The following is a 72,089-nucleotide window of genomic DNA, read 5'->3' on the forward strand; positions in this document are numbered from 1 at the left end:
TTGTTGAGCTCAGTTGTCTCATTTTGCTGCTCAGAACACAACTTTCTGTAAAGGTACACAAAGAAAGAAATTCTCTATGAGCCCCTGCTTTTTTTAGTGCTATGAATGGTTTTGCCTCTATCCAAACCTGCTAAGGAAGGCTAAGGGCATTTATCCTACCCCTGGTTCTGATGTAAAATTTGAGAATTTGGATTATTACATTTTTTTGTATCTGTCATCTGAGAAATGGGGATATTAGTGCCCACTCTGCAGAAGTTTTCTGGCAATTAAATGGAATAACATGTGGTCAGGCAACTAGCCAAACTTCAGTAAAAAGTAACAATGGTAGTGATCATGATCACTGTCTCATGAGATTAGAGGTGGGTGAAATTGACCTGATCTCACCAGTTTAGGATCATCCAATTCCGTCTAAGTCTCCCCATTCCCAAAAACTCTTATTATACTTGAAATTGGGTCTATAAAGGAATATCATGGGATTTGTAAAGCAATATTGGTTCTTCCACAGCACCAGCTCAGGCTGACCAGGTAACCTTTTGATGTTACTATATTACTTATTCCTAGTTCCTTTATGAGATATAGAAATAATTTTTGAAACAGTAGCAAGAAAAAAGGTTTCTGATAAAATAATGAGCCTTTCTTATTTTGAGCCTTCCTTTGATACTTGCCACCTCCCTCCCATTATGGCTCTTTGTCCACCATTGAAAAGGCCAGTGTCCTCAATTTGTGCCCAGCTGGAAAGAGAACATTGAGCTGAAGAGTGCAAAGAAGCAAAGAAATCACACTGAGATGATATTTTCCTTTATGAGGCACTTCAACAATCATAACAGAGAATGTCTTATGAGCTGACCATCAGTTTTAAATATGAAAAATATTTTCTGGCTTTGGGGCAGTCATTATGCACATACACATTAGATATCACTAACAAAGTAAGTTGGAGATTTGTCCTGTGTAAATTACATACCTAACATAAGGAGTGAAAAGAGAAAGATAAAAATGACTGCTTCCTGAATCCCAATATGTACCAAATCCTGCACATTTGGCAAGAGGGTTGCATTCTTGATCCTCATGCATTACTTGTATGACCTCTCTCCAGTTCATTCTATTTTCTCATTAGGCCTCACTATTTTTGTATGATTTTGATACCTTCTTTCATGTTTTTAATAACTTTAAGCACACTTACTTTGCAGTCTCCTCCAGATTGCTCTATCATCTGAAATTCTCAGACATCTAAGTCATGCTGTTTTCTTTGTCTATTACTCTCACTCATGGTTTTTAGTTTTGTAACATGTGGATATATCTTAAGCAGAGCTTTCTTGATAAGAATCCCAGGTGACCTATATGAAGCTGTGGCCCTCCAGAGTATTTTTGGGTTTGCCCTTGTTAAATGCCACAGGAACATTACTAGCCTGAGACCAAGTTTGATTTTAAGTTTTCAGCTTAGAGGTCTCTGAACTTGGTGGGTAGCAAGTATAAATCCTCAAACCTGTAAGGCATAGTCACAGATTCTCAGGGGAGACTTTTTCCCATGGGTCAGGGGAAGTTAAGCATCCTTGGAAAAACAGATTTTTTTCTTTTTTTCCCCCTAGGCCATCCTTTTAGGGGTCCCAGTTTTGTATGGGGAATATCAGTTCTAACTTCCTAACTTGTATGGGCCACTGGGTCCACATGAGTGTTAAAAGCTAATCTCTCCAGTAACTGAGACTAGGTAGTGCTCTTCAAGGCATTTCGGGAGCTCTGTACTTGCAAACTTAGCCATTTGTTAAAAAACAAAACAAACAAACAAACAAAACACAGTTGTCTTAACGGTAGAGAATAAACTGTGGGTTGATGGAGGAAAGTGGGTGGGGGGATGGGCTAGACGGGTGATGGGTATTAAGGAGGGCACTTGTTATGATGAGCACTGAATGTTGTATGTAAATGATGAATCCCTGAGTTTTACTCCTGAAACCAATATTGCACTGCATGTTAACTAACTAGAATTTAAATAGAAATTAAAAAATAAAATAAAATAAAAGAACATTTGTTCTACTTTAGCTGGAATATCCTAAGATTTTTGATGAAAGGAATATTTCTGTTCTGCCATATGGCTGGAAATGAGACTATCAATTCATTCTTCATACTGCAGCCAGAGAGAACTTCTCATACAACATACAAATAAAACTTTGTTATCAGTCTTGCTTAAAACACTGTAATGGCTTCCCAGTGATCTTAGGATGGAAACTAAGATCCATAACCTGCAAGACCCTGAATGAACCTTACCTAGTTCCCCGTCCTAATGTTGCACCATATCTCTTCTCATTCTCTGTTCTACTAACACACGGATTCTTTCAGTTCCTAGAATGTACCTCACTCCTTACAATAGCAACTTTGCTTGTTCTGTTGTCTATTTCTGGAATGTCCTCATGTTCTCCCAATTCACTTACCCTTCAGCTCTCAGCATAATTGCACAATCGCAGTTGTCTAGGTAACTTTCCTCTGATATGTGTGTATATTGGCTCAGACCTCTCCCTATTATACTTATCACAGTTGTCTTTTTATGTTTATTTTTGTAATTATTTATTTAAATCTCTTTCTCACCGAATAGACTGTAAGCTCTGTGAAGGCAAGTGCTATGTCTATTCTTATTTAACATTTTTATTAGTCAGTAAGAAAACACTAACTGCTACATGGACATTAACACACACAAAAAGTCCTCAGTAACTTCACATCAGATTTATTCTTCATATGATAATCCACTGTGGGTCCAGGCAACTCTCTGCCAGACCTAGATTGCACCACCATCTTCAACATATTGCCATCAAGGGTACAATGGAAGGAAAAGAGAACAGAGGATAAGGTGGAAGGTTTTTATGAGCCAGGCCAGGCATGCATCACTTCCACCCACATTCTCTTGGCCAGAACTCAGTCATGAGGCTCTATTACAAAAAAAGCTGGGAAATATAGATTACCCAGGAAGAAGAAGAGGAAATGGTTATCAGCAAGCACTCAAGTCTCTGTCACATTTTATATTTTTAGCAAAGAGCAGTTCCTGACAATAGGAAGTTCTCAATAAGCACAGATTGAATGAATCAACAAATGGATAGATGGACGGATGAAGAATGGATGGGTGGTTTTGTTGTCAATGGGTAGCTCATTGATTCAGCTAGTCTGTAAGTTCTTTGAGTATAGAGACCATATCTGTTATTGCCCATCATTGGAGAGAAGTTTGGGACACATAGTAAAAGCTCAGAAAAGAATAAATGATCACCACTACTTGGAAGATTTCAGGGAGGAGATGGACTGCTAGTAGATCTTTAATGAAGCTATGGAATGAAATTGGAAAAGCAATTTAAGAAGTGAACTTGTAAAGGTGTGGAATGGATAGGGAAAAAGTAGAAGAATGATGAAGAAAGGCTAGTATGTGTATAATTAAGAGTAGCAAGGAGAGGAATCAGTGGAGAATGGAGAAACTAACAGGAAATGCCTCCCCTGGCTGGTGTAGCAAAACACTGTGTCTGCCGAATCCCACACTCCATCATTTTCTCTTTTGTTGTATTATAGACTTATACCTAGGAATAAGGGTTCCTCTTTAGTGAAATAAGACGTTTTCCCCTCCCATTTTGGACCTTCCTGTTTAAAATGAGTAAAAGGTGCCCAGGAAGTACGTATTTGGGTTGACCAGAAGTTAGTACTACAGAAGGCACTTTGCCCCTGACCATGCAGAATGGTAAACCACCCTAGTTCCAGCCCCAGCTGTCAGGCCAGGATTTCTCCCTAGCCCTTCTCCAATCAATACCTAGAGCTGCCTGGTGCCATCGGGAGGGAGCAGTATTTAAAAAAAAAAAAATGAATGAAGTAGAACAGCCAAAATCTTTCCATTCTTTCCGCTCTTCTCTGCAGCTTTCTGCCCAGGGATAGAGATCCCTCTTAGAGCTGCGGCTGAACAGCATGAGGGTGCCACCCTCCCCTGCCCTGAGAAAGGGTCAGGGTTACAAAAGTAGCCAGCCCTATATTACAGGCTTCTGAAATGCACTGTCGGAGTTAGTGACAGGGGAGCTGCCTTACCTCTGGGGCTACAGCAGTGCAGTGAGCTTTAGTGGATCAATACTTTAGTCTTGTCATGCTAATTGCTCATTGGTTGACATTCATGATCCTTCCTTGCTCCCTCCCTATGTAAACTCTTTACAGCTGGAACAGCGAGATGCAAAAATCCTGAACCTTCAAAGCCAGCTCCTGCAGAAGAGAGAGGGCCTGGCAGCTGAGGTATGGTGCTCCCTCATTTTCTTGCTCCCCTTTAAAAAGCTTCATGTGTGCCTGCATGTGGTCGTGTGATGGGGAGACGCACGAAGAAATGCCCGGGGTACCTCTCTGCAACACGTAAATGGTATTACCTTTTCAGAACAAAACAATATCTCCTCCCCTTCCGCTCCTCCCCCTCCCCCTAAAAAAAAGAAAAAAATAGAAAAATACCCACCCCTTCTATGAGTTTGGTTGCAACCCTTCTGTTTTGGTGAATGTGTCACCCTGCACCAGCTCACAATGAACATGCACCTGCACTGTCCTCTGCTCCCAGACTAGGGCATGTCAGACTGAGCTGACATGGGTGTGCGTGCTTGTGCATGTGCGTGTGCGTGTGTGTGTGTTTGTATGTGTGATCACGCCTACCATATTGGCTTCCTGTCCCTGGAACATCACCTTTTCTAGCTGGCTGAGCCTGTCCCCACAACCAGTGTTGTCACTGAGACCACCCCAACTCCTACCCTGTAAGCTTCAGGCCTGTGCTATGCATGCAGGGTTTTTGTTAAGCCGTTTAGTATTAATTGATTTTTTTCCATTTTTTTTTCTTTCTTTCCCTGGGCGGGTCAATAGCTGGATGCTTCAGGAGCAGAGGATCTATCAACTGCAGACCAAGCATAGGGAGACGCAGGCAGACCTGGAACAGAAACCCAGCCAGCGCCGGCCGCTCCGACAGTACTTGGTGGCCAGAGAGTCGGCAGCAGGAAGCATGAGGCAGGAAATGACCCAATCCTTGAGGTCTGGTAAGTTTCCTCACTTTTGGAAAGTGAGGCAAATGATAACCAAGTTTTTCTTTCCTTACTCAAAAGAGTCAGCCGCATTTCTGCTAAATGAGCTAAAGATCAAACTCAGGATGCCCCCAGCAGAACTGGGAGGGTGTAGGGGCTTGTAAGGGAGTTTGCGGGATAGATGAGGGCTAACCATACTCCGGTCCTAAGGTGAGCCGCTGCAGCCAAGCAGATGTCCTGGGTATCGATCCGTGCCTCCTGATATTGATTTCCTCTTGGGGCCAAGAATGGGGTGGACCTACAAAGGACAAGAGGAGAACCCGACACCCTCCCAGAGGGCCGGGCAGCCCTAATCGGTGATAACAGTGTTAAGTGGTCAGCCTGGAGATGAGGTTTGCTCAGATCTATTGATCTGCGCTCTCCTGGGATATAAATCCTTCTGAATTTGCTTCCGTGGATATAAATATTTATAATTAAAATAGCCTGGAAGCCTCTTTCAGGCACAGGGAGAGTGGCCCATCCTGGGGTAGGTGTGATATCAGTCTCTGCCATCTCCCTACTTTGTATGCTCTTCCCACTCTCGCATCTGTTTATACATCTCTGCTTTCTCTTCTGAACCCTATTTTTCTCACCCTCTGAGTGACAGGCACAATGTCTCAGACTATCAGAAGCCAGGAAAAATCTATTCTTTCTGAATGCAGTCTCCAGCTGAGGAGGGAGTGCCGCTACCCCCCCAGTCAGTGCTCTACAGTTTCATGTGCAGTCAGGAGTCTGGACTCAGAAAGGAATGGGCTGTTTGGGGGGAAATAAGGGGAAGACTTCTTCAGTTGTTGCTTTGTTCTTGCTTTCATTGAGGCATCAGATTGGCTCCAGTAACAAACAGCTTTATAACGCAAATGTGTTAACCAATGCCAAGATGCTGTGTTGACTCGCAGTTAAATCTAGAAGAAAAATTTGAAGGTCCTCATACTCCTGTTTCTCAGCACCTCATAAATCTAAGCTCACATGAAGTAAACAGAGCATCCCTTACCCAAGAGAATGGAAAAAGAAAGGAGCCTGAGGACTTATTCAGAGGCAGAGCCCTTGAAGCCAGTTGAAAAGACCAAGACCATTGACCAAAGCTTTCTCCACTGCAAGGACAACCTTATAAAGGATAGGAACCATTAGACTTAAGTTGTTTTTTTTTTGTTTTTTTAATTTGGGTAGTAGGGAGAATGGTTTTAGAAGTCATTTACCATGCTTCATAAACCTACCGTGTGCTTCACTGTCCAGGATACAAATCTGTTCACCCTGAATCCATCATTTGCTTTGGTATCCAGGATACAATCTTTTCGGTTTTGGAATTTCTGTTTCTGTCAGGTGTCTGCCCTGCTTCAGTGCTTACCTCTGGAACTGTGTGTCTTTGTGTGTCTGCCCTCAGCAGGTTTCATTAATTTATAATTGATGCCCACAAAACTGTTTAAGGACTTCTGGATCTTATTCTTGTTGAGGGAGTGTGTTAGTGGGGATGTATGTACTGTCTACGATGTGGGGGAAATTCATTGGGTTTTTCTTCTCTTCATTTCAGAATGTGTAGTCACTCTGGTCCATTTATGTGAGTTGATAAATGTATGTCTGTGTATCTCTGTGCAGGTGACTGTACCTGGGAAGCCATGACCATGAGCTGGTTAGAGTGGTACCCCATGTTTCTCTTCCTTCTGCATTAACTGTATCTTTCCCAGATGCATATTAAGCTTTGCTCTTTTTTTTCTTTGTATTCAGAGGCAGTAGTTTCTGAACTCAAATTTAGCTCATTTGTCTCTTTTAGCAAATGATTGAGGGTTAGGGACTATTCCAATTGGCAGTCAAGGGTCAGTATTTTGGACTCCATTTGGCTTAGATAATTTATACAGAATAAGTCTAACAGGTATAATCACCAACAGCCTTGACTTAAGAATGCTTCTAAGCATACTTGAGTTTGAAAAATACTTCAAGCTAAAAATGGAAGAATGTTCTGGTTGGTAACTTGTATGCTTCTGTGGTAATGGAGAGAATTGGAATGCAATTCTCTTTGTTTGATTTATATGGCGACACTCAGAATGTGAAAGGTGTATTTTACTGCAGAAATAAACTTTCAACGTTGACTTAAAGAATAGAAGACCCAGGCCAGTACTTACATCCTTTGCTAGTTTTAATGAAAAGCATAATAAATGAGAATAGAATTTTTTTAGGAAGAAAAGTCCTGAGATAGGTGTCTTTCTCCCATTGTTTGCAATATTTGTCAACATGTGCTTACATGATTCCTATGAAGAACAAGCTTATTTGGAGAAAGTGATCTAAATCTTAGAATTGAATGCACTCCACTAATTAAATGTGTTTTCTTGTGATCTTAGTGCCACTAAATCTAAATAGCGCATACATAAATTCATTGCTGTCTTGCACTACAGTTCCTACAGGTCATATTTGAAAGCCTGTTACCAGCCATAGGGAAATGATACTATGGAATAATCCAGTGGCTTAGGATAGCAAGTTCAATGTTTTCAGTCTTGTAAGAATTTAACTCCTATGTTACAGATATATGTCATATGCTACATCTGCCTTTTATATTTTACACATACAGATATATTTTTCAATCCCATTTGTCTAAAAGATTCTATATTCAAAAAATTTTAATGCAAGGATAAAACATTTCACTGTTATTTCTACATTCATAACATAAAATATAATGACATATTTGATCCTAAGAGCAAACTTATGAGATAAGTTAAAGCGAGAGTCATTGCCTCTATTTTACCAATAATAAACAAGCACAAGGTGACACACATATTAGTATCAGACTTGGGGCTATGACCTGGTCATATGGATCAGGCTATGGATCCCTGGTCAGGTATTCTCTCCTACGTTATGAGATGCTTCCATTAATATTTGATAAAATTTTAGCATATTCTGTACTTCCAGCACATATCCAACCATTGAAATGCAGGTAAGACAAATGTTGATTGATATTAAATGATCGTTAGCATTCTGCTCATGCAGGAAAAGGGAGTAAGTATTTCGGGCATCTTTCTTTGGCCTTTATCACCCACAACTGGCTACAGAGTCTAACGCCATGACAGACCATCCTTGTTAGACTTAGAAATTTTGTGAGTTATTTATATGCCTAATCAATAGTTTTGTTCCCCAGGAACACGTCCCTATGAAAACATAGTGAGTATATATTACTCACTGCATTTCACAGAACTGACACGCACATATTTAGTCTTCATACCAGCAACATTTGCTTGTAAAGAAACATGTATAGGGCATCTGAGTGTCTCAGTTGGTTAAGCATCTCTTTATTTGGGCTCAGATCATGATCTCATGATTCATGGGTTCAAGCCCCACATCGAACTCTTTGCTGACAGTGCAGAGCCTGCATGGTATTCTCTCCCTCTCTCTGCCCCCTCCCACTTGTGCACTCGCTTGTGCTCTCTCTATCAAAATAAATAAATAAATAAACATTTTTTAATAAATAAATAGTATGTATAATTTGAAACATCAAGATAAAGTGCTCAAAGTCAAACATAAACTTTTTGTTTTCCTGAAAGAACCACTGTCCTTTCCCCAGTCTTCTTACTAATTCAGGCGTTCTTAACTTTTTCTGTGTCATGGACCCTATTTCTAGACTGCCATAGCCCTGAAGCCTATGGACCTCTTCTCAGAGTAATACTTTTAAATGTCTGAAATAAAATACATAGAATCCATGAGAAACCAATTTATATTGAGATTGAGTTATCAAAAGATTAAAATCATTGAAATTATTAAAATTAATTTCTATTATGACCATATGTGTAATTTTTATTAAAATGTTGATATAGTCCAGGAGTAGAACTGTAACTGTAATTTTTGGATGAATAAGGTCCAGTGCTATAATTTTAAGGAGTAGTGAACATTAGGGATGTTTTGAAATTGCCTAAAATATATGGTATGGATGTGATATGAAAACAGCTAGGATTTTTGTTGGTGACATTGTCACTGGGACCATTAATATTACTGTGGTTTGTTTCCTGCAGTTATAATTGAAGGAAATGCTAAATGTGGTTCAATATTAGTGAAAGTAAAGGTGCTTTTTTTTTTGGTCCCATCCAAGTTTACGGACCCACGGAACTCTATCCATAGATTTATTAGGAATCCATGGATGCCAGGTTAAAAAACCCTACTTTAGATACTTCCTACTCATTTTTCAAAACTCTACTTAAGCATCATTTCTTCTAAGGAATTTCACCAGCCTTCTCCTAGGAGGAATAAACTGCCACTTTTCTGTGCTTCAAGAGCACCCTCACCTCTCTAACACTTAGCACTCCACAGGATTCATATCAATTTACTTGTCTCTCCCTCTTAAAGAGTGCACATTCTTGAGGGCATGGCTCATGGCTTATTACCACCACCTACCACAATGTCTGGCACATAACAGAAGTGCACTAGATATTAAAAAGGAGGAGGAAGGAAAATTCAAAGACAAGGAAGCTATACATCACAGAAAATTAAAATTAATAAAAAATTAAAGTTAGTAGGTTGAATGTTTGCTTGAGTCACATTTTCCATCATGACACCTTCATATGCCAGGCAGTAAAGATGGCCACAGGGACCCTGTTCTACTTCCCTCTTAGTGCAACTCTTAAGTAATAGCTTCCTAAAAATAATAATCCTGTATTAAGTATATAATAATGAAAATACCCCAGTTTCAGACCCAGTTTTTAGGTTTTTGTTAGTCCAGAAAAGGGAAAGTCAGAATGGACATGGAGATAGAGGGCTTTCTTCACAAACTGAGACTTTAGGGCTTTCTCAGTCAAATTTAAAGAACCAGGGAAAATGGTTTTTATTTTAAGGCACATATACAAATGTGTAAATTCTCCCTAAAACTCTACGTATTTGAAATGATTATGAAAATTTCCTTGAAAAATAGAGCATGAGTAATAAAAGCCTCTTAAGTTCTCAATACAAATGCTTTGTGTAGTATAAGCATAGACGCTTATACATAGGAAGGTACACTTTGAGACATGCCCGCAACTTCTTAATATTAATGTCACATAAAATCAGAATTTATTCATGCATATTGACATAATTTCATATGCAACTCTTGCTTCCCAGTAATAAATACTTTCTATTTCTAACCAAATGAATGGATATTCACATATCAGTGTGAGGCTGCATATTTCTTGGGTACAAGTTGATTTTGATCTACAATGGACTTGTTTATTACAGGAGGAAGAGAATAGACATCAAAATGAAGATAAAATTGGAAGACAATTTATAGCCATTTTTATTGTCTAGTCTTCCATTCAATAGTCTTTTGCTTGAGTGCATGTTGAACCTAAGTCATTGATTAGTAGTTCAATGGCTTTCAATACACCTCTATAGAATATCTTATTGAAATACACTAGTCAACCACAAATTTAGATTATAAAATTGAATCTTATTTAATATAAAGTCATAATTTCTTGTCTTGGGTAAAGCTCATTTCACCCCATCAGTTAATAAGACACTGATCCCTGTGCACTGCATGTATCCTACAAGTGGTATCTTATCAGGGTCAGTGGTGAGTGTCCACGGAGGAGATGCTTAAATATCCTGTGAACCTAACCTTGTTTCAGTATTCCCTTACCTTCATCCACTGAAGCAGAAAGTTGAAAAAGAAGTGCTGAATTCTCCATTCCCAAACAGAATGTTGGTGGAGGAAAAAAGCAACATTGGATAATGACTGATGATAGATAGGGAGAAGTAGCTTGCATTGGAGCTATGTGCCAAAGAATTGATCTCAAAGCATCAATCCATATTTGAGCCTCCTCACCTTTTGAAAGGAAGTCCCTCCATAGTCTTAATTGATATTCTTGTTGCTACGTTTCTAAAGGTCCTTTGCTTATTGCATGCTTTTCTACTTGTTACATACCTGCTTCTCCTGATTTTATCATTCTTCTCTTTGACTATTATCACTCTCATTCCTACTCTTCTTACTCTTTTGAAACATATTTTATTTTTAGTCAACTGTTGCCCCAAATTTACTGATTTGCCATATAACCCTTAACTTCTTCAGAAGAAAATTCTACATAAATCAAAATAAGGTGAGGAATATGTTTACCAGGCAGGCAAACTGCTCTCAATACATATAGGAAAACATATGCTAAGACTTATTTTGCAAATAAATATAGACATTCATAGCTGGTATGATGACATTAGAGTTACAGCAAGAATCTGATATTTATAATCACCCTTACCTTATGCAACACAGTAGACATCTTTCCCAGGAAGAAATGAAAATATGATTCTGGAAAAGCAATTCAAATAAGGAGAACAGGAAAGAGAGCTTAAATAATATACTATACTTTATAAAAATAACTTACTTTTAAAAAAAAAAGAAGGACCTAGGCAAATTAATTGTTAACAGAATCATAGCTTGAAATAAAGAGATTGCATAAGGCAATTTGCTTCGGAATTTAACAATCAATAGATATTATTTTCAGTGATCCATATTTTAAAGATTTGAAAATTGAAAGTATTTTCGAAACAGAAAAAAAAAAGGTGTTCTCAGTAATTATCAACTATTAAAATGTAACCTCTGTGCCTAATAATATAATGACTCAAATGTGCAGAGAGAAAAACTGAACGGATGTAGGGGATAATGGAGCCAAGAGCAGGAGGCAGCTTTAGGGATGGATAAAGGACAAATCATTCCAGACAAATGTGATCACTCTTTTAAATCGCATTACCAGATTAATGGATGAAGGGAATGCACTAGAGGTAATATATATGGATTTTACTAAAGCATTTGATACACTGCTCCATGAATTTCCACTTACAAAATTAATTCAAATTGGGTAGAATATGTGCATGGTCACATAGATTGAAAATTGGCTGAAGGACCATAAACAAGGAGTAATGACAAATGGTGATCCCTCACATTTAGGTGGGAGACTGTCCAGTGCATCCCTGAGGACTGATTCCCACTTTGGTATAATAGAACCACCTCACTAATGATCTCAAGAAGGGGAAGGAAATTATAGAATTCACAGATTTCAACATAAGAAGTGTCACAAACCAAGACACAATTAGAGAACAAAAAATAGTTAAAAATAAAAGTAGAGAGTAAAGTTAAACAGGGGTGATACTTAACCTCTTTTCCTGACTAAAAGAAGAGCAAAGGATTGCTGGGAAAATAATAGTTAAAATGCTGATTGGGGAAAGTGCACTTACTATCATTAAATAGAATAGTCCTTTATTCAGTGAGAGTCTGAAATCTATTCTCCTGTCTTCTCCAAATTTTAATTCTTCTAAAGAATTCTCAGGAATTCTGAAGGAGCAAAAGAGATAGATTTATAAAGAAAAAACTTAATTATATAGACTTACATGCATTAATATTGGGGTATCAGTAATTTTCCCAAATATTTGATAAGTACAGAGAAAATAATCACCTTGAAGAAACTTCATCTTTTTATAAGAGTTTTCCTGATACAAATGTCCCCAAGTACCATTTTGATAACTGCCAGGACAACCTTACTATTGTTTCTGATGTTGTTGTTGGAACTGTTAAAACCATTTAAAATGTCATTGTTTAGAAGCAGAATGAACTCTTAAAAAGTGAACTGAATAAAATTTGATATTTGTTTTACAGAGAGCAGGGTCTTAATTATAATTAAAAGCCGTTTACATTAACCATTTCATTAAATCCTCTTGGCCATCCTAGGAGATAGGTATTATCATCCCTGATTTATTGATGTGGAAACTAAGGCTCAGAGAGGATAAATGACTTGTCTAAGGTTATGCCATTAACAAACAACAGAGTGAGTACTAAAGCTCCAATTTTATGGACAACTTGTCTTGCAGTCTTTCTACTAAAACCACAGTTTCCCATGTTTGTGCCATGAAAGACACTCTCTCAGAAACATATACCAGGGTCTGACCTTGACTTTGATTGTTCATCTTGTGATGAATCAGCTAGTGTGATGAAAGTGATGTAGCATGGGGCACCTAGGTGGCTCAGTGGTTAAGAGTCTGACTTCAGCTCAGGTCATGATCTCATGTTCATGAGTTCTAGCCCTGCATCAGTCTCCACGCTGATACCATGGAGTCTGCTTGGGATTCTGTCTCTCCCTCTCTCTCTGTCCCTCCTCTCTTACTCTTTCTCTCAAAATAAATGTATAAATTAAAGAAATATTTCAGAAAGTGATCTAGTATGGAATCTGGGACGTGAAATGCACTTAATAATGTTTATCTCCTTTTCTTTTCTTTTCACCCCATTTGTAATTTCTTCACTTAGCAAACAGTTATCAAACACCTAATAAGGATGGGCACTGTCTGGCTATGCACACCTTAATTCTTCTTCTTAGTCAACTTAATTCTTCCTCTTAAGCTCAGGTATCCAAATTAGACTGAAAACTCCATGAGAGAAGACCCTGTGTCTGACCATTCACTGCAGTGTCCCCAACATCTAGCACATAACTTCCGGAGTTAGACAGAAAACATCTAGTCTCACTCCTCCAAAGGTCCCCTGAGCTTTGACCAGGCTCATGTGCTTGCTTATTTTCTTCACATAGCATGAAGTAAAATGGCCCAAGACCTCCAGCACATACTAAAAGTGGAAGAGAAGTCCTGGATAGAATCATGAGGAAGCTAGACTATGAATGAACTTGTCAAGCTGTTTTTATTTCCCTTCTACCAAACCACCCCTGTGGCCTCTATAGCCCTGTCTGACAAGGTAACCACCATGCTAAAGAACTTGGCTACTGAGACACCCTTTGCTGAAGGGTAGGAGACAGATGTTCTGCTTCTATACATTGTCCAGCCTCTCTACAAAAAGCTTCATTGAGGAGTAATAGAGCCTACCTCTCTGCAGCTTCTGGACAACCTGCTTTCTGGTAAATTTGGAATGAGAATAGAATATGGAAAGCCCAGATTATAGAAAGCTTGGCATTCATTTGGTGAATAGGTCAATCATAAGGGCATGTCAAGCGGCATGTTCCTCAGGTAGTAATGCACAACATGGAAGTCCCCATGCATAAGACTGTGGCCCGGGTAAAGACCTGACCTGGGCCATCCTGTACTGCTGTGTATATGGCTATCACACCCCTACATCTACTCAATTCCTACCCTTAACCCAACTCTGCCTGGAAATGTATATTACAGATATATATAATAAATTAGTTACATTATTTTCAGAAAGAATATCTTTGTCATTCCCAACCTTCTTCTTCCACATTAGGCTTATTGCAGTTGGGTGAGTGCACCTGAAGTCTTCAGTGAGGTGTCAGGTGTAATTTAGCACTGGGAGATGAATTATGGGATTGCCCTTTAGGAAAAGGCTGGGAGCTCATCCCTGCCTGTCAAATAGGTCCCTGCCTTATAGCGAACTCTGCAGGTAAATGAATCAGTATTTGGCGTATCAGCATTTCATAGAGCCTCCATGCTAATGTCTTTTTGAAATGAAACCGAGAAAGCTGTTAACCTCAGTTAGCCGAGTGTCCCCTCTGTGACCGGGATAAATCATCAATGTAGAGGCTGAGAACTCTGTTCTTACTGCTTTGGGGAATGAGAGCCAGGGCTGTGGAGAAGCCAATGGAAGGATCCTCTGGACCTCAGAAAACTAAGTAAGGATTTTTATCTCCCCTAAAGAGAGAAATAAATATTACTTTTCCTCACCTCCTGCTTTGGCCTTTCTAAAAGGATTTTTGAATAATTTGATTCACTTAGATGGCATATCCTTACTTATCCTTCTTTCCAAGCCTTTGATCTCTTCTTCTTCAGTGAAGTCCCCCCAAAATATTTATATTTTATTGTAGTATATATGTCTAAATATCTATGTATATAAATACATATGAAAAATATAATACAAAACAATATATTGTTTTGTAATAATACATGATAATATAACATAATACATATTAAATATATATTTGAACTTCTGGAATCTCTCACAGTGGAAAACCTGGTCTTAACTGCCAGAGTAGCAATGGTCAGCTGACTATTCCCTGCTATTCTGACCCTTCTATACTACTTCTTGAATTTTTTTCCAGAGTTCAGTTTCGAACATCCATACACAATCCTCACATCAACCGTGCAATGCCATTGTTTCTGCTTTCGCATTTGAAGAAACTGGGGTGCAGAGAAGTTAAGGAAGTTGCAAAACTTAGGATAACCCAGAACTTCTGTCCTCTGTTCCTTAGTCATTAGCTGCTGTGCAACCATCAGTGGCCAGTCACGGTGCCAGAATTCTCCCCCCTAACAAGCCAGTGCGAACAAAATGTTCGTGACCTAGGTTTGCAGACTGCTTTTTGCCCTGAAGAGTCTTGACCGCTTCTTCCTCCAGCTGTCCCAAAGGGGAGGCTATTTGATTACTTCATGCATCCTCAGCCCTTGGTGTTTACAGTCAACTGTGCGATTGCTTTTATTAGTTCCAGGGTGCATGTGATTCTCCTTTTCACTTTGCATGCTTGAGCTATACCTGAACTAGAAGAGGACAAGGTGCCTCAAGTTAAGTAAGGCCCATGACATTGAGTATTAAAGAGGAGTGTGGAGCAAGATGCTAGGAGGATTCTCCACCAGCAGGAAAACAAAATAGGTTAAGTGGATTGCAAGATTTTTAGAACACTTATGGATTCAAGATAAAATATACTCCCTAAAATGTCTTCTGTCCTAGAAAAAAATTAAAAACATAAATTATAAAATGGCAATGGAATGCCCATAACATTTAACTGTTATGATTGGAAAAGAAACTTTCTTGCTTACTCCTACCAGTCTTTGGTTGGAGGGTGAAGGGACCAGAGTGGGAAGGAAACTGGCTTCAGAGTTCAATGATTGATGGGATGTGAAACACAAAAGTTTGAGGACCACCATAAGATGCAGCATTTTACTGCCAGAAGATCATTAAAAACAAAACAAAACAAACAAAAAACAGAAGTAAGAGGCATCTGGGTGGCTCAGTCAGTTTAGTGTCTGACTTTAGCTCAGGTCATGATCTTGTGGTTCATGGGTTCGACCCCTGCCTGCTGGGGGAGCCTGCTTTGGATTCTGTGTCTCCATTTCTCTCTGCCCCTCTCTCTCTCTGTCTGTCTGTCTGTCTGTCTCTCTCTCTCTCTCTCTCTCTCTCTCACACACACACACACACACACTCTCTCTCTCTCTCTCTCTCTCTCTCTCTCTGTATCAAAAATAAATAAACATTAAAAAAGACAGAAGTAAAACCAATGAATCACTTAAGTAGTAATTAGTAAAAGTTTATTGTACACACATCAAAAATATAGTTGATAAACCAGGAGCACTCAAACCAAAACATGGAATTATGCTGAGAGGTATATTGTTATAGAACAACTTGTATAGTACAAGGCAGTGAGTGTTTATGCTTTACAGTGATAGGTTACAATATTAGAATTTTCTTAAAGGGAATTGGTTAGTGGTTACTTCATATCACTTGTGAAGAACTTTTTATATTTCACTTAGGATTTTCAGTGGCATAAGCAAGAAGTGACCCAGGTCAGATTAACCTCACTTGTTTTGCAAAATAAATTAAATTAAGCTTTGCTTGTCTAACTAACTGGTTTTGTCTGCTCAGGGTATTTTCAGGTCTGGTCCCTGTATTTAATTTTAACAATTCTCCCCTTTTGGTCATGCTCTCTGAGCGCAGTAGCATTATCCTCAGTTACCACTGTTGATACAGTCAGGTCTAAGAATCACATATTCTGTTTCCATTAGAAGAGTTGCCAGCCTGGAGGGTCTTGAAGTCTTCATCATTTATGTATTTATTGTTGATTTCTTCCAGTTGCCCGATCCTTTTAGATACCAGTTGGCATGCAACTGGCTGCCAACAGGTATTTAAAACGCTCGAAAGTATACACCTCACTAGGTTAATGTCATGACTGAGAAGAACAATAGGATTGAAAAATTCCCCAGAGCAGAGATTCCCAGGAGTCAAGGTTTAACCAACTAAAGAGGTCTATGAAAGAAATGTCACTTATTTGATAAAAAATTTTTATCTGGTCTTTCCATTCCTCTGGATTTGGGCTAACAATTTCTGACTTGTCAACATTAAAACAACATTTTTTGGGGGTGCCTATACCATATTATGGTTGATAAATGATTGATTTCTTTTCCAGTGGTGCCCTGAATATTGGTCTTTCCAATAAGTGAAACTGTTATTTACTTTACATTATGGGATTATGGAAGCATTGCACTTACGTACTTATTTTTCATTGAACCAGTGTACAGGTTTAGGCATTTCCTTGAAGATAATAATTATAAGGGTATCATTGTCATTACCTAATTTTAAATTCTGTGTCAAGATATATATAGAAGTGTATGCTACTTCCTCTGAGTTAGATACAGAGTGAGCAGGGGTGCCTGGGTGGCTCAGTCAGTTAAGCATCTGACTTCAGCTCAGATCATGATCTCACAGTCTGTGAGTTCAAGTTCCGTGTCAGGCTCTATGCTGATAGCTCAGAGCCTGGAGCCTGCTTCAGATTCTGTATCTCCCTCTCTTTCTGCCCCTCCCCTGCTTGCGCTATGTCTCTCTCTCTCTCTCTCTCCTCTCTCTCTCTCTTAAAAATAAACATTAAATAATGTTTATTAACATTAAATAATTAAAAATAAACATTAAAAAAAATTTTTTTAACATTTTTTTCCCTAATTATAGCACATGCACCTCGTTTTTGAGTGGTCCATCCTATTTTGAAGTACCACTGAAAATAAACCCTTTCAGTTTGTACTGCTTGAAGAACATTTAGGGTATCTTTAAAGCTTTTCTCAGTAGTCACAGAAATATTAATAAGTGATTTTTCTAATTCATTAACTCCCAATTGAGGAAAAAACATTCTTACAAACATACGAAACTAGGGCTTTTTGAACAATAGGATTTGGAAACTCACGGGAAGCTCAAGTTACTTTATGTATAAATTATTTTAAATTTAAAATTTGGCTAGCACTCAAGGAGTCATATTTAGTCCTTTGGGGTACAAGATTATCCTAAACCACAGTATCCAGACCATTTGGGGCGGGGTGGGGGGGAACCTTTGTATATTTTATTACCATAGAGGATGAATAACCCAGTAGGATTAAGAGGGAGAGTTAGGTCAGGTGTACAGCCTGGTGATTCAACAATTCTATGGATTATGCAATGCTCACCTCATCTGTTTTATTTTTGGAGCAGTAATTTTGGTTGAATACAAAACATTGTGAATTAAAAAAGAGAGAGAGTTAGGGTAGATCCCATGATGCACCAATTAGGAGCAATGTGGATATTATGGTTTTTCTTTGCCATATAGGCATCAGCACATTCCCATCTTGAATGACTGTGGTTTAAATCTGGATAGAAATTTGGTTTACATTTGGATAGGAACAAAAAACATTCTTATGAATTTGGTTTAGCAGTCTATATGTACTATATCATGGTTGATAAATGATTGATTTCTTTTCTAGTGGTGCCCTGAATATTGGTCTATCAAATAAGTGAAACTGTTATTTACTTTACATTATGGGATTATGGAAGCATTGCACTTACCTACTTATTTTTCATTGAACCAGTGTACAGGTTTAGGCATTTCTTTCATGATATAATTAAGGGTATCATTGTCATTATCTAATTTTAAATCTGCATCAATATATATAGAAGTCCACTCTTCTTCATCTAAATCAAATATAGAGTGAGTAGGGATGCCTGGGTGTCTTGGCAAAGCATTTGACTTTGGCTCAGGTCATGATCTCACAGTGTGTGAGTTCAAGCCTGCATCGGGCTCTGTGCTGGCAACTCAGAGCCTGGAACCTGCTTCGGATTCTGTGTCTCCCTCTCTCTCTGCCCCTCCCCTGCTCGCTCACACACACACACACACACACTCTCTCTCTCTCTCTCTCTCTCTCTCTCTCTCTTTCTTTCTCTCGCTGTCAAAAAATGACAACATTTTAAAAAAATGAAGAGTGAGTCGGAAACACTGCCCCACATGAAGATCTAATACCATTAAGGTTTTCTATACATAGTGACAAGTTACCAGCCATGAAGTTTACAGTGGTTATAGCCAGCCCTTAGCCTCTAAGGCTTCTTCCCAATTCCATATTAATTGGCCATAAGTATTAGTTGAGTGGCCAAGGGAAAAATACCAGACCTTTCCATAAAGCTGTTTTCCTGAATTAGTCCTTCCAGGCATGTACAGGAGATGATTATAATATTAATTGGGTGTCTTCCTGTGCATTTAAATGGCTGAATAACCAAAAATCACTTTTACTAGTAAAAGAAGGTATTTGTTTGATGGTGGACCTTAGCGAATGTTCAGTCTAGAAAAAGAAAATTCCCAACATAAAGAAAACCAGAAATTTTAACATTTTGAGTTAGTTTGCAAGATAGTAATAACACAACAATTGTTATAAAATTAAATCTTGAAAATAAATGATGAATTCTGCAAATCTTTTCAGTGATCTTGGGCAAAAGTCCATATCATGCTGTCATCTGCTGTAGGGAAAGACTTTTTCCTGGAAATCTTTAATTTTAAGTCAGTTGCAGGTTGACAAGTCCAAGAGTCGGTGGGAGCTCTCTTTAAATGAGAAACATGGATCCAAGGTTCAATACCCTGTAATTTAGCTGCTGTGTAAGAAGTGAAAAGAACCTATTATAGCCCTTTCCATCAAGAGTCAAGTGCTGTTTTTCCCTGATGTTCCTCCCAGAATACCCAGTCTCCAGGTTCCAATATATGGGGTACATTGAGCTATTGAAAGTAAGTTTTTGAATATTGTATTAGTGGTTTACAGTATTTGGTCATATCAGAATTTACAAGGGCAAAATGTGCTTGGGCTTCTATCTTTAAGGGCATGAGCCACCCATGATGATTTCATAAGGTATCAATTTATGCTTCCCAAAAGGTGTTGACCATAAAGTCACAAGAGCTAAGGGTAACACATTAGGCCATGGTAATCTTGTGGTTTCAGTCAGTTTTGCCAATTTCAATTTCAGAGTACCATTGGTATATTCAACTTTCCCTGAGACTGAGGATGATAGGAACAATAACAGTGCCACAATGTTTGAATAACCTTGTTTAATTGTTTTATAACCTGTCCAGAAAAGTTAGCCCCTTGATTACTTGAAATTTCATTTGGAACTCCTCATAGTGAGAAAACATTTTCTGATAATTTCTTTGCCAAAGCAAGCTCAGCTTTACAACAGGGGAAAATTTCTACCCATCTAGAAACAGATATATCATTACAAATACATATTAATAACCCATAGAAAGAGGCAATTGAATTAAGTCCAATTGTAAATGTTCAAACAGTCTGGATAGTGGTGTAGCAACCCCTGGACTAGTTCAGTAATTTTACCTGGGTTATTTACAGCTTAAACTCTGATTATAAATCTTTTATGACAATTTAGAACAATCGTTCCACCAATATTTTTTTCATAATTTGGATGATTTTCTCAAATCCATGATAGGTAGTCATGTGAAGTGCTCACAAGAGTGGCAATTTTAGAGATTCAGGAAGCCCCAGACAGCTGTTCTGACTTTCTCAGAGTCTTTTGCTGTTGGTGTTAAATTTACATCCTTCTTGGTGCCATTTTTGTTTTTCAGTATTGCACACAATTTTTGTATGTTACACAAATTGTCCTAAGTAACCAGATTTGGATCTGTCTTACAAAGTTCATTTAAAGTACAGAGTTTTCTTATGTGGATCCTGAGAAATTCAACAGAAACCAATGGGGGAGGGGAAGGAAAAAAAAAGAGGTTAGATTGGGAGAGAGCCAAAGCATAAGAGTCTCTTAAAAACTGAGAACAAACTGAGGGTTGATGGGGGGTGGGAGGGAGGGGAGGGTGGGTGATGGGTATTGAGGAGGGCACCTTTTGGGATGAGCGCTGGGTGTTGTATGGAAACCAGTTTGACAATAAACTTCATATATTGAAGGAAAAAAAAGTACAGAGTTTTGGTACATTAGGAATTTCTTGAGTAACAGCCTTAGCATGAACCTCAGCCATAGCATTTCCTTGATATTCAGAGTCTGATCGGTGGGTATGAGCCTCAATTTTGCTAATAGCTATTTGTGAAAATAATAACAGCAGAAAGAAGATAAGCAACCTGAGGTCCATTTTTTATGAGCATGCCATTTGATATTCAAAATATTCTCTGTTTCTCAAGTGTACCAAAGGCATAGACCACTCCAAAAATATACCTGCTATCTGTGTAGATATTTGCAGTTTTTCCTTTTGCTAGTTCACAAGGTTGAGTGAGTGCAAATAATTCTGCAGGTTGGGCTGAGTTAAGTTGAGAAAGATCTCTTCTTTCTAATAATTCATACTGAGTAGTTAGAGCATACCCAGTTTGATATTTCCCTTCAGAATCTTTGGCATAAGAGCCATCAACATAGAGTACTAAGTCTAGATTGGCTAATTTAGAATTTCTTATAAATCTAATCTAGGAGTCAGATTTTGACAGACCGAGTCTACACAGTTATGTGCTTCTCCTTTGTCAGGGAAAGGTAGAAGGTACCAGGGTTTAAGGAGTTGCATCAAAGAATGTATAGCTTTGAGGGAGACAGGAGTAGAATGTGATGTTAGTCTACTAATTAAGAATTTCTGGGGTGCCTGGGTGGGTCAGTCAGTTAAGCATCTGACTTCAGCTCAGGTCATGATCTCACAGTCTGTTTTCAAGCTCTGTGTCTAGCTCTGTGCAGACAGCTCAGAGCCTGGAGCCTGGTTCAGATTCTGTGTCTCCCTCTCTCTCTGCCCCTCCCCCGCTTGTGTTCTGTGTGTCTCTCTCCTCTCAAAAATAAATAAGCATTAAAAGAAATTTAAAAAAAATAATTTCTCAGTGCATTCAGTGTTTAGCAAACTTTCTACAGCATGAGAAATTTGAAGACTTAATACACTTCCTTGAACAAGTTCTAAAGAGGATTCTACAATTTTAGCAGCTGCAGCAACTACCTTTAAACAATGTGATTATGCCCTGGATACCAGGGCATTGTAAGACCATAACAAACTATGGTCTATTTTTCCTCCATGTTCTTGTGTAAGGACTCCCAAAGTCTGTTACATTCATGAACAGTATAAAAAGCTTGTTATAGTCAGGAATCCCCAATACAGAAGGATCTTGTAAGGCTTGTTTGATTTCAGTAAAGGCTTCCTCATAATTTGTTTCCCAAGGAACAGGTTCCTAAATGTTCCTTCCAGTCAGTTCTTGGAGTGAAGAGGCCATAAGGAAAAATTAGGGACTCAAGATTGGCAATATCTTGCAAGTCCAAAGAGTCCTCTAAGTTGTCCTTTAGCCTTAGGTCTTGGGTAGTTTTGGATGGAACTTATTCTTTCCAGAGACAGAATTATTCCTTTTGCTGATAAATCATAATCAAGGTAATGTACTTTTTGTTGTAAAAACTGAAGTTTATCTGTAGGGGACTGGTGGCTTTTAGAAGCTAGCTGTTGCGATAGATATTTTGAGTTAGTTCCTGAGTTCTCTCTGGTTGAGGAGCAAAGAAGTAAGCCATCTACATACTGAATCAAGCTAGAGTTTCTGGAAAGTTGTAGTGTACTTAATTCCTGATGTCACACTTGTGAGAAATATGAAGGGGCCTCAGTAAATCCTTGAGTGAATATACTATCCAAGTATACTGTTGATTTTTCCAAGAGAAAGCTAACAAATACTAACTTTCCTTATCTACTGGGATGCTAAAGAAAGCAAAACATAGAGTTACAACTGTAAACCATTTAGATGAGTGGGAATATTTGACAGCAGAGTGTTTGGGTCGGGTACCACAGGAAACCTTGGAATACAGTTGTATTTGTAGCCCTAAGATCTCATACAAATCTACACCCTCAGCCATGGGGCTTTTTTTTCATGGGTAGATAGTTGCAAGGACTGATACAAGAGATAATTAGTTCCTAATGTATTGAATCTTCTAAAATGGGGGTAAGCCCTTGTATGACTCCAGGTTTTAAAGATGTTGGGGCAATTTTGGAAGCAGTTTAGAAGGATGAATCTGAATTTTGTTATGTTTGTACCAAATATGTTTAAGTAATCTCTTAGTTGTTTCTAATTTATCATCCTTTCTTTTTCTTTTCTTCTTTTTTTTTTTTTAAATTGAAGTGTACGATGTTATATTAGTTTCAGGTCTACAGCCATCAGTTTGTTCTCTGTATTTATGGGTCAGTTTCTGCTTTTTGTTTGTTTGTTCATTTGTTTTGTTTTTTAGATTCCACATGTAATTTAAATCGTATGGTATTCGGCTTTGTCTGAATTATTTCACATAGCATAATACCTTCTAGGTTTATCCATGTTGTTGCAGATGTCAAAATCTCATTCTTTTTTATGACTAATTTTCCATTATATATATGTCACATCTTTTTTACCCATTCACCTATTGATAGACACTGGGTTGCTTTCACATCTTGGTTATTGTAAATAATGCAATAACATAGGGGTGCATATACGCTATAGTAAACATAGGGGTGCATGTATCTTTTCAAATTAGTGTTTTTGTTTTCTTTGGGTAAACACCCAGTAGTGGAATTGCTGGATCATATGGTATTTCAATTTTTAGTTTTGTTTTAAGTAGGCTTCACACCCAGCCAGAGCCCAATGCAGTAGTTGAACTCATAACCCTGAGATCAAGAACTAAGCTGAGATTAAGAGTCAGACACTCAGCCAACTGAGCTACCAGGTGCCCCTCTATTTTTAATTTTTTGAGGAATCTCCACACTATTTTCCTGATCAAAATTTTAATAGTTCCACACTCTTAATTGTTCCCATATCTGTGAAAGAAGAGGACCATAGAATGTTAGGGAGTGTGGAGAGGTATACAATGTTTATGTCCTCAGTTTGGGCCTGGAGAGCACATTATGTTTCAGGGTCTTTTGAGTCTGGAAATTCCAATGTTGTTTCTCCTGAGGCAAAATTTATTTGGCCTCCTAATCTGGAAAGTAGACCTCTTCCTAGGAGATTTATAGGAGCAGTTTCCCATAATAGACAAGGTTTTCAGAGAAGGGACCAAGGTTAACAGTGTCAGTTCTGATAAAGGAACCCTTTGATTTTGATTGGACACAGCCACCACCAAAACATTTTAATTACTCTAAGGAAGTTCTTGATGTATCATGATGGAGTTTAAAGTCACACTAGCACAATACAGATTTCTCCATTTATTTTAAGTTTTATTTTACCCTGATGATTTATAGGAATTACTAGGAGTAGCTTACTAGGCAATTCCTCCAAGCCCTGATGGTTGAATGTTCCCTCTAGATGGATAACTAGGTTGTTTGAAGGGACAGTCCCTTTTCCAATGTCCCTTCTGTTTGCAGTATCAACAGGTATCTTTGTCAACAGGGGAAAAATTAGTTCTAAGATTTGTTGAGGCCCCTATAGTTGCTGTAAGTGTAGGATCATGAGCTTATTTGCTTGATGACTTCCACCATTGAAAAATTCTTTCAAAATACTCATCAAGATGTTGGAGCTCAGAAAGGGGAGTGATCTCCCATTCTAATTTATGCTTCTTTAATAAATCATTAAGCTCAGAGCAAAGCCCATTAACAAAATGAGCAGACAAGGCAATATTAGCTTCAGAGTCCCTGAGACCAGAATGCTGTCTAAATATTTCTTCTAAACAGATTTGAAAGTCTGCAACTGATTCATCCCTTTTGTGTTTACAAGATTGTATTATAACTCAATCAATATTCACAGGAAAAACACTCATATGGCTTCATGTAGCAATTAACCTAATTTTCTTTCTCTTTTTTTTCATCTTTTGAGGCATGTGTGATGGTGTCCTCAAAGTCTTTAGAGGAGTCTTTCCTCTTTTCCTCCTTTAGAGGAGTCTGCTGCATGGAGCCACCTTTGGGCATCTCCTGGACTTAACACCATGTGAACAAATTGGTACAAATCAGGGAGCCCAGGGTCATAAACTCCAAGAAGAATCCTAAATTCTTCTCTATATTTAGTTTGATCCTTCTTAGGGTCTTGAAAATCCTTTATAATGGCTTGGAGTTCAGCTCAAGATCATAGCTTAAATTCTGCTGTAGCTGGGACTCTTGGTTCCTGGGAAGGTCTTACTCTCCATGTCATCAAATAGTTAAATTAATTTTTTCCTCTCCTCCATATCAAAGAAGTTGTATCCAGACAGGAACTTCAAAGCCTTATCTAAAGAAACTCCCAAGGATCTCTCAAGATGACATAGTTGAGAAAAGAGTTGGGAATAGGGCAGGTGGATGCTATGGGTAAATGGCTGAATAAGAATGCCTCAAACATAGATTACACCTGTCCTGTTTGCTCACCACATGTTTCTAATTGGATTTGCACAAGGTGAATTTATGCCTCTTTTTTTTTAAGATTTATTTATTTAAATAATCTCTACACCCAGTATGAGGCTAGAACTCAAAATCCCCAGATCAAGAGTCACTTTCTCTTCCAACTGAGCCAACCAGACACTCCTATGGCTCATCTTAAGGACTGGCTTTACTTGGGAATTTGTGTTGAGGTAAAAAAATGTTCATCACATTTCATATAACAATGTAAACACACTTGCTTGTTAATAAACATTTAAACAAGTCCCTTTAAGTATACCAATTGAAGGGGGGCCTGGGTGTCTCAGTTGGTTAAGCACCTAACTCTTGATCTCAGCTCAGGTCTTGATCTCAGAATTGTGACTTTAAGCCCTGCATTGGGCTCCACACTGGGCGCCAAGCCTACTTAAAAAATACTAACAAAATAATGTGATAGGTTTGTAATGTTTAGGTTGAGCTAATCTCATCTACCTATGAAATCATAAATAAATCTTTCATTTTTCTATCTTACTACTTACAAAACTATGCCCTCCTAGTGTATAATCAAAATTTATTTATAATGGAGAACCTCAAGAATGGAAGAGTTGTAAGTTTGAAACATATCACATCAGTACTATCTTAGAGGCCTAATGCCATTGTTACAACCACATCACTTTCATCTCTTCCTCCATAAACTTACTAGATGTGGCTAACTAACACCTCCTAAATAACCAGAGGACAGAAATTAATCATAGCTCTATAACAATTTAAGATTACCAGGAGAATTTTTCCATGATTCTATTAGGATGGAGAAACAAAAATGGGTTTCTTGCTGTTTCAATGTGTAACCAAGAAAACAAAGCACTTCAGGTATTTACAAGAGGGAATTTAATGCAGGGAATTACATAGGGGACCTGAGACACCAGTAGGGGTGGGGCAGTTAACAACAGCAGGAAGCCATTACCCTCCTGCAGAGACAAAAGGAAGAGATGATGCTCTCAGAGTCCAGGGACCTGGGTAACCTCATGGGAACTGAAATCATGTCAAGCCTATGGAGTAGAGCTGAAGCTACAAAGGAGACACAGTTGCTGCTGGAATCCAGCCCAAAGCAGAGGGAGGGGAAATGTGCCTAGTTCCTCCTTCCCACACTCCATTCCCCTTCCAGCTCTTCTCACTTGGTCAAATCTAGCTGGTAGCTAGTTGACTTTGGAGCCTAGAAATGCAACCTACAGGGGTTCAGCTCCCAACTGCACAGAGCAGAACAAGAAAAGAATGAGCAATGGAAGCGAACACAAACAGAAAACAACCCAGAAACTAAACAGAAGCCTCTCCATAGATGAAGACCTACACTTCGGTCTTTAGTAATTATAAAGTTGTGCCTCTCAGCTATCCATTGAGTTCTTGAGTTCTTTCCATCGTTAGTTAGGTTGGTTATGTCAGTACATTGTCATCTTTAATGCATATCAATGGATGATAAACATTACTAGACTCTGTAGGAAATATAAAGAACTAAAACACAGGATCCCTAATTAGATGTAATTTACTCTTACATTTACCTCCCTGAAAGAGGTAAATTCTAAAAGAGGAGGTAAGAGGTTTCCCGGAGAGGAGATAAGAAGAGTGTTTTAGGTAGAGGGAATAGCCTAAAGAAATGGTAAGAACATTTTGCATAGCATGCAAATCTCCTTAGCTAGAATCGATTCTGAATGGGCTTGGGTGACAAAGAAATGAGTAGAAAATTTTGGAGGACTTTAAATTTGATCAATAGAGAACACAGTAAAATTTTTCTTGTGAAAAAATGGTGTTGAGTTTTGCTGAGGCCAGAAAGAGTACTAGAAAGCCATTGGTATAATCTAGTCACAAGGTAGAGAACCAAGTGTTTGACTGTGAAAAGGCATCATAGTGTGGTCACTAAGAGCATAGGTGTTGAAGCAAGACTTCCTGGGTTCAAATCTCAGTTCTGCCACATACTAACTCCTTCTCTGGGAGACAAAGATATAACAGTACTTACCTTGCAGGGTTCTAAGCATCAATTTTGTGCCTGACACGTGATAAATGTTAGCTATTATTGAAATCATATTAGAGGATGAGCTTACCAAGAAGGAAAGAAGAAAGAGTAAAATGCCCTTCAGGCAGCTCCAATGTATATTTGGAATCTTTTGTAATCCAAATTGTAGTTGAAATCAGTATGAATGCATAAAATTTACTGCACGAGTGAGTCCAGAGAAAGGAAAAACAGAGAGCCCAGGATGGACAGAGGAGACAATAGAAAAAGCAGTCAGAGAAATAATAAGAGAATTCTGTGGACCAGCATATTAAAACCTCAGAGAATAATAAAGCCTTACAAAACAATGGTCGCTCAGCAGGATATTGAAAACCCTGGATGGATGTCTTCTGTTCACTTTGCTGAGTTGGTTCTCTGCTTGCTCTGGCCTAGGCATTACCATCATTTTTGCACATTGCAGCATTTTAAACAGCATTACTAGAGTAAGAGCCAATCACAATGTTGTATAAATGCCTGTCGTCAGTGAGCATTAGAAAACTAAGTGATACATTTTTTGTCCACAGGGAGTTGAGTGTACATCTCTAAATCTTCCAAGGGGACTAATTTGGCGATGACAAGAACACATTTTTTCATAGGGTACCAGATCTCCGTTGGCTGGTACCAATTTTCTTGCTTCCCACTGGAGGCTGAAAACAATAAGGAGATGTAGCTCACAATGTGAAGCCATTACCAACATCCACGAAACAGCCAACATTACTGCAAATGGCCTGGCATCAGCGTGATACCAGCTCTAGCTGAGGCTGCATATCCATATGACACATGTTCATTATGGCTGGCTTGGAGGAAATGGTGGAGTGTCTCTTGGGGATGGAGATAAGAAAAGAAGTTAAGAAAGAGAGATGGGAGGGGCGCCTGAGTGGCGCAGTTGGCTCAGTCTGCTAAGCTCACAGTTTGTGGGTTCAAGCCTCACATCAGGCTCTGTGGTGACAGCTCAGAGCCCGGATCCTGCTCCAGTTTGTGTCTCCTTCTCTGTTTGTCCTACCCGGCTTGTGCTCTCTCTTTGCCTCTCAAAAATAAATTAAAAATGTTAAGTTAAAAAAAAGAGAGAGAGAGAGATGGGAGGGCAAATTTTCACTGTAGGATTTTGTGGTTCAATTTCTATTACTGCCTAAAGAATGGGTATGTAGAAGTCCAATTGGTAGCAGCTCAGAGAATGCACCTTTCTGTTTCTTTTTCAACTCCTTTAGCAGTAGGGTTAAAGTGCTTAGAGGGACAGAGGCCACTAGGAATATGACAGGAGCTGTAATCTTACCAAGGGGATCAAAGATGCTGGGTTTTGCAGGCCATGAGGCTGTGTATCATGACAAGAGATAGTCATTTCATTATTTTCCTCAAATGTCTTCTGGTTCTTTGTGTTCATCACATAAGCCAACAATTAATTGTTTGAATAAAAGCCCAGCAATTGTTTAGTTTCTCTTTTAATTAAGGAGAACCATGTACTTTATCCTCCAAACTTTCTATTGAAAGGGGATACAATGAAAACTTTCACTGAGACAATAGCTATCAAGTGGATCTGTCCCAAACTGTTTGGAATATGTAATCATCCTACTTATAACACATTTCAAAATCTTTTTAGTTCACACAGCATAGTCATTAAGGGCACAGACGAGCAAGATTCACTAAGTTTAGTCCCGCTCTACTGGCAACTAGCTCTGTGACCTTGACAAGTCACTTAACTTCTCCGCAGTTCAATATCCTCATCAGTGAAATTAGACATAATGATTGTTCCTACATCCCAGGGTCAAAGTACCAACTGGTTAATTAATATGTGGGCAGGCACTTAAAGCAATTGCTTGTGGATAGTGTGAGCTGAGTGCTTATTGTTCTTGGGTCATTTGGTTGGTTGGTTTGTTGGTTGGTTTTGGTTTTGGTTCGTGTTATCTTAGACTCTCAAGGGTAAGGAACCTGATCTCACAGACATGACACACCTACTACCTTCTTTCTCCTTGCCTTTACATGGATGGGCATTTTGCAAGGGTTTGTTGAATGAATAACAGAAAAAAGAAGGAATGCATAGGAAGAAAGGAGCATTACAATCCTTTACTTTTTCATTTTTTCTTGATTTTTTTATTCTGTTACTATTTTTAGGTTACTTTGAAGCACAAGGACACTGATACCCTCTGAAAAAGTCTTTCGAATGCCTATTCTAGCCTTTACTATACCTTGAATCCCTTGGTTTTGAGCTTTCCTGTCATTATCTGGCCCATAACCAACACTGGCCTCTCCCTACCATCTGCTTTTCCACCTGCCTGCCTGTCGTAAGCTGTTAGAACTTGTGGGAGGAAGTTACATCTTGTCAAGTAATATTAATTTTGTCAATTAGCACTGTTGCTACCACCTCAACCAGACTTATTAGCCATCCTTTTATTCACTCTCTATCATATTCCCCAAACATATCCTCTTTCCCATCCCTCATACTTGCAACCCACTCAGCCACACCTCTCTCTCATGAGGCTACCTGCTTTGTGCTTTATTGAAATGAGATTCTCTAAAATGAACTCCTTCAACTTCCTCCTTCCATATTCAAATGATATAAAATCCCTCCTATTATCTTTTTTGCCTGGCTCAGAGGGAAAATTGTCCCAGCTTCTTTCTGAGGCTAATTCTTCTCTCTCTGTCTGGATCCCAATCCATCCTTTTTCCTTCCAGGGCTCTGCTCCAACAGTTATCCTGCTCTGTTTTGTTTTTTCAGTTCTCTCAAATCCTTTATTCCTTCCCCTTAGTATATTAACATGCTCATGTATTTATCTACCTTAAAACAGAAAGAACAATAAAAATTCTCTTATCTTTCTCCTTCTGTTCATTACCAAACCTGTCAAAAGAATATTAGCCTCTTTCACCCCCTTCATCATTTCCAAACCCTTCCAAAATGATCTCTCATACCCCTAGTTTGAAACTGTCCTCTTTTAAGTTATCATTGGCATATTAATCCCTCTAGCCAATGACTATTTCTGGGTCCTTGACCTCTTCAGCCTCCCTACAGCATTTTATGTTGCTGATCACCCTCTCTTTCATGCATTACATTCTCTGGCTTCCCTGACTTGGGTTGATCTTGGTTGCCCTCTGCCTCTCTAGCTTGTCTTTGCCTCTCTCATCTCCCACCCCTAAACAGAGGTGCTCCCCCAATGTTCAGCTCTTCTCTTTATGCTCACCCATCTTCATTGTTGACCTCAACCATTTCCAGGCCTTTGATATCTCCTCAGTGCAGATGGCCCCAGACCTATACTCACAGCCCAACAGACCTCTCATGCTGCAGGTCCACATTTCCAGAATTCTGCTGGACTTCTACATTTACTAAAATCCAGACTCTTCTTCTCAACACATTCTCCCAACCAATTATACCTCCTGGGTTTCCCGTCTCTGGTACTAGCCTCTCCATCCTTCCATCTCAACCTGTAGACTTCAAAGTTCAAATTATTTTTCATGACTACTTTACCTAATTAGTCTCCAGATTCCATCAGTTCTACCTCTACCTCTGTCAAACACATAGCTCCCTTTCCATAACCACAGCCACCATCCAGTATATCACTTCTTATCTCAAATATCCCAACAGCCTTCTGGCTATTTCCGTTTCTTCTTGTGTATTCTTCCAGCTCATCCTGAATCCTCTATCACTCCCTTTCCTAATAATGCTTTAAAGATGATGAATAAAGGCCCAAACTCCACAATCCGAGCCTTCTTATTTTCCTAGATGTAATTCCTACTGTTGGTCTTTACACACACTACTCCCTGGCCAACCCAAACTTCACCTTTCAGAATAAGTCCCACACTTCCCACTGCTGAGCCACATCTTCTTTTCTTCCTACATTAGTTTCCTACAGCTGCCATAACAAAGCACCATAAAATGGGTGGTTTAAAATAATAGAAATGTATTCTCTCACAGTTTTGGAGGCTAGAAGTCTGAAATGAAGATGTCAGTAGCATCACGTTCTCTCTGAAGACTCTTGGAGGAAAATCCTTCCTTGCCTCTTCTAACTTCATTTGGTTACTGGCAATTCTTGGTGCTCCTTTAGCTTGTAAATGCATCTCTCCAGTCTCCGTCTGCCTCCATCTTCATGTAGCCTTCTCCCCTACCCAGGAGAGGGTCCAAAGTTTCCTCTTCTTCTTTGGACACTGGTCATTGAATTTGGGCCAGTCCTCATCTAGTTCATCCTCATCTTAACTTGATTATATTTACAAACACTATTTCCAAATGTGGTCATGTTCACAACTTCTGGTGAATAGAACTTCAACAATATCTTTTTGGGGGGACACAATTCAACTCATGACGCCTCTCTGTAGAGATGGATTTCTCCTTCCATCCAACTCCATCTGTCAAATGCTTCTATTCATTCAGAGTCTGGTTGGTTTTCACCTCTGCAATGTGGTTGCTCACAATTCCACCTCACCCACTCCCTCTAAGTAACATAGTATTTTGCCCCTCTTGTAGTATAGCTATTTCTGCACATTTTGTCTCTGCCGTTAAATTCTAAAGCTTTCAAGATGTAAGGCGCATACGTCTGTCATCTTTGTAGTCCTCAAAATGCCTAGCAGAGTGTCTTTTGCTCATGAACTCACCTAGTTAAATAAAATTAAAATAAATTTCCTTATGAGTATGAAGTTACCATTCTATATTTTTTGCCACTTAAAGTAATTCTCTTTCATCACTAAATCTAAATGTTGGCCAGACCCAAAGAATTTCAATCTAGACTTACTTTTGCATTGAAATATTTCAACATTAATAACATATCTCCCCTTTTTTTAACTCCAAAAATTATTTTGTATAGGTCATTTTTCTGTGCATAGATCTGTTCCTTGGATTGTTTTGAAGTTAATATTGCAGTTGCCTTGAATTCCATTGGAATCTAATCATCTGCGATTCAGAAGGTATATCAGGGAGTGGTCTGGTGAGCCTGGCTTGTACCTTCAACTTCAGCCTTAGCAGCAGTACATTGAGAATTGAATCAGCATAGTGAAACACAGGTTCCTTCTGGCCCAATTTTTATGTTTTAAATATGTAAATAACTCTTTAAGTTTCTAACAAGTAATATACTTTTCCTAATCCCATATTAATTTATTTTTGATTCCTGCAGATTTTAACTTAGAAAAAGGTAGAATAACTCATGAATGTTCTTATATCTTAGAGTAGATCTCTATCCTAGTTTGTCACCTGGAGTTCCTGTATATATATATATACATATATACATATATATATACATACATATATATGTATATATATATAATTCTGTGTGTGTTTGTGTGTATTTGTATATAAATTTATGAAGTGACTGAAATCTGATTAATCTTCTAAATATGTTGAACACAGGCACAGTGAGAGCATTCAGACTCAGCTTTTAGTCGAGGATGTGGTTCTTTCTTTAATACATGTTTGGGACTGACAGAATTACTAAGGATCAGCGGTCATGAGGAGAAGGAGAGAAAGAAGTAAAATGGTAGATTGAAATGGTGTTTAAGGGCCAGTTTCTCTGCACGCACTCACTCTACAGAAAGGGTACTAGGGGCTGTGGGGAAAGAGGCGGCCTCCGGGCTGTGAGCTAACGTGGCACCGCCGCTGTTTGCATAGCTGCACAGCCCTAGGAGAGACCTGGGAAAGCTAGCTTGAATTCCAATGAATATTTACAATTACACTGCTCCGGAGCCGAATGCAATCACGGCGCTCCAGTCTACAGGTTTTATGCATCAAAAGAAAATGAGAGGAGAGCAGCAAAAATGGAGTTGCCTTTGGAGAGAGTTATAAACATAGATCTCACTGCTTGTGGCAGAACTAAAATGCTTTATTTCTGATAGGAGCAATTTATTCTTCAGGCACCTTCCTTGATAGTAGAAAGCGCCTGACTGGGTTTTGAAGTGAGAAAGTCTTCAGTAGATGATTTTTAATTCCAAGCAAGAGAAAGGCATGGAAGGAATTGTATTACATAATTCTGATTTTGTTTTCTAACAGAAGACCCTAGAGAGAAGTGAGAAAATCCCTAAGCTGGTCACAAATTCCATCTTCTTTCAGTTTGTGTTTTTATTCTGTTCTCATAGATTGTCCTTTCTTCACAGAGCAGCCCTGGGAAAAGCTGAGACCATTGTGTGTTCCCAGTTTAAAACCTTGGGTAATTGATTGCCAGTAATGCATGCAGCCCCCTTGCTCATTTTTTCTCAAGAGGTTTTGATCCACACCAAAGATCTGGAGAGAACTGAATGGAAAAAATTAGTCAGAACCATTTGGACCCACTGAGGCAATTTTTAATTCTCAGAGGTGACAGGGTGGATGAAATTGAATATTTCAAAAGGACCCCATCAGAACCTGGTTTTGTGGTTCAGCTGACTAATCTTTTAGACTATTAAGACTTGTATTGAATTACTGCTTGCCAGCAGCCTGGGTTGCTGCACTAAACAGAAGTCCTCTCTACTACCCATCCATACTTTTACCCACTTATCAGTCCATTTTCTCCCATCACGATGCTACTGTCTTTGATCCATTTACTGGCTTGCTTACCCCTCCTACTGCTAATCCACACCACCTTTCACGTATCTATCCATCAGTTTGCTTGGATATATCCATACGTGGAGCAAAGGGAGAGAAGAGTGTTGTGCCTATATCCATGTGACTAGCCATTGGTAAATCTGGGAAGCATGTTTCCTTCTCCGATTACAGTTCCTCAGATTCTCAGTTAGTTATAGATGCTGGCAAAAGGGAGAAGCTTTAGGTCTCCATGATCTCTATCAGGCTTCCCCTATTCTTTGTAGTAGAGTAATCATACTTTGATAGTCATATATGAGTGTTATGCAAACACAGCTTCAGGGCATTCCTCCTTCCAACTAGACTGCTCCCTCTAAACCCTTCCTTCAAGGAAATTGTGTAGCCACTAGTGTTATTTAGTAAGTCCCTACTATATACACAGCAGTATATAGTCTATGAATATGCAACAGATGTGTAAATATTTGTTGTAGAAACCCATGGATATTGTATTGCTAAATGTAGGACAAAGAATCATCTTAAAGTGATATGATTGATTACTTGAGTTTTTACTCTATGGTCAAAGATGTGTCACACTCCAGTTTAGTGACTCCAGGAGGCTATGCATTTGTTCCAACAGTGCTGCTATGGCCCAAAACATTTGGATCTTCTCTTCTGGAAGTGCCCATTACAAATTTTAAAGTAGGCAAAGAGGTGTGCCTAGCTGGATCAGTCAGTAAAGCATGCGACTCTTTAAAAAAAAAAAAAAAAAAAAGTAGGCAAAGAAATTGAATAGACACTTTTTCCCAAAGAAAATCTACAAATGGCCAATAAGTACATGAAAAAATGCTCCACATTAATAGCCATTAGAGAAATGCAAATCAAAACCACAATGAGATACTCCTTTACACCCACTACAATGGCCATCGTTTTTCAAAAAGTGGAAAATAATGAGTTTTGGCAAAGAGATAGAGAAATTAGAACCTTCATAAAGCACTAATAGAAATGTAAAATGGTATAGATTCCATGGAAAACAGTTGATAATTCCTCAAAAAGTTAAACATAGAATTAACATCTGACCCAGCATTTCTATTCCTAAGTGTACACACAAAAGAATTTAAAACAGGTATTCTAACAAAAAGTTGTATATAAATGGTAATACCGACTCTATACACAATAGTCAAAAGTGGAAACAACTCAAATGTCCATCAACAGATGAAAGAATAACAAAATGCCATATATCCATACAGTGAAATATTAATCTGTAACAAGGAATGATACATGCTACAATATAAATGAAACTTGAAAATATTATGTTAAGAAGGCAGTCACAAAGATAGCATGTTATTCCATTTATATGAAGTGTCCAGAATAGGCAAATCTGTAGAAACAGAAAGTCAGTTTGGTGTTTGCTTAGGGCTGGGGAGAGTGGGGAGGGAGGGAAGGAAGGAAGAGAGGAGATGGCTAAAGAGTACAGGGTTTTTCTTCATGGAAATGAAGATATTTTAAATATTATTTAGTTTTTTTAATGTTTTGACTTATTTTTGAGACAGAGAGAGACAGAGCATGAGCAGGGGAGGGGCAGAGTGAGAGGGAGCTACAGACTCTGAAGCAGGCTCCAGGCTCTGAACTGTCAGCACAGAGCCCAACATGGGGCTCGAAGTCACAAGCTGTGAGATCATGACCTGAGCTGAAATAGGACACTTAACTAACTGAGCCACCCAGGCACCCCGGAAATGAAAATATTTTAAAATTACCTGTGATGTTGGTTGCACATATCTATGCATGTACTAAAAATAATTGAAGTGTACACTGTATATGGAATGTGAATTATTTCCCAATAAATCCGGGTTGTTGTTTTTAAATAATCTCTTCCCCCAACATGCAGCTCAAACTCACAACCCCAAGATCAAGAGTCCCATGCTCTACTGATTGAGCCAGCCAGGTGCCCCAAATCTGTTTTATTTTTTAAAAAGCAATTTATAAGCCATACAAAAAAAAAAAAAAAAGGTATTAACCTATTACTTTATGGTACTACCCAATTTTTTTAGATAAAGAATAGTATTATCCAGATTGTTTATTTACTTATTTCAGAAGTTTGGTTCCAGCTGACTTTTAGCTATTTTTAGAAATCAAATCTATCAAGTGGTGAACATTTGCTGACTATGACAGTATCCAAAATAATGACCAGAGGTCATGAGTGAACTTCCCAGAGGAAAGTTCCCAAAGTTTTTACTTTCATCTGAGAAATAAATGGATTAGGGGTGCCTGGCTGGCTCAGGCAGTTAAGCGACTGGCTTTGGCTTGGGTCATGATCTCATAGTTCATGAGTTTGAGCCCCACATCAGGCTCTCTTCTGTCAGCACAGAGCTGGCTTTGGATCCTCTGTCTCCCTTTCTCTCTTTTTCTCCCCCACATGTGCATTCTTTCTCTCTCAAAAATAAATTAACATTTCAAAAAGAAAAATAAATGGATTATCTCTTTAGATAACTTCAGAAAGAGCAACTCTCATTTGGAGCTATATATTCTGGTATGTGTGTTTTTTTTAAAAAAGCCAGATTTCACGTATCTATGCATACGTTAGTATATGTATATACTTTGCAATGGGTAAAATATTTAATATGTGTGTGCTCAATCTTTGATTTGTAACATAAAAAGTAGAAGGAAAAGGAAGTGGGTTTTTTCCCATTCATTCATTCAGCATTTATTGGGCTCCTAATATATGGTACAAAAATCATAAGACAATTTTTTAAGGAAAAGCCCTTATCAGGTAATCTGTAAACTCCCGAATCCAGACCAAAGGATACAGATCAAATAATATATTAATGCTTAAGAGCAAACTTTGCAGGATAGTCAACAGAGACTAGTGTTCCCCTGGAAAAGTTAGCAAATATTTTTTAAAGCTCCCAGAAGCCATACCACCAAAGGTCGTATAACTGTCTCGGCAATAACATGTACAGTTGCTGTTGACCTACAAAGAGGAATCTGTCTTTAGTTCTTCCCATGGTTTTAGGCCCTCTAATGCTAAGTACCCTGTAACTTTTATTAAAATGGTTCCTGTTGGCCCTATTAACTGATTACAACTGCATAATAATACAACAGGAGAGGATGTTATAGGTGTTGGTAGATTCTTGGAAATCCTGTCCACTGTGCTAATAATCTATGGGTAAAAGAAGTTACTTGTCTATTTCTATAGAATTATTTTAGGTTTTTGTCATTTTTCTTTCTGCTAAAAATGTACTAAGTAAGAAAAGTCATAATAACTAGCTAACTAATTGCCTCCCCCACTGATATTCAACTTCTATAGCAACTGGGTTCGAGTAGCAACTTTGCCAGAAAATGGTTTCTGTGAACTCAGATGAAACTCTAATGATACCACCACATAAGAGAAAAACTGCCACCATCATATAAAAAGAGTTAACGCAGAGCAAATTGTTATCTAAGAGAGGCCCTTTCAACCTTGCCGGCAATGGTGTTTTCAAAAGTTTGCAAGTGACCATTTTATCTGGCATTGTTTGAATGTTCAGATGCCCCCCAGAAGGACAGATAGCATTTTTTCTAACCTTGAAATAGACATTCAATGGAAATAGGAAATAATGAGATTTGTCTGTACATTTCTACTAATATACCAGCTGTCACCAATGGCTAATACATTCAACCAAGATTTAGCTCCTTGCTCAACTTGAATCCTCAACCCATCTATTAGTTTGTATTGGTGATACAGTTTGTATTAGATAATAGTGTTTATTGTTTTGGGGGAAACTGTTATTTATTTACAGAGTTAAAATATACTTGGATTCATACCTCTTGGTAACTATTGGTTATATCACCCTTTTATGTTTACATGTACATTTATTTTTAAATATTTATTTATTTATTTGTTTGTTTGTTTATTTATTTATTTATTTATTAGGAGAACAAGAGAGAGAACACAGTCTGGGAGGAGCAAGGCAGGGCAGGGAGAAGGAATCCCAAGCAGGCTCCACTCATTCAGCACAGAGTCCAACACGAGGCTTAGTCTCACAAACAGTGAGATCATGACTTGAGCCAAAATCAAGAGTTGAACATTTAACCAAATGAACCACTCAGGTGCCCCTATGTGTACATTTATAAAATACACAAAATAATACCCAAAAGAATAAAGAAACCAACATTTGTTGCAAACATACCACATGCTAGACACTGTGCTTGATATTTCATTTTAATCTTCAAAAATACTGTATAGTCAATAAGATTCCCATTTTACAGACAAGCAAGCAAGTCACTGAGTCTGTGACTTTTGACAAGTGGTGGTACAAGGATTCAAATTGAAGTAGGAATCTAAAATCCTTATAAGTTTCAAGATCCTACGTGCACACCTCTCCCCACCCCTTATATCTTGGATCTCATCATCTCTACTCCTTCACTCTTCTCCAAACCTACAAGCCTGATCCTGTGTCAGGGCCTTTGCAGTGGCTGTTCCTTCAGCCTAAAACCCTTCCCCTCATGTGTAAATGGCTTATCCCCTTACATTCTCACATCTTGACCCCAATGCCACCTTCTCAGTGAGGTTTCTCCCAATCATCCTATTTAAAACACTCTCCACTCTCTACTCTCAATCTTTCTTACCCTGCTGTTTTCTTTTCCTGTGGCATTTTCACCGTAGAATGTTAGCTTTTTTGTCTGTTGTGCTCACTAGAGTGTATGCTCCACTAAGATCTTTTTTAAATACAGTTGACACACAATGTTGTATTAATTTCAGGTGTACAACATAGTTATTCAGCAAGTTTATACATTATGCTATCTTCACCACAAGTATAACTACCAACTGTACCAATACATTGCCCTTACAATATCACTGACTATATTCTCTATGCTGTGTCTTTTATTCCTATACTTATTTATTCCATAACTGAAAGCCTGTATCTTCCACTCCCCTTCACCCCTTTTGCCCCTCCCTTCACCCCCATGTTTGTTTTCTGTATTTATAGGTCTGACTGTGCTTTTTGTTTATTTATTTGTTGTTTTGTTTTTCAAATTCCACTTATGAGTAAAATCATATAGTATTTGCCTTTCATATCTAAGTTATTTCACTTAGCATAATACTCTCTAGGTCTTCCATCCGTGTTGTCTCAAGTGGCATGACCTCTTCCCTTTTTTATGGCTGTGTAATATGTGTGCGTGTGTGTGTGTGTGTGTGTGAGAGAGAGAGAGAGAGAGAGAGAGAGAGAGAGAGAGAGAATGGGGGAGAGAAAGAGACAGACAGAGAGAGAGGGAGAAGGGGAATGATATCTCTTTGCTAGTCACCCACATGCTTGGTGAATGAGCCATGGTGCTAGGCAAGCATGTAGACAGAAAACCCAGGGGGGAGCAAAGGAGCTCTTTCCTCCTCTGCCTACTTGTAGCCTCCTAGGCCCAAAGAAGAGGTCCATACTCTGTTTGGAATTTACAGTCTTAAGGGACAAAAGATAAATCTAAGCTTGGATTACGTTGCTAGACGGTTAAAATTCAGAATTTCATAATGAACAGTCACAAGGCTTAATGGATTTTGTGCTATGCTCTTACCATTGGATATTTGTTGAAATTCAACGTGGAACTAATTAATCTCTGAAAGCCATCTTAAACTTTCTAATAACCCATAAGCCTGCTGGAAAAAAGGCAATGGCAGAAACCAGGTTCTTATCATTTTCATTGGCATAGTTCTTCATAGGATTGAAATGAACTCACTTTTTTTCACTTTATTAAAAATATTTTTTGGCTGACTCAGTATACGATAAGGAAAAATAGCTAGATACAAAACCTTGAAAACAGTTAAACAAGCAAACAAAAAAAATGTTTTATGCGCAAGCTATCTTACTGCTTCTTCGCTTTTTTCAACGTGTGCGTGCATGTGTGTGTGTGTGTGTGTATCATTATATACTGGAAATTTGGTAAGTTGTTACTTCTAAATTGTAAGATCCAGGGTGATTTGTATTTTTTATATATGTCTACATATTTTTCAAATTCTCTACCACAAATGTGTATTATTTTTATAATCACAAGAGCAATTAATTGTACAAGTAATATTTAGACGTTTTACATCATTTTCTTTGAATATCTATCAGAGGTATTCCCTGTATTAATTATGTTGCTTTAAATCTATTTGCTTTCTCTTAAAGCCTGCTGTGATGCTAACAGCAGTAGAAGTATTTTACCAATTAAAAGACTCTAAGATTTTTCCACACCAAAAAAGATATTTTAAAAACCACAAAACCATTTTTTCAGTGATTTTTTCCCTCAAGAAATAATGAAAATGCATATCCACACACACAATATATTTTTTAAGCTTTGGAGAACGGACCCATAGCAAATACTGTCTGCCTCCACCTCCCACCTCCCCATATATTCATCAACTCCATATATTTTTTTCATTTTTAAAAATATTTACCAAAGATCCTGAAGTGACATCTAAACTACTTGTCTCCTTAGCTTATAGATAGAGAAAACAAAGATCCAGCTGGGACAGACTCAAATGGATGCACCTACTTTCATGCCCAGGCTTTCAGAGGAGGTAAAACACATACCTAATCCTTCCAATAGATTCCAGAAAGAATGTGGATGACACTTCTCTTGATCTTTTTTTTTTCCTTACACAAATTTAATACTTTGATCGCTTATAACCAAAAACACTATTTAAAGAAACAGAACAGGTCACCTTTATTATATACAGCACAGTTACCAAGATACTACCTTGAGTAGCTGTTTAAAGGGATCACACTTCAAAAGATAATTGACCTAAATTCTCCTTCCTGCTCTGCACTCTGGTGAGTCTTGCCCATGTGCAGCCCTCCTATGCATCTCACACATGGAAGAGATACAGTAGGGTCCTGAGAAGCATGAGAATAGAGGCCACTGTGATTCAAACTAATTCAAACATTATTTTAATGCCTGTGCTTAGTTTGCTAAAAATTCTCAACTTCAGGGGGTTGCAAGGGCTGACAGCTCCAGTCTGGAATATATCCGAAGTTGATTTATAGAGAAGAACACTTTAAAGTGATTACACCTGTTCTGGTCCCATTTGGATTGGGTATGATGAAATGGAATTCTGTGTCTCTTCTTTCAGAGTATTGGTTATGATTTGAATTATGGACAACATTATAAAACACACATATCTCAAGGAAGAAACTACCTTGAGAAGCCTAATGTTACCTAATTTCTTTTGTGAATCTCATAAAGAGTATTAGTGTAAAAACTTTCTTTTGGTAGATGTTCACTAATTCCATCACATTATCTGGCAATGTTCACTTTCCAGGTCCATTTTATTGCTTTGCCCCCATGATATATTTTAAATTGTAAATTTAAAAGATATCTGCTAGGAATATTCTTAGGATAGTTATGCAGTTGGTTCTTTACAACATGTAAGAACACTAATTTGTTGGAGAAATCCTGTCAGCATCAATGAACTATTGTTCTCAACATCTTTTGAACAAATTGGAATCAACAAACATCTTGGGTACATGAACTTCCTGGAATGTTTTTGTGGCTTTCTCCCATTGTTTTGGAAAACATTCTTATTGCTATCGTTTTAGAACACTTCCAGAAGCAGACTTGGCATTGAAGTTCTTATTCATTTATAAAGCTCTGACCCATATGTCACAATCACAACTTTCTGCTTCATAGATGGTGGACCAAGGCAGATGTTAATTTGGAAGATTTTTGTATTACCTGAGGTTGTGTGCTAGCAAAGAAAGGCATGGGAGCCAGATTTCTAACTAGTGCTCATATTTCTGATATGTATCTTTGTATTAGCAACTGCTTCCATTGTGTATTTCTCAAACATTGCCCTTTAAATTATAAAATTAAACAGAATAAAAAATAGAAAGAGATATATATACTAAACTTCTGATACATAAAGACTGGAGAAGCCAAAATGAAGATGAAATCGGGAGACAGCTAAGGAAAGGAAACAAAATCAAGCTCCTTAGAGCCTAAGATTATATGAATATGAGCAAAAACCCATATGAAGTCACTTAATAAATGAGGTCAAGAATGCTGAATAATTTAACATACATGGATCTTCATTTGTGATTGTCCAAAACTAATATTTCACAAGCCACATTGTACCCTGTCACAGACCCCTATTTGTCCCTCAAGATAATGCCCAACAATTAGTGGACCCCGTTTGGTAGAAATTATCTAATTGGCTGCAGTCACTTCAACTTGAATGTGACATTTTGGACTGTTCTATAGTCACAAGGATAAGTTAGGAGCTTGGGCAGCAGAGTTGCTCTTTGTGATAATTGTAGCTGAAGCTTGTGTTATCACTGAAGCTTATTATTTTGCAAGTTGTACACTCAGCTTTTTGTAAAAATTGTACTGTAAGGAAAAATCCCTGAGGAAGCTTCTTTTCTCTACTGGTTCTTCTAACACCCCAGAGGAGAATGACCAAACAAAATGCTATGTGATTGTATTTAAGTGCACTTAACTACATGCCACCTGATAAAATAACTTAGTACCATGAATTAAACAGTTTCTTAAGTCTCTGTGTTCTTTAGGTTTTATGCTTATTCAGCTAACTGAATTACTGCTAGTGATGACATTAGTTAAGAGCACTCATCCTGTCTTGGGGAAATTGTTTACCTACCTTTTCATCAGCAGGTAAATGAGGAATAAGAGGTCTGCTTCCTGCTAGCATTGTCATTGGCCTCCATGCTGGGCCTAAGCATCGTGCCTATGAAGACAGTGAGCTCATTCCTATATAGGATGAGTACATCAAACAGTAGACGTCTTTCTCTGGTTAGTAATTCTTTGTATTTTCATAATGTTTTGTAGTTTCAGAAAAGACACATCTTCCCCACCTGCCCCCTCTCTCTCTTCCTTACCTCCTTCCTTCTATATTTATTGAGTAAATAAGACGATTCAGGCCCTGTGCTAAACATTGAAGATACACAGATAAATGAAATATAGTCTCTGTCTTCAAGGGACTCTTTGGTAAGTAAGAGAAATAAGAATAACCAATTAATTATAATCCTTTGCAATGAGTGCTCTGACCATGTGTACTATAGAAAATGCCAGAAGTCAGGAGGCTGCAAAGAGAAAGTGACTTTGGGGCCAGATCTTAAAAGATGAACAGACATTTACAACTGAAGAAGAGAGCATGATAAAAGGGGCTTGGAGGAGCTGTTGCCTCAAGCAGAAGGGACAGCAGGTGTGAGGACATCAAGGTGCGAAGTAGGTGGCTAATATGACAGGTGAGGCCAGATCAGAAAGAATCTTATGTGGGTTTGTGAAATAACAGAAAAAATATATATATTGGTCTCTGCCCTTGGTTCCTGGCACAGAGTTCCTAAATCCCCTGAAATTTCCTGGTTTATATGAATGTCTTTTGTTCTAATGAAATGACTCTTGGTGGGTTCATGGACAGATTCAGGTTGGGTGCTTGGTCATCAGAGAGACCAAGCCATGATGAGAAGCTTGGAATTGTCAACCCCACCTCCCATCCTCCAGGACATTGAGTTAATAATTGATTGTTCATGCATACGTGATTAAACTACTGTAAAAATCCTAAAGGCGTGGGGTTCAGAGAGCTTCCAGGTTGGTGACCACATCTCTGTGCTGGGACGGTAGCACCTACCAACTCCATGGGAACAGCAGCTCCTGCACTTAGGACATTTCCAGACCTCACCCTCTCTATATCTTCATCTGGCTGTTCTTCTGTATTCTTTATCATGTCCTTTATTGTATAATAAAATAGTAAATGTAAGTCAGTGTTTCTCTGAGTTCTGTGAGCTAGTCTAGCAAATGATTGGACCTGAGGAAGGGGGTGATGCGAACCTTCAAATTGTAGCCATATTCGACAGATACTGTGAGTAATCTAGGGACCTGCTACTTGAAATTGGTGTCAGAAATGGGGAACGGTCTTATGGGAGTGAGCCCTTAACCAGTAGGGGCCTGTGCTAATTCTGGCTAGTGTCAAAATTGAATTGAATTATGGGACTCTCATCTAGTGTTGGAGAATTATTTGGTGTGAAAAACCCGCACGTCTGGTGTTAGAATTGTTTGAGAAGTGTGAGTGTGAAAAAAAGGAAAACACAGAACGGTTCTCCTCTAGACAGCCTTGTTCAGGTGTCTGAACAAGTCAACAAGCTCCTTTGGGCATAGAGTACACATAGCCTATTTAACACTTCTCCATGCAACAATAATTTTACAGTAATGCTGTCCTTATTTTCCTTTAAATTTTTTAATGTTTATTTCTGAGAGAGAGAGAGTGCAAGGTGGGGCAGAGAGGGAGAGACAGAGGATCCAAAGCAGACTCTGTGCTGACAGCAGACAGCCCAATGTGGGGCTGGAACCCACAAACTGTGAGATCATGACCTAAGCCAAAGTCTAAAGCTTAACCAACTGAGCCGCCCAGATGTCCCAATGCTATTCTCTTTTTAGCAACAGTCCGTTACCAAATACTGTTAATATATTTTCCCCAGGCACTGTGTGCTATTAACCAATGGAAACTAATATGACAAACTATAGTCTCTTCTTTCAACCAATGAGCAGTAGTGTAACACTATAACCAGACTTACCCAATGAGTGCTTTATCATGCTATCCTCAGTTGAGTGTCTTTCCTGCCACTGGTTTTTATTCTGCCATGAGCTCTTTTTTCTGCAATATATTTCTGCTCTGAGAAGCAGTGTTGATCCATGTGGCTAACAAAAGGTGTGCAAGTTCTAGTGCTAGAGCAAAGAAATAAAAAGTATCATGCTGGGTGTTTGAATACAAGTGCAATAGCAGCTTAAGGGAATTTCAAGGAAATGGAGAGAGAAAAGATCAGCAGACAGACACTTTGGGTGGCAGTTTGACTTTGGGAAGGGCAATATATAGAGCAGGGCATCTTGGGAGGACTACAGGGTACCCGCACAAAACCTGGCTGGAGAGACCTTGGGATCTCAGGGAATTTGGAGGGAACAGAGTGGCCATTGTCAGCATTGCCTTAATACTGAGAACAACTGTCCGTAGAGTCTATGCTTTCAGGACCGTGTGCAGCACTAATCCAGATAGTGCACCGCCTGTGCAAATGAGAATAAATGGGGACTTCACAGCTTACTAGGGTATGCCTCTGGAGCCAGGCTGTCTGGGTTTAAAACTCAGCTCCACCATTTTTACCAGCTATATCACCTTGGCTATTGAATCTTACTGACTTCAGTTTTCCTATCTGTAAAATGGGAGTAAAAATACTACCTACCAAATGAGGCTGTTATGAAAGTAGAACAATATTTATAAAGCACTTAGAACAGTACCTGGCACATATTAAATGCTTGAAAATATTAGCAGTAGTAATAGTAGTAGTTATTATTACTATTATTATTATTATTATTATTACTACTGTTTAGTTTCTATCTATCAAATGAGGAAAATTAACTAAATGATCCTGGAAGTCCCTCACAATTCTAACATTGCCTGAATTTGCCAGTCCCTATTATCCTAGGAGAAAACTGTAACTCAGAGGGTTTGACCACCTACCCCCTCCACCAAGGTTACATGGGGAGTAAGGAATAAGATGCAAAATCCGAATTAGAACCCAGGTCTTCCAGCCCCTAATATTGTGCCTTTTGTGCCCCTCCATGTACCAAAAAATGAACAAAGCATCACCAGCTGGGCGCCTCACTCTTAATCTCTTGCAGTTGCATAGCCTCAGGCCAGTCTTTTTTTTTTTTTTTAACCCCTTCCATCCCTCTGCAGATCAAGAGGTGGCAAGCCTGGAAATGAAAAGGGATCTGTTGCATTGGAGGAAATAAAAGTTAGCATCATGTTAGAATATTTCTCTCAGCATTTATATCTCAAGCACCTGCTGTTGGTCCCCATCATTAGGAGATCGATCACCGTTGCAGGGCAAGTGGTCCACTTTCCATTCAATGCTGCAGTCACTTTTTTTAAAAGCCAAGTCTTTGGATTTGGCCCTTTGTCTTAACTACCTTTTGCTCTTGTTCTATATGGCTGGAATCCTAGTCATACTTGTTCCCCTTCTGGTACAATTATGGCAATTCTGCAAGGGCTCAGTAGAGATGGAAAAGAGAAGGAAGAAGGGGGAGACAGAAGGCGGGGTAAAGATGGGACACATCCCCGGCAAACTGACCTATCTAGTGTCAATCTTGCAAAATTGTGCTTCTATATTTTCTCCTACACTTTTGAAACCTATTTAAAATGTACCAGGGACTCTGGTCTGCCATTCCTAGGAATGATGTCTTCTTTCGTTTATTATCTTTTTCTTGTCTCTGTCCATTTAAGTATTATAATAATCACTACCCTTTTAACAGCCAAAATATCTGTGCAAGTTTTCAAAAAAATAAGCATTTTTCATTTGAACTGATTTCATCAGAGAAGGTTAATGTGATCATTTTAATTTGCAAAAAATTTTTTCTTCTTTTTGTTTCTTCTACATTTGATTTTGAGCACACATTTAATAATTTCTGGTGGTTTGTGTTTCGGCATCAGCTGGATATGCAGAGTAGGCTCTCCACAGTCTCAGAATTTGATTATGACCAAGGAACCGCTATTCTATAAACACGGAAAATTGGAAATTATCTCTAGAGCTGTTTGTTAACGAAGTCGAAGGCTAACCTTTAGGGCTCATTAAAATTCCACTGATGAAAACTCTCTTGCAGGTCTCTCTTTCATGAATCCATCCCTGTATTGCGAGTGCTGATGTGTGGAAATTGGTCTGGGCCCTCCCCTTTTGCCCTCCCCTTTAATCTCTTGGTCAGGTTTAGAGAGAGATTTTTAAAGCTTTTTAGATTTCTCTTTCTCCTACTCAAAGTATGTGTTGTGGACCCAAACAAACACGAACAGGTCTCTGAATGTGTAACTGTTACTGAGTCCGACTGACCAGGCAGGCAGTTCTGCTGAATCTGCCTTCCTCCATCAATAAAGCATGAAGTCAATTAGGGGTAATTAAGAGGGGCAAAAAAAGGGATATGTTTTCTGTACCTGAGAGTAGAAATAAGTATGAAGGCAGGGGAGAAAAATGACAAACCTCCAAGTATAATGCACAATCGGTGAAATGCGTTGAGTTATTTTAATGAACCTATTTTAATAAATGACAGCCATTTGAAATACCATCTTATCAAGAGATCCCTGCATGGTAACAGCAGCCACTCTCCTGTCCTGATGGCGAATAACACCCTCCAAATCCTCCCTAAGTGCTCCAGCATCCACGTGCACAAGAGCATTTGAATTCACTTGGTACATCTTTGTAAGAGAAGGATTCTCTTGATGGCACATCGTATCACTATTACTGTTGCTAAACAGATGGAAAATAATTGTTTATGGAATTTGTGTTTTTCTTTCTTTTTTTTTTTTAATTTGAGGTTTTTATTTTTATTTTTATTTTTTTTTTATTTTTTAATATATGAAATTTACTGTCAAATTGGTTTCCATACAACACCCAGTGCTCATCCCAAAAGGTGCCCTCCTCAATACCCATCACCCACCCTGCCCTCCCTCCCACCCTGCCCTCCCTCCCACCCCCCATCAACCCTCAGTTTGTTCTCAGTTTTTAACAGTCTCTTATGCTTTGGCTCTCTCCCACTCTAACCTCTTTTTTTTTTTTTTTTTCTTCTTTCCTTCCCCTCCCCCATGGGTTTCTGTTATGTTTCTCAGGATCCACATAAGAGTGAAACTATATGGTATCTGTCTTTCTCTGTATGGCTTATTTCACTTAGCATCACACTCTCCAGTTCCATCCATGTTGCTACAAAAGGCCATATTTCATTTTTTCTCATTGCCACGTAGTATGGAATTTGTGTTTTAATCGCATTAATGTATTTGGCAGGGAGATCCACCTAAGTACACAATGCAAAGCCTCCCTTTGATCTGGGCCCCTTTGGGGCATTTTCCGTGACTGATAAACTGCTCCTCTGAGTTCATAGGCAAATGATAAAAATGATAAAAAGAAAGAAAAGAAGAAGAAAGCCAGGCACCAACCTCCCATTTGGTTATTTGTCTCCTTGGAGAATCAGACAAGCTAGCCAGGCTTGCAGTCATGCTGACGACTCAGCACACATCTTACCCAGTTATACACCCACACAGGGCTCAACACGAATGTCCTCATCTCTCACCATAACCCCCGCCCCTGTTCTCCAGTTCCCTCCTCCCCTTTGCACACAAACACACACATGCTCAATGCAAGAATTCATATGCTCTATCTTTTCAAAGAATCCTAGTGCCTTTTCATATGGGCTAGTTTAAATGCTTATAAAGTATTTATCAATAATACCCCTTACACATATTTTCCTTTAATCCTCACACATTTCTTGGTTAGCATTATATTGTGATATGATAGAAATCAGAAGCTTTCTTTTAATGAAAATGAATGTTCTAATTGTGAGATATTTTGTCTACTAACTATTCTCTATAAATTAGCCTGAGGACAGCTGAGGCCAAAACCAGACCCTGTTCACTTGTCTATTTCCCTCTTACCAAGACCCAAAGAACAGAATCTAGGATAGAAAATGTGATAGCCACTGAAAGAAAGGGTTCTATAGATTCCCATTTCCCAAGCACAATCCCCATCTTGCCTCCTCTTGAAATGGTTGATCAGACACTTCCCTCCCTTCTTAGTAGAGAGAGATCTGAGGAGGTTTTAAATTCTTGGATGGATTTTATTGTTTGTTTGTTTGGTGGATTTTTTCTTCTCATTCTTTCTCCTCTGCAGAACACAACTAGTAAATGATTGGATCTTTGACAGAACAAAGGTATTTTTGATGGGCTCTGTAATCTAGTGCGCTAATGCGCCCAGTCCCCTCATTGTCTTGCTGTCTGATCCCATCCCTTCTGCCAGACAGTCACTGCGGGATGAGTCACTTTTAATGTCTGATAATCAAGGTGAATTTTCAAAAAGCTGCCATTTTGGAATTATGCACTATATCACAGTGTCAGGGACGAGAGGAGGAGGAAGGATGAAGGAAAGGCTAAGATAGACACCTACTGCACATTCAGAGAACTGCAGGACATAGCCAGCACAGCGCCAGACAAGATGTGTCTGGAGGGGCTAAGTCGATCAAGGCATCCATAATGAGAAGGAAACTATGTTAATTATAAATTAAAAATAACTTCTATGATAATGAAGATTATATGCACGGGAGAAAACGTCTTAGTTAAAACAGACTGCAGGGATGGAATTAAGCACCAGCCATTGGGGGTATGGCTTCTGTACCTACTGAATCTATTGTGGTCCATTAAATAACCTAATACAAACTTACATTGGAAAAAGAATAGAAATGAATTGTGGCTGTCTCCGTGGATGCTGTATTGTCTGCCATCCTTATTTAAAGCAACATCAGCTAAGGGAGGTACCTAGCAGAGGAACACAGCCTCCCTTCATCCAGGGAGACTGGATATTTCTGGAATCATATAAAGGGCTGAAACATTTTTCCCCAAGAAATAATAGCAAGGGAGATATTGGAAACCCTTGGTAAACAAAAGCCAATCAAACATTCTTGCAAGACTTCGGCTTTTCAAATATACATTGGTCAGTGTCTTCTCTAAGGTAATTAGCTAAACCCACTGATACGTATTGTGGTTCTGGAATTTTTTTTAATTGTCATTGTATTAAGTAGTAGGATAGTTGAAGGAAAATGATATAAGAACAGTCTGCTATTTCTGTTTATTATTCAGATAAGTGAAAGCCTATAAATAGAATCAGGATGTTTTGACTAGGGAAATGCTGTCCTCATTACAGCTGGGAGATGCTGGGGCGATTTAAAGCCGGAGCTTCAAAGCCTTGTCCTGCTTTATAAAAGCACAAGGGTTTTCATGGCTGTTTCAGTGACCAGTCAAAGTCTGCAGGTGCTTTATCTGTCCTGGGGGAGGGAGAGAATGACATTTCTGAGAATGCTATTTTGTAACCGTGATGAATGCTTCCATATTTCCTCTAACAGAGGTATTTAAATACCTGCATATCTTCAACATAAGTTATGTGTATAGATTATTATACCTTGTTATTGCTACCAAGGTTAAGTGGTCCATTCTCTCCCCATTCTCCACTTCTACCTTCACCACCATCATACACACACATGCGGGCACGCACGCGCACAGACACACACACACACACACACACACACACACACACGCTCTACCTTAACAGATAGTTGCAAAATAAGCAGAGAAAAGAAAATATTTAGCTACCATGCTACTGTTCTCATATACACAAAAGATTAGACATATGGAAAATATTTGAGATAGAAGTGACCCCTTAAAGATATTTGGGTACAACCTTAATTGTACTAAAAAATACAGAAGTGACTTGTCCTAGAACACTCAACCAGAGAATGGCAGATATCAGGCTAGCATCCAGGCTTCTAACTTAAAAGCTGGCATGCTTTCCACAGAAGCATGCTCACTTCCCATTAAAAGAATCAGGTCTCTGAAGCTTGGCTAAACAGTGATTAATGCACAGATGTCACAATGAAAAAAAGAAAAACTTGAGGAAGAGATAAGAATCATATTCATTTTCAACCATGATACAAAGAAATAAAAGGTAAATGGTATGAAATGAAAAAAGCAAAATGTTAATAGAACATCTATCTAACAAAACTATCTGCCTAGTCAGGAATTCTATTAGAAGACAGAATTGTCCTTTAAGGAAAGTAGTAGAGATTTCTAAAACTAGCCAAGAAAGCAAATGCTGCTTCCAAAAGTCACACTGCTCTAATTTTCTCTATGTATTTTCTTCTGAAATATTAGAAAAGTTCAGTCATAATCAAGCATGGACTCTTACTGTAGTCACTGGGATCCTGCCTAGGCTTTGTAAATTGGTGACATGACTAAAACTAAGACTAACAGCATATTCTTTTCTTCTCCTAGAATCTAGATCCTTAGAGGGTACAGCCTACCTTGGACTCTTAGGAAAGGTCTACCTTATATGACATAATAGGTATTTTTTTCATCTATAATTTCCCTTTTCCTGTGTTCTGTCTCCTGTTAGACTAATGTCTGTCTGAACCATTCTGCATATTTTTATTAAAATATCTCCCTGGTGCTTGAGGACTCCAAGGTCCTGAACATGAAACCCCTCAAGCATAACCCCTGTTTTAGTGTGAAACTGATGGATTTTTTTTCACAAACACTTTATAACAATAGGAACATTCTTGGAGGTGCTAGATAGTAATATTGATAAACCAGACATTATTATAAAACCAGAACAGGACTTCTCAGTATCTCTTCTTTTCCTTCTAAAAGGACCCAAAGAAAGGCTGCACTAAGAATTTTAAAAGGAGAAATAAAATCCATGTCAATCAAGAATGTGTTTTAGCATGATGGAGAATCTTTGACAGCTAAAGGAAGGGATCAAAAGATTATGTATTGTGTAAAAAAAATCTTAACAAACAAGATGGAAGATGGAGATGTGGTCAAAGACAATGAAAGGTTAAAAAACAAATTGTGATTCCTTCAAGTATCAAAACAAGTGGGCTTTCATAGTCTCTCTGATCCTACTTTTTGCTTCTGGGGAAGAAAAAATTGAAGAACATAGATCTGGCTGGTGGGGTAAACACAGAAACATGTTATCTGTTTTTGCTCTGGAGAGCTATCGGGAGTATTAATGGGACTTCTGTTTCAGTGGTACTGTTAGGAATAGGGTTTCTCAACTTCAGCACTGTTAACATTTTGGGCTGGATAATTCTTTGTTGGGGAGAGAGAGAAGAGGCAGGAAGGGGGATGTTCTGTGCATTTTAGAATGTTTAGCACCATCCCTGGCCTCTTCCCACTAGATGCTAGTGGCATCCCCCGGTTGTGACAACTAAAATGTCTCTAGACATTGCCAAATGTCCCCTAGGGAGCAAAATCACCCCTGGTTTAAAACCACTGAACTAGAGGGGATGGTTCTCATTTTTCAAAATGGGCTTAGTTGTCCCATGTTTTGGAGACAACTTTATTTGTATAACAAGGCTCATGTTTCTCATCATATTTTGAAAACATAGCAGGTACTACATGGTCTGTGATATTGCCCATAGATTGACTAATGATTGGTTCTCCCACAGAACTCATAACTCAAGATACCTGTAATCAAGTCTAGAGGGAGGCATGTCTCAAAAAGAATTAAGCAATTGATTATTGACCTAGAGACCTGCCCAGGATCAAACAAATACAAAGCCAAATATATTTTTTAAAAGAGATTACAAACAAAATATTTTGAAAGAAATTACAGTCTAAGGACCTAAATAAATGGAAACACATCCCATGGTCATGGACTGGAAGATTTACTATTGTTACGTCTGCAACACTTCCCAAAGAGCCATTGCCACAGAGTTGTTTGTTTGTATGTTTGTTTGTTTTATATGGCTACTATGACAAAAATGACTTTGAAGTTCCCAGTCTTCTACAGAAAACAGGCCAAAGCACAGTGGAAAGCATATTTTTCAATACCCTTTTCAGATGTGGCCAAGGAGTATAATAGGATCTCCCAGGACCGTGGAAAACAATGAACTAGGAAACTCCTCCAGGAAGCAGAACAAGAGCCCAAGTAAAGAACACTCCCTACCCCAATCCCAAAAATCCAAAATTGTTGAGAATCAGTGACAGCTGTATGATTTCCATTGCTTCCCTTTGTAAATGGAAATATTTATTGTAGTTACTCTGTCCCTCTTCCACCACTATGTATTGAGCATGCAAGGGCAAGTAAGTTGGCTTATTAGTTCACAAGTGTCTGGACCAAGAGGATCCATATGAGATCCAGTGCTTTGAGTGTGAAATGTGATTGGATGAGACTTAGGGGTGTTTTCTTTAAAGAAAAGATGGAAGTGTTTTGCATATAAAAGAAGGAGCAAGTATTTGTGACCAAAAGAATAGACAGATTTTATTACTCTTCTCAATTATTGTCTCCCCTTCCCTATGAAATGATTATACATACCACTCATTTTCATTTGATTTTCAGCCCCTACTCATATAAGTGACTGTCTCTTTGACATCAGGCTTTCTTTTGCCATAAGACTTTCTTTTGCCAATGAAATGAAATTGTAGAATTTCCCAGGAGAAACTTAGCCATATTATGGTTCAATCATCACTTCTTTTCCTTTGTCATTTTGTCCAACTGAAAACATTGAATGGGTACCACCAACTCAACTCAGAGATTTTAGCAGAGGAAATGATGGCCGTGATGTTGATAATGATAAGGTTTTGCAGGTGAGGCTTTTTAAAAATCAGTCTTCTTGCTCAAAACATTTCTCAGTTTCATCTTTTGCAAGTTGGAAATGAAAAATAATTATATTTTTCAACCCCATTTACAAGCTGTCAAGTTCTTTCTTGGGCCCCCTGTTTTCTTGTATTACCTTGTTGAATGTAGGAAATAGAAACTAAGTCATACTAGTAACTTTCTGTTTCTTATCCTCTTCACCTGAATCCACCAATTAGGTAGGTGATCTGCCTTCCTAGAAAAGCCAGACTCAAGCAATGCAATTTTTTAATTCAAAAACAGAGAAATAGCAGAAAAAGTATTAGACAAAATCCAACATTCTTTCGTGATAAAAACAGTCAATAAACTAGAATTAAAAGGAAAATCCCTCAATCTGAAAAAGGACATCTATAAAAACCCCAAGACTAATATACTTAGTGGCAAAAGACTAAGTACTTTCCCCCTAATACCAGGAACAACACAAGGATGTCTGCTCTCACCACTTCTGTTCAGCGTTGTATTGGAGGGTCTATCTAGGGCAAGTAGGCAAGTGAAAGAGATAAGAGGCACCCAGGTTGGGAAGGAAAAAGTAAAACCATCATCATTTTCAGGTGATATGATCTTGTATATAGAAAATCCTAAGCAATCCATTAAAAAGCAACTACTACAACTAGTAAACAAGTTCAACAGTGTTGCAGAATGCAAGATCAATATACAAAAATCAATTGTATTGATATACAGTAGCAATGAAAATCCAAAAATGAAATTACCAAAAAAATTCCATTTATAATAACCCCTGAAGGTTTAAGTCAAGTAGAATTCATTCTTTTTATCCATTACTGTTTGCCTTTTTGTGGATCCCTCCAGTGCTCATTCAAAATGGTTTTAGTTAAATAAGAGATTTGCTGGGTATTTTGGATTCATGGATAGGGATGATGGTATATATGTGTATAGTTTTGGTGGTGGGTGATATTCCTAATGAAGAGGTTTTTTTTTTTTTTTAATGTTTATTTATTTTTGACAGAGAGAGACAGAGCATGAGCAGGGGCGGGGCAGAGAGAGGGGGAGACACAGAGTCTGAAGCAGGCTTCAGGCTCTGAGCTGTCATCACAGAGCCCAACGCAGCACTCGAACTCACAGAGTGTGAGATGATGACTTTAGCTGAAGTCGGACGTTCAACCGACTGAGCCACCTAGACGCCCCTCTAATGGAGAGTTTTTAACCTATATCTTTACAAGTGGAAGGTTTGTGGGCATGCTTGACTTGTGAATTAGACCTCAGGTTTCCCTTTAGCAACTTCTAAAAATGGTTTACCCTTACATTTGGGGAGTCACTTTACCAACATAAATTACTTTGTAACCTTTTGTATTTGTTTACAGTTCCACCTGATAGAGTTAATCACCCTGTCATCAGTACCTTGTACAAATTCCTATTTTTGCATGTCTCCCACTATTTTGTAATTGTTTGTATGTCTGCTTCTGACACTAGACCTTCGAAAACAAAGACAGCATTTTAACTTTGCATCCTCAATGCTTAGAACACATTCAATGCATGTTTGCCATCCTGAGCTGCCACTTCCATGGGATTTTTGGTTTTTACCTGCCTGAAGGGTGTCTTCCTGAAGTCTTCTCTCCTCCAAACTCTGTATGTCAGTCTCCTCAAATTACAAGTTGATATATAAATTAATACATATCCTCTCCATGCCTTATATCCATTTCCTTATTTCTAAACTTATCACTAAGCATCATTTCACCATTGGCCATAATGAAAACAACCCATGAGAGTCATGTTAAATGTGTCTGGTAATGGGATTTAAAGCCACGGTTTGAGAATAGCTTGTCTGTTAACAAAATTTTTAAGGCAAGAAATAAAAGTCTCTGTCCATCCTTTCACTATCCCAGATTCGTCAGTATTTCTTAGCCCCTTTAACCTAAAACAATAGTGGATCGGAGAAGCTGAGATCTTCCATCTGCTGTTTAAGCACAGACTATACATGTCTTTTCAGAGGGAGACAGCTGCCCTTGTATTTAGAATAAGGACAGAAAGAAGCCAGAATATAGCTCATGCTTGATGGATATTTATTGTTCGATATAGTCTAAGGAACCTGCCCTATCACTAGTGTTTCTATCAACTGTGACTATCAGCCTATCAAATCAGACATCGTGATAATTGATTGAGATCTGGGTGGGATAGAAAGACATTCTTAATGGTTGATTGACCGAAAAATCCATCACTAAACAATACAGTCAACGTTATAGTCACAGCTTATGTATTCTCTGATGAGAGTTTTTAATCCACATAGCCATTGTTTTTCTGGAGGCTGACTTGAGGCTCACCGGTTTGATAGGCATTTTCTCAGAGATGATCTCAACTTAACCTGATGAGAGATGGAACTTTTTCAACACCCAAACAGCCAAACGTTTCAGTCTTTGAAAGAAAGATACATGAATATTAATTAACAGATTAGTGTCTTTCCAACAGTATATCTTTGTGAGAAAAGTCTTTGCCATTTATTCGGAATAAATCCTTTAAAATAGTGCTGCTCAGAGCATGGTCCATAGACCAGTACCAGCCTATGAACTGTTACTGGTTCATGATGAGATAAACACAAAAATTAAAAATGAGCATTTGGGAAATTTTATGTCTGGGTAACCCAGTCATAAAAAGCAGTCACAGCATCTTGTTTTTATTTTACATTTCATTTTTCTAGTATTAATTTTATTGTTTTATAAAAATATTAGTCTGTGATGGTTTGGATATTTTTTTTAAAAAACTGGTGTTTACCACAGATAGTTTAGGAAATGCTAATTAAAATACCATGTCTCATCTCTGCTGGGTTTTTTTGCTAGTCTTATTTGCTTTTGCTAATCTCCAGATTTTATTCCATTTTATACTCAATGCCATTTTCTCTGAACATGCTAAACTTAGACCATTTTCTCCCCTTTAACCTGCAGGCAGTAAGTGTATTAAAGCTGCTCTGGTAACATCTTTGTTTAAAGCCCCTAGTATTTGAGGGTTCACTGTAGTCATGAAGTTTGAAGAAGCCCCTTCCTAACCACTTTAACAATGTATTTATCATTTAGGGGGTAGCATAGTTTGTCCCTATTGGTTGTAACTTTTGCTCCTGGAATTATCAAGATAGAATAGACTTTAGTAAATGATTCTTTCTCTGACATGATCACAAAGACCAGATGGCCTTCGGAATGCTGGAGAAGTTCATCTTAATCCACCATGCCCTTCCAGCATTACTAACCTCCATATCATCTCTGCACAATCCAATAAATGTCGGTTCTACATGAGTATTATTTCAAGTGAACTGATACATCGTTCATTGTTATATTTCATTTGATTCTTGTGCTGAGCGGTCAACCTGTCTCCAGGAGAACTATGTTTAACTGATTATGTCTTAACCTATGACATCATATTTTTTAAAGAACATGATTTGAAGACATTGATATCTATTGCCGTTTACAGCTCCTTTTCATCCAGATTGATTATATGCTTATGACAGGGATGTGAGTGATGGAATGGAGAGAGCAAGACCAGAATCAGGGAGACCAGTTAGGAGGTTACTGCAGTAACCCAGGCAAGAGATAATGAGGGGCTGATCCAGGATAGTGACAGTGATGATGGAGAAGAAAGGATGAGTGTGAGAAATTTTTAGGCATTAGAACAAGATTTGGTGACTGATTAGATGTAGAGGGTAAGAATGAGGAGAAGTTGATGATGACTCCCAAATTTTTGGCTTGGGATAAGTAGGTAGTGATGAGATGGGAAGATAGGAGGAAGAACAAGGCTGGGAAACTATGGGGAGAGAGGAGGTGAAAGATTCAGCTTTGAGTACACTGAGTTCACCAGCGCACCATCCAAGCATTTTGGATACATAAGGCTGAAGCTCAGGAGAAAAATCTGGGCTACAGATTCAGATTTTTGAACTCATGGACATGTAAGTAATTAAAACCATAGAACTGAATGAGAACACAGCAATATGTAATGTTTTAAAATGACTTAGAGCCATTTCAACTTCCTCTTAAAATTTAAGATTTTTGCAGTTAGAATTTCTCTATCTTCCCGGTGATAAAATAGGATAACCTAGCTATATCCTAATCGTTTGCACGTGGGCATTATAAGAGTCTATGACAAGCCAAGCCCGTCAGAGAGGTCAGTTGAAATGTTTCCTAAACTTAGAACTCTATCTTCTGGTGTAGCCAAAATTATCCAACTCCTCCTCATGCAGCTCTCATTAACAGATAGTAAAAACACACAAATGTGTGTATTAAGATTTTAGGGGTATCCGCCTGTTTGATTCAATTTTATCATCACATGACCCCCTCAAATACATCATGAAACTCATTTACAATGAGAAAATAGAGAAACTACAAGGATTAAAAGTGGCAAAAGTTGCCGTACTTTAGCATTGGTTATCTCCAGCCATCTGGTAGTTTGTGCTTTTGTTTTTTGTGGGTTTTTTTAAGTTTATTTTTATTTATTTTGAGAGAGAGATAGAGAGTAAGTGGGGAGACGGCACAGAGAGGGGGAGAGAATCTGAAGCAGGCTCTGCACTGGCAGCATAGAGCCCGATGTGGGGCTCAAACTCATGAATCATGAGATCATGACCTCAGCTGAAATCCGGAGTCAGACGCTTAACCAACCGAGCTACCCAGGCACCCCTGGTAACATGTGCTTTTGGACAAAATCATATTTAGGGCCCCGCTCTACACTAGTCACTCCAACTGCAGATACCAAACCAGGCACCCCCCCCAAAATTGGCTTTTGTACTGTACCTCCAAAGACAAATAGCAAACACTAATGGACACAGGAGAGTCATGTTTCAAATCATATTAAGGGAGCATTAAGTAGGCTGGACATGTTTATCCTTTCTCACCCAGTAATCCTGCTTCTAGAAAATTCTCTAAGGAAATAGAGAGGCACCACAAAATTTATTCATAAGTTTTTTTTTTTTTATTTAACAAATATTTTTAGTCAGCATCTACCAGTGCCAGAAACTATGCTATCCATAAAACATAGTATGCCCTCTAAGTGCTTCTAGTCCAAAGTATCTTGGAGATGTGGTACCTACAATGACAGATAATTTGGGTATCATGAAAAGAGGGAAGAGGAGGATCTAACCAGCCTGGAACAGAGAAGGCTTCCTGGAGGAAGTGGTGCATAGGCTGAGTTGGTTGATGAGTAAGGCCTGGGAAGATGGGAAGTAAGGGCATTCCAGACAGAAGCAACAAAATCGGCAAAGTGGTAGGAAAAGAAACTACATCAGGGTCTTTCAGGAACGGACAGTTTGGAGATATCGTACCCCAGGCTCTGGGGCCTCACTTTTACTCTGTACATGAGAAGTACTCACAGTGTGTTCAGAGTAGCCCTAGTGTTTCTCAGAGAAGTTTTAGGGGCCTTTGGCAACAGGGAGGTGGGGTGGCACTGGGAATTGTTCCAGGCTCTGAACTCCACCCTGTCACAACCTAAGTTCTACTTAGGGAACTTTTAAGTTTTACTTAAAGTAGTAAGTTTTACTCAAGAGGGTAAGTTTTACTTAAGAAGTTTTACTCAAGTAGTAAAGTTTTACTACTAAAGTTTTACTTTAGATAAGTTTTACTTAAGATATTTAAAAGAAGGCTTCCATTGTTGAAAAGAAGTTTGAAAATCTTTGATCTTTAAATAAGGGAATGACCAGAACAGATGTACATTTCAGGTAGATTCCACTGCTAACTATGGGGAGTATACTTCTCCCACTATTTATTTATAACTGGGAACAACCTAAATGTACAATAATAAGAATGTGATAAAATAATAACAGTAGTATATAGCTACCATTTATTTGTTGAATGCTTATTGTGTGAAAGCACACTGCTAAGTATATACATACTCAATACAATTTAACCTTGATAGAAATCCCATGAGGTGATTATTATCAATATTTTGCAGATGTGAGCCTTGGGGCTTAATGAGGTTGAGTGGCTGGTTTTACATCACCCAGCTGGTAAAGGGTGGGACTGGAATTCGATCCCAAATTTGTCTGACTCTTAAGGGGAGGCCATTCTGCCTCCTGAGTCATGATAAATCCACATGGAGGAATGTTTTTCAACCCTTTGATATCATTTTTTCAAAGGCCACTTAATGATGTGGGGGAAATGTCTATAGAATAATGTCAAATGAAAATAAAACCCAAGTACAAAAAATATATAGGATCATTCCATTTTTATTAAACAACTAAAATGTTAAAAATATTTATCTCTGAGCGATAGGACTATACATAATTTTAATTTTTGCTGTTACAGCTTTCTTCCAGATTTTCTAGGATGAATATATGTTTCTTTAATCATTTAAAGTATAACGAAAAATTATATGTAATATATATATATATTTAATTTTTTTAAGGTTTATTCATTTCTCAGAGACAGAGAGATAGAACGTGAGTAGGGGAGGGGCAGAGAGAGAGCGGGGGGGTAGACACAGAATCTGAAACAGGCTTCAGGCTCTGAGCTATCAGCACAGATCCCGATACGGGGCTCAAACTCATGGACCGCAAGACTATGACCTGAGCCAAAGTCGGATGCTTAACCAACTGAGCCACCCAGGTGCCCCTGTAATATATATATTTTTTTAAAAAACTTATTCAAGCTGAATTGCTGTCATCTGTCATCCTCACCCTAGACTCAAGAGGAAGCATCAGTTCTTAAATATGTCTTTGAAAACAATAGTGCAAACTATCATGTGTGCAGGATGTAAGAAAAATCAGTCAGTGCTAATTATTAATCATATAATTTTCAAGTTAAATTCTCTGTATCTCAGTTTGTTTGCCAAGGAAATGAGAAAGGTAAGGTAAATAGTCTTTACAATTCTGAAAAATACCAAATTTAAAAAAAAATAACATTTATTTATTTTTGAGAGATAGAGCATGAGCAGGAGAGAGGCAGAGAGAGAGGAAGACACAGAATCCGAAGCAGGATCCAGGCTCTGAGTGGTCAGCAGATAGCCCAAAGCGGGGCTCGAACTCATGAACTGTGAGATCATGACCTGGGCTGAAGTCGGACTCTTAACCAACTGAGCCCCAAAACACGAAATTTTTAAAGAAATTTTTCTTTTTAGTACAAATGAAACCAGGTAGGGACATAAAAGAAATATACTAAATTCTTCTTGCTTCATTTACATTTTCATAGGCATTTAGGGTGGGTTTTTTGTTAACTTGGCTATTAGTAATATGATAACATGCTCAGACCCATTCAGCATCTGAGCAATGTTCGATGCTTTCACAAAAATTTTTCTCATCTATCTTCACTAAAACCTTTAGAGGCGAGCATTATTATCCCTATTTTTGCTGATGTAGGTCAAAGAGTTCAGGAACTCACAAAAGGTCTCTCATGATATGTTGTGGCCAGTTCAAACCCAAATGCTTCTTTGTGAATTCATAGAATGTTGTTAGTTCCGATATAGAATTATTTGTTTTGTCATTTCAACTACCTTCTGTATTGGTTATTAAAAAAAACAACAACAACATAGTTTCTGTCCTCAAGTATTTTGTATTCTAAAAAAGAGGTAAGGTTCTTTTAAAGAAAGAATCCTGAAATTAAAATTAAGGATGATATGTAATGAGGACGAATGGAGGCTTTCGGCAATGTCTCTGTATCCTTTAGTGAGAAGCAAACAAAAGGACATTATTATAAAATTGCAAATGGGGGCAGAAGCAGTCACTTGTCATTAGTGTCAGGGTCATTTTAATGAAAATTAACCCCAGAAATGCTTGACTTAGCAGTGGAAACCTAGGGATCATTTGGACCCTGACAGAACCAGGGCATTTCAATCTTTACTACCTGCTTATGAGCTTAAGAGAATAAATCAGTCCAAAGCCACTGGCCATAGTAATTGCTCTAATTATTATCGCAGGAAACACTAGATGATACCTTTGAGGTATCAAAAGATAACCATAGCCCAGAATAATCTTGTAACCAAAGAATTCCCAAAGGAATTCTCAGACAGTGCTCACAAAGGCTGCACCTGCCCATTTGGATAATAAAGCATAAAAATACGTAGTTTGCCCGACAGGATGGATTCCATGGCATAGGGTGTATTCTCTTGCTGGGGATGACCCTGTTCAGCAGAAATACAGCACTGACAGCAAGAAATTAGTCAGGCATCTCAGAAAGTCATTATTGGTAGCTTAGAGACACTTTGGCTCCTGAAGATTTCTGGTGTGTGTGTATACAAAAGCACACACCTTCACATGTGGCCTTCAGGTAAAAGAACAACTGTGGTGATTTGTTCATCTGTAACCCAACATTATTTCTTGAAATATGACTATCTGCCTAATATTTATGGGCTATGCAAAGAGAATTATGTCTAAATAAGAGCTTCTAGGATTTTTCAAGGGGCTATCTACTCTAAAACTCCCTATTGTTCTGAGATGAAATAGTGACCCAAAGTGATAAGCGTGATCTCAGATGGTAAGTGAAAAAAGGTGTTTTGTGCGTCATCAGTACTGATTTATCATCTGTGCATCATTTCAGGCATGGCGAAGGGTGCATAGTTTATCCTATTCAAACATTACTTCTCCAGCAGGTCATCTCCTTTACATAGTTAAAGAAATAACTACTGTGAAGTGCTCCAGTTCTCTGAGGAGTGTTGCTATGTGGATAAAGTATGATAGATCAAAGAGCACTGGACCAGAAATTGGGGGAATGGCCTCAAGCTCTGCCCCTATGTCTCACGAGAAAATTAATCTACAGGTGCCATTAATTCTCCATTATCAAAAGCAGAATTGTATGTTTATCTATATAAGTAACCCAGAACAAATGAAATAACGTGCCTATGCACTTAAATGTCACTGTAAGTATAAAAGTATAACAAAATTTAAGGAGACTTCACAACGTGCAAGGTACAAGTTGTGTGGGAGACACAAATAAGTCATGGTTCATATCTTGAGGGAGCTTGGGATCTAGTGAGGTGACAGACCAATGCATGTATTGCAACCAACTGAGATGTAACAGACATTGTGATAATTGGTGTGAGAAAGTTTATTCAGTCATTCAGTAAGTATTGGCAGGCACTGTGCAAACTCTAAAAACAAATTACTTCTCTCTGAGGTGGTGGGGAGGCAGTCATAAAGCTTTATGGAAATGAGCATTTGGAGTGGGCTGTGAAGAAGAGGTAAAAATTTGCTAGGCAGAGATGAATTGAAGCAGGTGTGACACAAGTAACGGAGGAGTAAAAGGCATGGGAAACATACAGAGTATCCTTGGGAAGTAGTGAGCAGTCTGGTTGGGCAAGAGTCAAAAATGTGTAATTAGAAAAGGAGGACTTAGTAAAAGATACACCAGAAAAGATCACTTGCACCCAGATTCAAGGTAGCCAAGTTGAGAAACTTGAACTTTATTCTGTAGGTATCAAAGACTTGGGGCAGAGGAGTGATATGATTACATCTGTGCTGTAGGACAAGTCTGTCAGTGGAGTATAAGAGGGGAGGATGGAGGAGAGGAATCTCAGTAGGAGGCATTTGTAAGAGCCCAAAAAGACGGAACCAACCTCTTTCAGAAGGGGATAGAAAAAAGAAATGGATGCACAAGATATGAAGGATGTAGAATCCACAGAAGATGGCACCTATTTGGACATGGGGCCGAGTTGAGGAGAGAGTTGAAGATGATCCTTCCCATATGTTGCTATCAGCAGCCCAGCCCTTGGCAAACGATTAGATTTACTTTCACAGCTTCAGAGAGTTCAGCACGGTACCCCTCTTCTGCTGTCAGGGCCATGTGCACTTACTTCCTTTCCACTGTCAAAGTCTGTCATCTGGAAGGGTGTGAAATTCATTTTGCCTGGTAAGAGCTTACAATGTTACCTTTCCCAGGTATTTGCCCTTCAATAGATTTCTAAGCTTTAAGGTAGAGAGAGAAACTTTTTTTGGGGGGGGTGGGGGGTGGGGGGAGAGAAACTTTTTAAAAGAGAATTTCTAATACCAGCTAATAATTTTCCAATGTGTTTTTCTTCATATATTGTATTCCTTTCAAAATAAGCTTTGCAACTTTAGGAGGGAACTCCTGTAACCCTGTCCTCTGATAATTTCCTATTGCCTCTGACCATCTGGCAGCCCTCCCTTGACATGTCTTTGGTAGGTCTAAAAATTTTCTGTCCCTTTTCTGTCCAGGATACTCACCAGGTCCTTCTCGTTGGCCCCCACTTATGATTTGGGCAAGTGAACTAACGAGGAAGCATCTTATTCTCAAATTTCATATATCTCAGGCTTTGCCTTGGCCCAGCATTATTTATTGGCAGGAGTGATAACTCAAAATACTGAATAATTCCTTAAGCGCAATCACTGACTGGTCCTAAGGAACACCAACAGCAAACAACATTTAAGGCCTTATGGGAACATCCAGCTGAGTATCAGCTTGGAGGTGGGCATCTTCTGGGTTATTACAGCCTTACAAATAAGGATGGCCCAGCAGACCTGTGGTTAAGACTTCCACCCAGTCTTTTGACTATTAGACCAAAACAAAATGAAAAACAGACTACAATCCTCTTCACCACCAGTGCATTTCCAAAGGCTACTGTTGCCCTTCCACAAACTGATCCGTAACTATTCCCTAGACAAGATAGGAAGGAGTTGTAAAAACCCTGTGATGTGATACACCCCTCAACCTGAACCTTTCTTCTTTGTGCATGTGGTTTTCCCCCCATTGCCTCCGAGATGCTCTGGAGGAAAGGAAGCAAAGCTGATATCTGTTCCTTGCCTTGCTGCAGCCCACTCCTAATCAAAATCCAGGCAGCCAGACCCTTGGCCCAGTGAAGCTATGTGTCATTGCAGGCTGGCTGGCCTGTGTCTTATTATCCACTCAAGATTATTCACTCCCCTTCTAGCTGAAAAATCCAAATAATTTAAAATACCACCTATCAGGCTGCAGCTGTCCCCAGAAATGAAGTTCTGATTAAATTCCTACTGCCTCTTCAAGAGCCAACTTAAATGTTACCTCTGAATGATAATGGCTGACATTTACTCACTGCTTACTCTGAACCAGGCACTTTGCTAAGGGCTTCTAATGGATTTTCTCCTTTGATCCTCAAAATAAACGCCTGAGGTAGGTACTAGTATCATCCCCATTGCACAGATGTGGAAACTGAGAAGTGAAATAACTTACCCAAGGTCTTACTAACTAGTAAGGAGGAGAGCCAGTAGTCCAATATCTGGGTCCTCACTGCTGGTATATAGTGGGCATTCAGCAAATGACCCGAATGATGAGCACAGTCTCTGGCTCCCTGTGCACAGTCTTCTGATCATGTCGTTTGCAGCAGCCCACACGTTTGCAGTGATTTCGCCAGTGCCTGTCCTTCTCCATTCAGCGAGTCCCCTATTATACTCCCTAGACCTGGTAATTTGTGCCTGGGATATTGTGGGTATGGAAGAAGTATTTGTGGAAGGAGAAAATAAAGAGATGAAGAGAAGAACAAAAAAACTTTCTCAGTTTGAGGTTTGAAAGATACAGTGACCCAATATGTACTTATGAATGAAAAGAAGCTGTGTCACTAAGGGCTGCACTGGTCTTAGATTTAAAACATCGGGCTGCAGTCTCAGCTCTGCCACATATCAGCCAAGCAACTCCCATGCATATTGCTTTTACCTTGAGCCTCAGTTTCCACATCTTCTAAAATGGTTTTCCTCTTTGGAGATATTAAAGTTAAATGAGATCACATAGGTGAAGGAGGCCAACAAAGTGCCACTGCTCAATAACCATTGGCTGTGTTGTTGAATGAGAGACACACACAAGGGAATGACATATTTCACATCATATAGAGGAGCAGGTAGTCATCACTGATATGTAACATATTGTAGGAGACCAGTAACTGTCTTGAGTGGTGAGGCCAAATGGCTATATGTCTAAACATTAAAATATGATACATGCAAGTATCATCAGGAACATCTATTTTATGTCTCAATGCCATCTTTACAGGGATGTGGATCTGTTTATATTTATAATGCAAACGCATTTTGTGCTCTTCCTGGTCAGAATAGTTCAAATGTCTCTTCTCTTGTCACTCCCGCCCTTCCTGCCCGCCCCCGCCCCCAGCCTGTGTATTCCTTCCCCACCCTCTCCCTCTAACACCCTTCATCTGCCTGTCACATTTCAAAGACAAGCTCCTCAGAATGAAATCTCTGCTTTCTTTGTTTTCCTGGTTTCCATTTTGTATCCTAAAATATTCACTTCAAGTTCCGCTTGACAGACGTCCCTAATCTAATCTCCACGTCTGCTTTCTAATTTTCACAGTCAGGATAAAACAAATAGGTTGGAGTTAATTGCCGGAGCAGCGGGCCGGAGCTCTGAGCTGTGATTTATGAGCTGAGTGCAGGCGCTCTGCAACACATTTTTCTTAATTTATTTTTAATGAGTCTCTCAATTAATTTTCTTGGAAACATCTTAATGATGTTGGAGGCGGGTGTTAATGAGGTCTGCACCAGCTCCTAATTTTGCATATTTTAAAGTGCCTAATGTCATCTTGCACCCTTTCTTTCCATTTTAAGACGAGTTGAGAGAGGGGCGAGATTATTGGTGAATGGAGAATTTTCACTCTTCATGGCTTAGTCTTTGCTTAACCTTTCAGACTTTATGGGCTTATGGCGTGTCTCAGAGCAATCGCATGCCTCTTGCCGGCCTCCCCTCCTCAGACTCCTCTCTGAGTCTGAGGAGCTCAAAGGGAAAAAAGGTACAATCCCCAGAAAACTGCAAGTTGGGGGGAACAGTTAGTAGCCCTGAGCGATGATGTTCAGAAAGCAGTAGGTGGCCTAACCTTTCCTAAAGTAGTCAGTCGGTAGGGGTAAATACCAGTGGAAAAAACAACGTGAGGGGTGTCTTAGCGTCTGGCCATTTGTTCAGAGACCCTGGTCCCCTCAGTGTCTCTACAGAGTTCAGGACAAAGTGCTGGAGCACTGTCTCCATGCCCTCTCTGAGCCCTTTTAATTCCAAAGACAGCCTCCACTAAGTCCTCATCAGTTTTCATCCTGATTTGCTAGTTAGAGCTTATTTTCCTGATTAAATGTTCATTAAATGCTTATGATAGAAAATTTCGGAAATGCAAAAGAATGTATCAAATAAGGGAAAACCAGGTTCTAGTGCCTGAAAAAGGCCACTATTAAAATTGTGGTGTTTCCTTCTAGACACCGTTCATTTCTATTCATGGGCTTTTGGTTTTATTTTTGCAATTGTGATGATACCAAATATCATTTTTTCTCATTTAATATTGTAACATAAGTAACAAACTTCTTTCAAACGTTGTTTTTAATGGCTCTTTAATATTCCATCTAACATATTTGTCATAATTTATTGAACCATTCCAGTGTAACTGAGCATCTAAGCTAATTCTCAAACTGATAATACAAATACTTCTGTGATGAACATCTTTTTACGGAAAGCTTTTTTAAAATTAGGGACTATTTCCTTTGGAATAGCCTGAGGAATTACTGATTTAAAGAGTATAATCTTTTCTAAGGCTCTTGAAATACATTTCCAAGTTACTTTCCAAAGAGTTATGCCCATTTACTTCCAACAGTAATACATGAGTATATCTGGTTATTCATTCTTACATTAGCATGGAGTGTTATAAATGTAAAAAAATCTTAATTAATCTGGCAGATTTGCATGCACTTCTTTAATTCCTCTACTAAGTTCCCTCTTTGAGTAAGCTTTCTGTGAAACAGAAGGCTGCTTTTACTAGCGAACTTCCTGGGCCATGAACCCTGATGTGGCCAAGACCCAGATTCTTCTCTTGGCAAGTAGTAGAGACTCAACAAAAATGTATTCAATTGACTTATCCACAAAATGGAAAGTTGAGGATGTATCCCAGAGTATCCTATTTCCTTCTGGGTCTGCCCAGTGACCTCTCCATCTCAGCGTGTCCAAAACTGAGTGCATGTCCTCACCTCACCTTTCCCATCTTGAATAAAGGTGCCCCCATTGGGCAGCTCCCAGAGGCTCCAGACATGGGAGTCTTCTGTGCTGCAGCCCTGTCCTCACAGCCCCCAACACATGCACATTCAATCAGCAATTCCCCCCATCTTCATGGCTGTCTCTTCTGTTCCATTCCCACAGTGCTGTGTCAGACCTCTGTCTCTCACCTAAACTATTGCAAAAGCCTTCAAGTTGTCTTCTGCGAGTCCTTGCCTCTGCCCTGTAGCTCTTTAAAGTGCCAGGGAGCTGTCTTTCTAACACAAGCAAAAACCCTACAGTGATTCCCTCCCTGTATGCAAAACTTAGTCCAGAATCCTCAGTATGTCATTCATACAGTTTGACTCCTTAATACATTAATCATTTCTCGAATATGCCATGTACTCTCTTCAAGCCATTTGCTAAGCTTGGGATGCTCTTTTCTTGACTCCCATATAGCAATTCCATGCTACCTCCTCCATGGAGGCTTATTCACCACTATGGCTTCTGCTTGGTGCATATCTTGCACCTGGTAGATACCTAGTGAACATCTGGTGAATGAATGTAGGAATAAGACATCTATAGAAATGTGTTTCCTTAAAATCTGTTACCTAGTGTACTTCCTGGATTGTTTTGCACTCTAAGTTAGATGTTCATATTTGAAATTTTAAAGAACACTTCGACCTGAGGGTGAGATGTTTATGTTAAAAATTTTTAAGAACATTTCAGCTCAGGAGAAAATAGTTTTTCAAGGCATTTCTGCTTTCTGGTAGACTCTCTTGATTTATTGCTGGACATTTCTTAATTTCTTTTTTTTTTTATTTTTTAAATGTTTAATTATCTTTGAGAGAGAAAGAGAGAGAGCACTAGTGGGGTTGGGGCAGAGAGAGAGGGAGACAGAGAATCTGAAGCAGGCTCCACACTATCAGTGCAAAGCCCAACTTGGGGCTCGAACTCACAAACCAAGTGATCATGACCTGAAGTCTGACACTCAACCAACCGAGCCACCCAGGGACGCCACATTTCTTAATGGCCATTAAAGTATCTTTTTAGTGTGTTTTCCACTGATTCCTTGTGCTTCATTTAAGTATTGTCAGAATACTCCCTGAAAAAAGACTGCAGATTCTAGCTTTAGGGGATGATTGGTTCAGACAAGATTCTGTACTCAGATGCAGACCTTAATATCTAGTGGCCTTAACAGTTAAAACAGGATCTTTCAAGCATTATGTTAAAGCTGAAGGATGTTTTTTTAAAGCTTTCTGACAAATAGCAAAGATTTATCTACAACTGTGAGATTCTGGTCTTTTACCCCAAATATTTGTCAATAAATTAATAAACTATACATGAAGCTCTGACATCAGAAGCGTTGCTTTTGAGATACTTTTAAGCCCTAGATTTATACAGGGAAAGAACAGAGATCACCAGTGGATGAAAACCAAGATGAGCAGGCAATATCAATAGTTTTAGATGTAATGTTGAAGATGGCTTGACCTTGAATATTACATAACATTACTTTTATTTCTTATATTGACCTCTATATTTGAGTTATTTTTAATACTATAATTATGTAAATCCCTCATTTTATTTTTTAATGTTTAAATTTTTCTAGTAACATATACTAGTCATGATAGGTTTTGCTATAACAACCTCAAATTTCAGAGACTTGATGCAACGAACGTTCATATTTTGCTCACACAATTTTTAAGGTAGATATTTTTAGTGGGATGGCACTTCTGATCGTATCCCTAGTGACTCAGAGACCCAGGTTCTGCTGTCCCCTAAGGCATTGTTGGAGTCTTTCACTGGGCCCCCTGCAGTGAGCTGGCCAGTGAGTGAAGAGAGGGTATATGAAGGCCTATGCTGCACATTTTAGAAGTCAGGTGTGTAAGTGGCATACCTCATCCCTGGATATGCTAGAACCAGCTCATTGCAGCTCTCAAGAGCTACCTATTACATTTTCAGGCATTTTGCAAGCTGGCTATTAAACACAGACATTATTAAAAGTTAAATTATATCAACAAAAAATTTTTTAAATAGGGGCACCTGGGTGGCTCAGTCGGTTAAGTGTCCGACTTCGGCTCAGGTCATGATCTCACGGTCCGTGAGTTCAAGCCCCGCATCAGGCTCTGTGCTGACAGCTCAGAGCCTGGAGCCTGTTTCAGATTCTGTGTCTACCTCTCTCTCTGACCCTCCCCTGTTCATGCTCTGTCTCTCTCTCTGTTTCAAAAATAAATAAACGTTAAAAAAAATATTTTAAAAAATTTTTAAATAAAAGAAAATCAAAGGTAATAATTATTCAAACTTCCTATTTTTCTACATTTTACTATTGTATCTATAAGTGGGAAATGCTATAGAATACTATAGGATGGTTCATGTCTTCCGGACTCCATCTTCAATACGATCATGTTGGGTGTTTGAAATAGACAATGGTAGAGTATTTACATCATGGAAATTGGCAAACACTATAAATCAGGGTTTGGTTACTATCTTTGTTGATTGTCTAGGGACTTTTAGAAGCTATAGAGAAAGTATTAAATATCTAGATTCATTAAAAGCATGTTGTATCTGTAGTCATTACATTGTGAATAGCACAAAATATGGAGGAAATATTCTTCTAGTATTTGATAACTGTCAACTGATTCAGCAAAGAAGTTGCCCGCATTACTGATGAACAAGTAAATTCTGACATATGTCTTCATTATTTCAGTTACTCAATAATGTAAAAGAATATATCAACCAATATTTATGTTAGAACTGTATTCATTCATCAATTGTAACCATAGGTTGGCTACAAGAGTTCAGTAAAAATCAACAAAAGCATTCTGAGAGAATCAATTGCCTATATGGAAATTACAATAGAGTATTGCATATTTTTAATGTGATTGTTATTAATGATAAATAATGTGCTACACCTCCTTTATATCAGTAAATTTATAATAAACTCAAGTACCTATGCATATGTTGTTTTATGGACACCCATTGTTAAACACTTACTGTCATACTGCTGCTTCTACCTATGCTCTATTGCCCAGAATGCAATCAAATGGTTTCACCTAGATGCAGGGATTACAATGTAATCAGTATAGCTATGTATCCAAGAAGAAGAAAACTGGATATTGATGAGCACTAGCAGTCTCTTTCATAGTCTATCCTTCTGGTCACCAAGTATCATTTTCTTTTTTCTTCCCACATGGAGAACATAGCCACCCAAAGGGGATAACCCAAAGTCCCATACAGTAACTACATTCTGGCTCAAAGTCCAGGATCTCTCAATAATGCACAAATTTCTCTATCAGGTCAGATGTAATTCTTTTTGGCCTGGCAACCATTGAACTAAAAGAAGAAGTTATCTTCTCTCCCCACCTTCCCACCTCACCCTACATACTATAGTGAAGCAGGGCAGGAACTGTAATTAAATACTCCCAATCAGAAAAGGAACAAAAATGGGATATACTACAGTCACTCATTTTTAACAAATGCTAGAATCCTATGGGGCTGACATTATGAAGGTCTCCTATGCTGACAAGGACCCAGTCCTGACCTATGGGAAGAAATCCCTTGGTCTGTAGATCACTGTTCTCTGCTTATGCTGAGGAGACTAAAGATCTCAAGTAGTTAAAGGCTTCTTTAATCTGGACTCATGGTTTCTTTAACAGTAAAGTTCTTTCAAAAACTAATGTAGGCTTCTGGCCTATTTGCTTCCCAGTCACTTGCATGAGCCAATAATTACAACCAACATTATTTCCTAGAGATTATTTTCAACCCTGCCTCATTTTCCTGCTTCTTTGTCCTCATGCCAGTCTCTCTCAATTTAATAGCAACTGGCTTGAGGCCATCTGGAACCATCAACGGGAAGATGAGACCTTCAATCTGGTCTTTGCCACAAGCTGTGTTGCAGGGAGGCTTCACCAGGTCTTTGTCCCACATCCTCTACCGTTTGGGATCTGTAAGAAGTGAGCTTTTTCAACCTGTTGACTTTGACTTTGCAAATGTCTGGACTCTTTTGATCCCATTTACTTTTGCTTTACAGACCTGCTGATTCTCTCCTGAGTTCATCTCCTTCTTGTAATAATAGCTTAGCAAAGGCAGCCAATAAAAATCAAAACACATTACAAATAGTCTATTTTCTAGATTCTTCCTCTAGAGCTTCCAGCTTAGGAGAGTTTATGACTACTAAGCTGCCACAAATTACAGTTTTATCATGTTTTACCACTGTATACCATGGGTTTCATCTTTCTAGTCACTGAAAACAGCAACCTTGCCACCCACTGCCTGACCACTAAGCCAATGCCACATACTTTTAGTTTGTTGTTGTTGTTGTTGTTGTTGTTTTAATCAAGGCAGCAGCTCACTTCAAGGTACCAGCTTCTGTATTAGTCAAAACAGGATTGGCCAAGCTATGGTAACAATATCCTAGCAGCTTAACACAATAAAATTGTTTCTGCCTAATGGAAAGTTCATGCAGATTTTTGTAATAGTGCAACTCTCCTACAGGTACTGACCGATTCTGGGATACTGAGTCTTCCACCTGGTGGCTCTATGTCCCCTGGGATTTCCTGGGAATCCTTAGCATTGTATACTCTGCACTCAGCTGACCAAGAAGGAAAGAAAGAGTATGGAGGACAATGTGGGGTATTTGGGGGGCCAGGATTGCAAGAGGTATATATATCACTTCCACACCCACCCCTAGGCCATTGGCCCAGACTCAATCACGTAGTCCCACCTGTATGTAAGGGAGCTTAGGTGCTTTGGTTGTATGCAGAAGAAGAAAAGAAAAAACAGATACTGGAAGATGTGGTGTGTGTGTGTGTGTGTGTGTGTGTGTGTGTGTGTGTGTGTGTGTTATATGTATGTATACATGTAAACATATATACATACAATGTATATATATAATACAGTGTGTATATACAATGGGATATTATTCAGCCATCAAAAAGAATGAAATCTTGCCGTTTGCAATGACATGAATGGAGCTGGAGTGTATTATGCTAAGCAAAAGAAGTCACAGAAAGACAAATACCATATGATTTCACTATGTGGAATTTAAGAAACAAAACAGATGAACATTGGGAGGGGGAAAAAGTGAGGGAAACAAATCGTAAAAGACTCTTAAAGATAGAGAACAAACTGAGGGTTGATAAAGGGCTGGGGTGGGGGATGGGCATTAAGGAGGACAATTGATATAATGAGCACTAGGTGTCATATGTAAGTGATGAATCACCGAATTCTCCTGAAACCAATATTGCACTATATGTTAACTAACTAGAATTTAAATAAAAATTTGGGGAAAAAAGAACAGATACTGGTAAACAATAGCAGT

Source organism: Panthera uncia (assembly GCF_023721935.1).
Source record: "Panthera uncia isolate 11264 chromosome E2 unlocalized genomic scaffold, Puncia_PCG_1.0 HiC_scaffold_20, whole genome shotgun sequence".
In the NCBI taxonomy this organism is placed as follows: domain Eukaryota; kingdom Metazoa; phylum Chordata; class Mammalia; order Carnivora; family Felidae; genus Panthera; species Panthera uncia.